The sequence below is a fragment of the Pseudopodoces humilis genome, chromosome 2, assembly GCF_049639895.1.
Source record: "Pseudopodoces humilis isolate 2021_Gansu_Grassland_sample_001 chromosome 2, ASM4963989v1, whole genome shotgun sequence".
Classification (NCBI taxonomy): domain Eukaryota; kingdom Metazoa; phylum Chordata; class Aves; order Passeriformes; family Paridae; genus Pseudopodoces; species Pseudopodoces humilis.
The window spans coordinates 70,511,477-70,583,565 of NC_142201.1; positions in this window are offsets into that span (position 1 = coordinate 70,511,477).

Genomic DNA, 72,089 nt, shown 5'->3' on the forward strand with positions numbered 1-72,089 from the left:
GTTAAGGTGGAGATTTGCACTCTGAAATCCCCCTGAACTAAGTTTTCTGATGCCTGCTACTTACTTTTACTTTTTGTGAAAGAGGGTTTCCACAGTTACAATAAGGGAATTAATTTAAACCATTTAAGAAAATACAAAGGCTTTTGTAATGTAGTTTTTGTAAGGTGGTTTTTACACAGTGGCATCCTTAAAAAACTAGAAGTTAGTCTTGCTGCCACATTTATTGCTGGTTTCCCAGCAATAAGAATTCACGCAGAGCCTCCTTTATCCAGGCATCAATAGTATGATTTGATCTGAAACTCTATATTATGCTTTAGATAATACATATCTGTTTGAATACTTCATTATCTTTCTTTATCATGCTTGTATCCATCCATTGAAAGGTCAGAATCACAACTGATGTATATTGGGATAATGGCACTCAAACAGATGGAGCTATGATGATTGATAGCTACTGAAGATTTAAGCTTGGTGATTATTTTCTCTAACAAAATTTCCTTAGAAGACAAACTTCTCTGAAAGGACACATTCTTATTGACTGTATTTCCCATAGTTTTTAATTAAGCTCTCACCAAACTCAAGGTATGATTTTTTTTCCCCCCCTTTATATACAAGAACGTTTTCCCATAGTTTGGGAAGATTATCCTTGTATTAAATACCTGTGAAATGTCTCTTAGTATTACTGTCCCACTTGTTACAAATGTATGTATTCTGCTCCATTCAAGTGACCTTTGGATGATACCAAGATGTTATAGAGTTTATAAAGTAGAAATCCCTCGGTAGAAACATCCTGAATTGTTTTCCTGTGGGAAAATGGCTTCCCCACCTGCAATATTGATAGGAAGTTTGTTGCCTCAGGAGAATGGCAGAGAAGATCCACAATTTATTTTGGTAGTTTCAGGCAACATTCTGTCCACTGCATTCAAAAGGTTCAAAATCCACAAAAATATAAGAATGAAAATAAATGTTTTCATAAGCAAAGTACCATGGTTAGTCATGATGCTTCCAATTTGCGACATCCCAGAAAGATTAATGATCTTGCTTATGTTTGTTATTTTAGTTTTTCTAAGGGATGTATGATGAATGAGATTTTCCAAATGTATTCATGAATAATAATGTCATTTTAATGATATTGCATATTTGCATAGAGCAGATTATTATAAAGAATGCCAATAGGGACTGATAACCAGGTCCTCTAATTGAAATCATGTCTAGAAGAAATACTACAGCTTGGCTTTGCACATTTCAGGACTACCAAGAAACCAATATCTCTCCTGAAAATGGTAGACTGCCTACAGCTATCATTCCAGCTATTTCTGAGTAATGGTAATAGCTCTGGAATGACATCTGACTTGAAGCAGTCAGGTATTAAAATACCAGACAAGCACAGCTGCCTGTACCTGACTGTACTACAGGAGCAGTGATCCGTGGCAAACTGCCACGATATTATGGCCCTTTAAGATGCAACCTCTCCAAAAGGCAAAAGTTCAAGTAGGTTTGGTATCCAGCTTTAACAGGGAGTCCTATGTTTCAGAAGCAATGGTGAATACTGGCAACTGGAATGGGAGAAAAAGATACCCAAATTCTGTGTTGAGCATCTGTGAGGTATGAATACTCCCAAAAGCTAATGTCAGGTGTTTCTTACATTAGAAATGTAGATTAGGTAGAAAGCCTGATTTTTTGGAAGGTAATGGTAAAAATCCTGCTGATAATTTGTTCAGCCAGTTCTGTCTTTTCTGTCTTGTGTAACTATGAAGATTTTTTTCCTGTTCTTTTTTTTTTTTTTTTTTTAAGAAATAATGGAAATAGCTTAGATGAAATTAAATCTTCATTTTCTTGGGCATAATCCACGAGCCTCAGGAATAGCTGATGAAATATCCTTGCATTTTTAACCAATTGAACTAATCCAGTCAACACTATAATTGCACTCAGAATCCCTTAGGCCTAATTTGAGTGTAAGGAAAAGCTACTGTGCTATTGTTAAACTACTCGGATTTAATTTTTTTACCAGCCAATAATTAAAAAACACAGGAAATGACATGGTGAATGATGGAACTATTTTGAAGTGCAAATTTATGAAGCAGCTGAATCAAATAAAGTGGTAATTTAATTATGCTTATGTCCTAAAGCTGAGGTGTAGTGTAGAACATTTCTGAGATACAAGCTAATTCAAATCTGGAATAGTAATCCCACGTTTAGTAATTTCAGTGCTATAGCTCACTTAATTACAGCATATTAGCAAAATAATGAGATAATTAATCTTCAAATGCAGTTCTTGTCTACATGCATATTACAGAAGAATTTGACCTATCTTTCTTTGTATGTTTTTCCAAGAACGAGTTATGACTAATTTAACCTAGAGAAATCCTTCCCCACTGAAATACCTAGATTCTTTTCTTTTCCAAGCCTATCATGTTTCAGACAACTCGTTCTTTGTTTAAACAGGAAAATACTTTCATAATAAAATCTGTGAGAAAAAATCTCAAAAGGCATTAAATTATTTTTATTTTTCAATTAATTATTGCACCTATTGCTTTTGCTTTTATAAATAAAATACATGGACTATTCTTGAGCCATTTAATCTGTCCTACTCCAGTTTTATTTGAAGGATAGGGGTTTTTATCTGTGTTTTGAAAACACGTGATTTTACAAGAAGATAGCTGTTGGCACACTTCATGCTATGTATTTTATACGTTAAGCATGGTACCAGAAGGCAACACCTCTTCAGAAATATTGTCATGACTTTAGCAGATTTCTCAGTGAAGTATAAATTTTATATTTTATAAATATTAATATAAATACTTATTTTACATTTTGAGCCTTCTGTTTTGCCCACAGAACACTCAGCATCACCTGAAATACAGACACACTTGTAGTTCCTGCTTGTATGTATACTCAGCTACGAAAGGTAGCTGTCGTCTGACAGGTGTGCTTCAATCTTTTCACACCACATCCAAAATGCATTTCTTATCTAATGTGAATCTCCCATTTGCTACACCACTTCAAGTCTGGTTTGGTTTCCTCAAGCTGATTTTATTACTGCCACAGACTATTTTGACTTTTTATCATATATTACTTTTGCTTACTTTTATGATGGGTTATGACTGAACCATCTTTTCACATATTGCCCTTACTTCCAAAGTCTGTTCCACTAGGTCTATAACCTATAAGTCTCTGGAATAGCTGATGAAATATCACCGCATATTTAAGCAATGCTACTAATCCAGTCAACACCATAATTGCACTCAGAACCCCTTAGGCCTAAATTGAATCTAAGGAAATAATGTTTTTTTCATGCTGGGCACATAGTCACAAATATTACATTTAAATGCATTATTTTTAGTGTCACTGAGTATAATGCATTAAGTAGCCTCAGATTTTATCCTCCACGGTAGGTGAGAAAATGTAATGCTGGCAAAACAAAAGAGGAAGGAAAACACCTTCTGGGAAAGAGAAGATTTTGTATCTTTCGTTCCATCTTCTGTATTTGGTTGATTCCTCTTTGAGGAACTGATGAGATCTACCAGTCTTAAAAAAATGGTTGCCCAAAATCAAAAGACTTGAAATTATGCACTTCCTTTCTAATAATAGGCAATGGCATAGGACCATGAGGCTTTAAATCATTTTACGTAAATGAGAACTGCATAGTGTTTGTCTCATGTAATTGTTGGCTTTGTAAAGTCAACTGGAGAGCTGTTACCTGTGGGAAAAGACTAGTCCAAACAACACAGATGTTTATATTCAAATTATACTTCACTGGGAATTTTGGAGGATGATAAAACCCCCTGTATCCCTCTTAAATATTTCTGTCCAAGAACACAGATAGACGTGAATGAATATATACATGCATTTTATGACTAGGGAGGAAAGGGTAAAATAAGAATCTTCTGCTGTTTTTGCACTATGTCAAAGCAGGTCTGAGTGAATCAAACATTCTGTAGCTGCCACCATGTCTGTGGTTCCCTCTTTGCTGAACAAGATACACAGGTTTAGGCTCAGGGCATGACTCAACATATAGAAGTTGTAGCTTTCCAGTGCAATGAAGAGATCAGGAGACTTCATTCCACAGCACCACATGTTGTGTTCTCCTCCAGTGCAGGAAAAAAAGAACCAAAAAGTAAGCCAAGGTCAGCTAGAATTTCAATATATTTGTAGTATTGTTTTTTGTTTTTTGTTTTTTTTTTTTGTTACAGTTTTCTGTTTTGGTCTTTTTTTTTTTTTTTAATTAATATCAAATGTAATTATTTTCCTAAGCTTCATCAAGTGGAGGGAATCATACTCTTTAAGTTTGTATTGGACTGTGACCATGTTTCATGATGGACAGAAGAATGTCTTCTATCTTTTTTCTGACTGCTGATGGCAATTTTTGCTCTGAAGCACTAACCTCAGTAATGAGAAATTTGAACCAAAGTAACAGCCAGAGGTCCAGAGACATAGAAGTAGCCATTACCCTCTTTAGACAGAGAAAGCATGTATAAGCCATCATATCTTGAGAACAACACCCAAAAAAATTACTCCCTCCAGCTTGTTCTCTTAATTCTAATGTGTGTAGTGACAGCTCAAGTGTAAAGAATCAGATCCTTCCACAATCCCCCTTTTCTTCTCTGTGCCAGATGCTGGGGACAGGCAGGACTGCCTCAGCAAGCCTGCTAGCCTTGCAGAAGGCTGAATTAGGGACACCAATTAAGACATGGTTGCCTTCATGTGGTAAGAAACTTTCACCATTAAGCCTTCTAATTGAAGGTAAAAATGGGAAGTGGGAGCAGGAATTTCAACTTCCTGTCATCTTAAAATCTTTTCTCTTTGCCCTCGCCTTGCCTACTCAGAGCTGTACATTTGATGGGGAAAGGCGGCCTTTGGAAGGTTCCTCCCCTTAGTTATAGTTTAGAAGCAGCAGCATGGGTTGAGGGAAGAGCCATCCAAGGTCTCATGCCACTGTGGAGGGCTGAGGCACGGTATGAAGAGATCCAATTTATCACTTGTCTAAAGCTTAGTGGCTGATCTTGGTAAAGTGAAAACAATTACTTTCAATAATGGAATATTTTAGTGCAAAGCCTAAAACTAGTTCTCAGGAAAACTCACTCATTTGTTTACCTTTTATTAAAATGCCATGAGGTTTTACATTATTTTTTTTTTTTCTTTTCCCTCTAAATTCTGTTTCACACAGACATTGTCAACAGATGGCATCAAGGCGGTTTGTCCTATGTCTGTTAGCCCACTGACACAAGGCTGGTTGAGGGATTTGTACCAACCCTTTCTCTTGGCAGCAACTTTCCCCACAGTTTCCCCTGAATGTCCTTTGCCCTCCCACTGAAAGAGTCACCATGTAGTAGAAATATCTAATGTTGTGTTTGCTCCCCAGAGTCATGCTGCTTAGATGGGTAAGTTTTGGTGACTAACCCCATAGTGCTCAGGCAGGTGTCAAACTGTTGCAACTGAATCACAGCCTGTGGTCATCTGCTGTTTCCGGGCAAAAATTACTATATTTGATAGCACCTCAATACTGCTAATACTGGAACTGTGTTTTCATTATAAGCTCACTATTGTGCAAAGAGATTTTAGTAACAGGAAACACTTAATGTCATTTTTCATCAGTGCAGAATATCATCTTATCTTATTAACTTTCCCTTTGAGATATTTAGTGTAATATTTTAAATATTTGTGGAGAGAGCCAGTCCATGACTGCAATGTTCAAACTTTTCATCTGGTTTCCATTTCAAAAATGAGGAAGGTCTCTAATCTGTTTTACACCAGCTGTCCAGGACTCTCACTTTTGGTCACTGAGGCAGCCAACTAGCAACAGTAACAGAGAAAAATGTCTGATTGGAAAAGTGTTTACAAGAACCGTAACGCTGTGTCCCTTAAATACATCCTTCCTCTCCAGAAGGTACTTCTCAAAATGCCATAATAATTTTTTGTTTTGCAAGTCTTTACACTGGGATCATTTTCAGTTCTTCCTTTGCACTGCAGCACACATCCAGCTTTTTGTCCATTTCTCATTTTTTTCTTACTTCATAGAGCTTTCTACCTGAATTTAGACTCTGTCTTCAAGCTGCCAGCCCATGGGCAAAAGCCATGACTTTAAGAATAGAAAAAAGGTGCAATTCTGCATCTAAGCCATACACTTGTTTTTATGGTCACAGCTGAGATTTATTTCAGGCGGACACTTGGAACAGCTTTGCAATTGTTACCATAAAGTGGAAGAGTACCCTTCATGGGTTTCTGTTTACCCACAGATTTCTGTAGAGCACACAGTGTCTACAGAATGACCTTCATCAGAAGAAAAAAAAGATTTTGCACACAAAATCAAGATGTTGGTGTGATGGCAAAGTTGTAGAATGTTTATCTTCCCTTGCTGTCTTTCCTTGGTAAAATGTATAACCAAATGAACTTAATGACTTCTCATAGGTTTTGTGATGAAATACGTTGTGCTTCAAACACTAGACTTGGTTTCAGGATGACTGTTTCTGTCTCCTGCCTTCATCTGCCAGCCAGGGCTCTTAGTCATACTACTTTCAGTTCAACCTTCACTCCTCCACTTTCAATCATTAGGCAGTGATTGGGTTCCCCGTTTAAAAACCAGATAAAGATATCCTATTTTTGTTGTTAGTAGTTGTAGTAAATGCACATTATGGCACATGTTAGGAGATAAAAGGTAGAGAACCCTTCCAGAAACCTCTTCCATAAATCATGCAGGAGCACCAGGAGAAGCACACAACACAAAACAAGACAAGCAATCGGACACAGAGATATACTGTAAGATGAGACTTTGGCTGCCTGGTGCTGTAGCTGGATTTTATCTTCTTTGAAGCAACCTTCATTCAGAAATTAAAACATTTTTGGTCACAATTTGAGTAGGGATTGATTTTCATTCTGTGCATTGATTTTTCAGGGGAGCTGGGAATTGAAATCTGATACCAATGAGATTACAGTGAGCAGTTTTTTCTCTGGGTTGAGGTAACAATTCAGCAAAGTATTTTAGCATGTAGCTGATTTTAAGTATTTAAAATATCCCAAATCAATTTCCTGCAGAACTCTTCCTGAACACAAAGCTGTGGAGGTCAAATGTTATCAAACTGTGCCATCCAGCTCTGTTTCCCCCCACTTTTTTTTTTTTTCTTTTTTTTGCCATTTTTTGTTAACATTCAGCAATAACTTTTTACTTTTATCTGTGGAAAATTAATTTTAAGCTGTCATACTAGCAGACAGGTTCAGCAGGACACCACTGGCAGTCCTAAAATTATTATATTTCATATGGAAATGGGCATTGTTTAACAGAGATAAAAAAATGTTCCTGAAAACTTTCCTCAAGTAGGCCATCACAAACGATGCTGAATTTCGTATTAATAAATAGACTGGTTTATGTAGCAGCACTGTATTACTGCTAGCATACTGACTTCCTATGAGTGTGACCAAGAAAAACCCTGTGCCTATTTTATCCCAGAATATTCTTTGGCAAGACTTGTGTGAAGAAAAAGGCTACTGCACAATTTTTCATATTTTAGCTTTTAGCCAAAAGATTCAAACCCCCAATATGTTCTCCATGTCTCTCTGTTTTTTGCCCCACGCTGTATTGGCTGTTCTTCCCTCCCCCCTGTAATGTAAATACATGACACTTGCTGGAATTGAGGAAGGGTCCATCATGATACATCTTACATTTAGTCCTCATGGCCTGTGTGCCTCAGGGTGGCTTCTCCAGCACAGCCATTACTCTGCTCGTACAAGAGTCTGTATACCAAACTCTATTGCATGATTTAGAGATGGCTTAAGAGAGTTTACACATAAAATAACAAGTACTATAAGCACCAAAAATGCCTGGACAGCAGCTGCCTAGTGGGCCTGAAGCCCTGATCCAGTCAATAACAATAGTATTCTCATTTAAGTTTTGTTTACACCGTTCATGTAGAAGTTTACTCACTTAAACATTGGAGAAGATGCCCTCTTAAGAGGGAATCCAAGTATGAAAAGCTATTATGCATGAGATTGGAGAATGTGGTTTCTATGTTCTTGCCCTTAAATGGTCAAAGATGTCCAATACATGGACTGTTTCTAACCATGCTCCCACATGCACTCGCTATTGCGTGATGTTGGTACCCTGAGCTGCTTCACTAAGACACACTACACATTACTGAGAGAGTCTCACAGAGGACAAAATATCCCACAAGGGCAAAACAATGCAAACACATCTCTTAAAAGGAGGGTCCAGCCCTGGGACAGGTTTTGGAGTGGAGCTTTGAGCTCGGCTCCTCAGCGATGCCACACAAAACTGCAGTGCCTCAGCCACAGACAGATGTCATTACAACAGCAAGCGCAAATGCGGCTCTCCTCTGTCTGCACCAAACCACAGAGAAGACCTGACGCGTGCTAAGGCCGTGGCAAGAGCACATACTGAAAGAGAACATACTGAAGGGCTTTGTTGATTAATATTTAAATGGGATTCTTCACTGCACAAAGGTTTTCTTTGTACTGATATTCAAAGTCTCCAAATATGTGGCGTATTGCAGTCTGGGAGTCAATGGAAAGGTGAACAATAATTTGTCAGGTAAATGAGCACATCGGTGTATAAGGAAAGCTGATTGGATTTGGAAAGGTGCCTTTGGATTTGGTTTTGCTTTCAATGATACAATAAGGTTTGGGCTTGTGCTGAAGTTGGCTGCCTTGCCAAAGGCTATTTTTACAGGGATTTGCTATGGAAAGAAGCCAACTAGACATAAAAGAATATTTAAAAGTGAAAAAAAAATCTTTTCAATGGATATGTAGAAAGGGTTCTCTTGAGAAAACAGAGCACATGCCTAATCATTTGAGCTATATTCTTCCCTCAGGTACCCAAGTGTAAAACCAGATTATTTCCAGTGACTTTGAAGGAATTGCTCTGCTTTTAATGGAGGCAGAATCAGGCCTATTTTGTTCCTTGGATCTATTTAAAAATATTAAGACCGTGAGCTTTATTGTCAAACACGAGTCTGTGCTGGAACACCTTCTATGTTGGCTTCATTTCTGTATGCAGCAAAAACTTCAGTCCCTTTTTTTCTGTCCTCATTTATTTTTTCTTTTTAATTAAAGCATGAAAACTATAGGTATGAAAAATCTGGTTGTGAATATGTGGTGGCCAATATCTACATGGAAGTAAGTGTATTTTCTTCTGTCTTTGTTGTCAATCTACTTCATTTTTTGCTTTATTTGGAGCTGCATTTATTTAATCAAAAGTTTACAGTTGGAAAAGATTTGGGTTTTCAGTGCGCAGTGGGACACATTTGATGTGGATTGCTTGCGTGTTTGTGTGAGTGTGAGTATGTGCACACACACACAACACACATTAACAAGTAATAAAAGATATCTCTCTGGTTCATTTACGCAGTGGAGATCAGATTATGAAAGGTTAAACCATTAAACAAATGCTAATGCACTCTGATGCCTGGACCTTGTCCAATAGTACCTGCAGCAGCTGTCAGCCTAATTAAGCCAGATGTGTGTTAAGTGTAAACGGACCTCCCAGGAGGAACAATAACAGATTTTAGGTCCTTAGGGGGCTCAGGGCACCAATGCATATAGTGTTTCTGAAGGAAACATCACCCCTAGCTTGTGAGTTTTCTCCTCATTAGTACCATCCTGACTGTACTCCTCCGGGACTGGGCTTGGGGGAGGAGAAGTCTCTTTTCATTCCAGCTAAAGCCAGCAAGAATGCTCATTTTCAATTGATTCTGGCAGCCATGACATTTACTCAACACTCTAATCTCTTATTTTTTTAACCTCCACTTTACTCTGCCTGTAATGTGTTTTAAAAGTGACATTTATCCTATGCCAAGTTTGCCAACCATCTAAGTATATGTGGAGACCATAAGCTGATAGAGAGGATCTTAATAAGCTTTTTAATATTAACAATCAAGAGAAATCTATAGAGCATGGAAATATTAGGTAATTATGAGCACACAGTGTGCAATAACGTGTTACAATGAAAAGGAAAATCCTTTTACAGTGTGAAAATATTATGGGAAATTAAAAAAAAAAAAATCCACTTAGCAATATTTAAAACCTGCTGAAACTTGTAGCTGAATTGTTTCTTGTGTGCTATGAACTGCAATTTGTCCAGGAAAAAGAGACTAGAGAAGTAGACCTGCAGACCTTCACACCTGGTCAAGGAAAGACAAGTCTCCAAGAGTTCCCATACATACTGAACTTCACACCTACTTTCTCACTCACTTCACAGCCAAGTTATGGCACCTTTTTCTAAAGAAGCAGAACAAACTGGTAAAGCACCTGCACAGAGCAAAATTGAGTGTGGTTTTGCTGGGATAGGTCATCTGTGATGGACAAGAAGTCCTCCACTGATTTCCTGGGAGGTTTGTCCACCGACACTGTCTTTGGACCTAGCTCTAAGTTCTCCTCAAGCCACCGGTGATGATCTGATAAAGACATATGATGTTATGTCCCCTTAAGAAGCCTTCACCGGAAAATGTGTCATTATGCACTGGCTTTGTTTTTCCAGGCACTCATCATTCCCTATCTATTAGGGCATTAAGCGTAATTAACAATTGTACTAAAATAAATCATCCTATACTGGCTAGGACCCTAAGATTATATTTTAATTCCTTATCCATAACAGATTACTTTTCTAACAAGCTTTCCTGTAAAATCTCCTTCTGTGAGACCAAAACGTGTTACAACTCAGCATTGTGGTGTGCTGCTGGGATATGAATTGTTGGGACACTCTTCCTATTCAGTGCTGCAAAACAAAAAAGAGCATAGCAGATCTTTGAAGAGAGCAGGTTTCTCCAGTTCCATCATTGCTGAATGGTGTTAAATTCACTGTGTATTTGTGTCCTTAATACCACATTTCCTTGGCTTACTGATAATAGGGTGGCTAAATGAGTATGCTATCTTTCCTAATGCTGGAGGGTAATTTTTTATGGTCCATTGAATCTCCATGTTATCCATGTTATTCTCAATATCCTCAGTTCCAGTACAAGGATGCAGGATTTAGGGCCCAAGCTCATTCCATGTGCTGCAGCTGTTGTTGGCTGGGTCCCAGGACTCATGCTCCAGCAAGTGCCAGGTTGCTGGACCAGGATCTCGCTTGCACCTTTTCTGGATCAAGGCTTTTGCTGTCTTTGCAGCACAGGAAGGCTGAGAGGCTCCTGCCAGCAGCTTCCCCTATGGATCACTTCTGGGAAAGGGAAAAGTGTCCCCGTCTCTCATGTGCCCCCCTCCCTCTCAGACCTGAGCTGCGATGATAGGAAAGAAGCTGAGAACACACTTTTGTCAAAAACATTAAATGCACTTCATAAGGTGATTAATCCTTTCTGTGTGCTGCATACATTCTCTGATCTTATGTTGTGCCAAGCCTAGTAGAGGACTTAACACAGTGCATAATACACGATATCAATGTGCTGAGTATTTGTTCTTCATACGCTGCAGAACACATCAATCTCTGAGGTACCACCGGGATGGGCACTAGTACAGACCTGTGTGGTCAAGGACACAAGGTAATCCTACTGAACCAACGTGTCTGTGCTGCACAGCCCCACCCCACTTCAGTGTTCCAGCATCCACTCAGCTTCTGTGGGGATATCTGTGGGATACAATATCCCACTATCCCACATAAAATTGTGGGGAACCCCTATTTGGGGTTTCATCTGAATGTTACAGTGCAGATATCTAAATTGGAAACAGTCTTCCTCCACATCCCGTACCATAACCAGCGTAACTGCAACACCTCCCATCCTGATGCAGACAGCTAAAGCAGATGAGAGAGGCATCCCTCTAGGAGTGCCTGCTGCTCCCCATCAGCAGCACAGGTAGCCTGGTTTAACTGCTCAGCCCTTCTTCTGCACATCAGAGTCAGTGTGAGGTTACAGGAGAGCAGTGCTACTTGCATCTGCTGGAAAGGAATCGTTCTGTAGCTGTGAGCTGGAAGGCAAAGTCACACCTGTCATAAATAGGTCAGCTCCTGTAGTGCCCAGAACAACAGCTCTAAGCAATTAAAGAGCTGCGAGGGAAAATCCTTTGGTGCCTTCAGAGTCTAGTGAATACCAGGATGGGTAATAGAACACAACAGGTTGGATTGCAGATTTGAATCTAGTTTGCCAAATCTCTTTAGGCACTTAAATCCTTTATTTAATGAGGATCCCGGTCCTTTAGAAACTGATGGTGAAATGCCTGATGAAGTTGAACATAATTGCAGTGCACTCGTAACAGGTTGGTCTCTGTGCAGTATATTTCAAGTTTTAATATGTCAAATATTAAAGTGACATGGAAAAATGTTACACAACACAGTGATAAAATGAAGATACGCTCTCTCACTCTGAAATGATAAATTGTAAACTGGGAAAAGGAATGACATTTATTTCAAGCACGTCTAATCCAGAAGAAATAGGCTGGTGCAATACGATTTCCAGTAACATCATTTCTCTCCTGTGAAAAGAAGACTAATATCAGTGGAAATGTGAGTGTATTTGGAAGGCTTTGAAACCAATTAATCACTTACAGTATTTTTCATAAAACCTGATTTCATTTGGGACAAAGTAGGAGCTGAAGTAATTTAGGGATGTCAGATTAAAAAAGTTTTCACAGGTAAACATGCTATTCCATGAGCATCAGAATTAATGACTCCTGCTTTCCACTGGATTTATTTCTTGTGCATATGACGTGGCACACTGATTTAAGCTTTCCCTGCTTTTGGGGCTAAGGCTCCCCACCACAGGGATTTAGGAAGGAATCTGGGCAGGCTGGGTGAGACGTACAGTACATTGCAATATTTTAACTGCTTTGGATGACTGAAGCTGGGGGGTGAACAATGGAAATGGTATCTGCCTTGCAGCTTGAAAGTGCAAGGCAACTCTGCAAGATTATGGCAAGTTTTAATTCTTCACAAATGGGTGGTGTGTTTTATCTGAAATATTTTAATTCACACCAGTGTAAATTTTCCTAGGTCACTACTTCAAAGGGAAAAAAGCTGGAGGGGGTATAAAAATGAGCAAAGGGCCTTCTGCAATCTTCTGGCTTAAGTGGCCTTAGTATCAGGTAGGAAAAAAATTAGTACCCTTGAAGTTGCAGGTTCAGAGCTGGTTTAATCTTTCAACAACAAGAAAGATAAACTGAGATCTGTTCAATTTATTGTCTGGATTTTTTCAGATAAGGCCACAATAACTTACATTCTTTCCATTTTGTAGGGATTTAATTTAGCATATGATGTGTTTTCTAAGACTGAACTCCAGAGACCTACAGGGAACAAAGTAGATGTGTTGTCACTGGACATATTTTCTTCTTCCACTTCTGCCCTGCGTCCTGTGAGAGATCTGTGGGCAGCAGCTCACTGCTCCAAAGCCCATTGCAGTTCTCTCTGCTCCTTCACACAGTGTTTGTAAACAAACAGGGAAGAAAAGCACTACCATGAAGGCAGAAAATACCATTGAATGTCCTGCATCTGTTGTTCTGGAAAAACACAACAGCTCATTTATTTACCTGCTTTCCTCAGTGAGGACTTTAGGATTATATGTAAGAAATACTGCCATTTTAGTGTGAAAATGCTTGGTACACTGAGCTGGTAACAGAAAGAATGAATGAGAATATCTAAAGAATTTCTCTAATTGCTTCACTACAATATTTTCAGATTTTACTTTCCTATATATGAGGAAAATATATTTCAAGCTCTTGATTAAATAGTTCAACCTTTGAACTTTTGGTTAATATTCATCTTCAACGACTGCTTGTTTTCATTCCCTAGCTGATCTTTTTTGTAAGGGCTTTATTTTACAATGATGCACAAACTTGAGGGAGAGGAAAATGGACATAGTAGGCTAAATTGACTCAGAAAGACAATGCCCAGCCTCTTAAAACCTGTCATTTCCCTCTTTGATTAAAATATACAAGGGAAAATAGGAAGACAAAAGAAGCAATTAACAACTTAGTTTGCAACTTCACAGATTTCTTCGATGTGGTAGCAGTCATATAAGGGGATCACATGTGCAGGGAAATATTTTTTTTCTAAGTGTCAGATGCAAGGATTAGATTACAACTACGGACCAGTTGTTGCTTTATGAAATGCAGCTGTTTTCTGTTATTTGATAGCTAAAGCAAATCATGGAATTAAATACCGAAGAATATTTTTCATTACTTTTTGCTTTTAATCTCACACTGGCATTGCTGCTGCACTTATCTGAGACCCTTCCACAAATATATTTTTTCTGTTGGTCATTTGATTGTCTCCTTCTACCACCATCTTCCTACCTCTCTTTTCTCATGCTCTCTCTTCCCTCCACGTTCCATTTCTGTTCCCTCAGTCTCTTTGATCACCTGTGTTTCCTGCCTATCACCTCTTCTATCTCCTCCTTTTCCCTGAGTCACATTTTCTTCTCACCCCGTTTCTGCTTTTCCCTTATTTTTGTTCTAGTAATCAATCACCCACCCCATGCCAAGCTTGCAAACTCATCTTACTTCTCCTTCCCTCTCACGCCTTAGCTTTCCTTTTGGTCATCATGCCAAATTCATGCTGACCCTAGAACTGCTCTTTGTTTTTTTCCACACTCACTCTCTCTCTTCTGCTTCTTCACAGCCAATTTGACATCTTTGGTGCAGGGTCTCCATGTAGGACAATTGAGGGAGGATCAATCCCAGCACCATAAGGGCAGTGGGAGATGAGGATGCTGGGTATATACAGCAGTCCCTGTGGGGATTTCACTAGTGCTCCCAAGCTCACAGAGTCAGCTGTGGGGCAGCCTGGGCTGACCTACAGGAAATGGCTCATGGGAGAAAGCTCTAAGGCTCTTTACAATGTAAGGGCAATATTTTTCCATTTTCCAACGTAAAAATATTTAACATTCCTGTTAGCACTACCTTGATAATGAGTAACTGATACCATTCATTTTTGGCATGACACCATGCTGTTAAACCTGCACATTTTTATATGAATATGCACACATACATCCAGTACAAAATCTTCTGTTAAGATCTTCACCAGCTAAAAATCTTTAGAGCTGCCACTGCTCATGTGAAAGCTTATTACAGTTTCAGTCACCTGTGTTCTGACTGGCATTCCCATTACAAAAGCCTGCTGATCCTATTTGAAAGGACTTTTAAAGATCTGAACACAAAAATAAACACATGGATACCTCAGAAAATGGTAATGGATTCACTTCTGTCCTTGATCACTTGAGTCACATTTCCCACTGAGCTGCCTTCGTGGGACCAAGGGCAGAACTAATCTCAGTGAGTTTATATTAGAATAGTACTTAGATAAATAAACCAAGCTTGGGAGCAGTAGGTAATCAAAACTGAACAGAGCACTACAGGAAAATGGAGACTCAGATGTAGTTTAATGCTGAAGACAGGCATGGCCTGCTCTCCTGGTATGTAATCTAATATCCTCTTCTAAAGCTGGACAATAACGATATGTTTATTTAACCGTTTCACCAGGGCCTCTGCTTCCACATCGGGAGCGATGTCCCGACACTGGCATACTGAAAGAATTTCGAGGAAACGGAGTGATCATCCTTAAAGTCACCATAAAAAATGGTATGCACTTTCATCATTGTTCACATAAGGCACTGAACTTGCATTTGCTCACATACCTCTCAAACTTGCTTTATTCTGAAGACCATCTATCACTTTTAAACAACGCTTTATCAGTATTTGAGACATGATCAGTGTCTCAGCCCCTTCACTTCTACAGAAGCAAATGCATTGGTCCAAAGGAAAGAATTAAAAACCATGAATTTTCTTTTTACCGAGAACAGATAATTAATTTGTGGGGACCATCACACCTGTGAAACTTCCCAGTGTCTCAGGCACTCTGTAATCAATGCACTCTGCAATAAGCACAATTTTCTCTTTGTTTAACTGGATTAAATCTGAAATGTCTACATCTGAGGAGAAAATACGGATGGGATATTTGCTCAGGTTGTGCAGTGGACAAATCTCTTTGTAATTAAGGTGCACACTTGTATTTCCCTCTATAAATAAGGGAATGAAAAAATAATTGCAGTAATTTACCAAATAGGTTTACTAAGCTTTTGGAAATGGATTCTGAGAAAATAAGGCTTGTATTTGAAGATAAATTCTTAGCTTTCACTCTGTCAACATATAATAACAATCTCATATCATATGAAAGAATAAAGAAGGTAAGCAAATCACATCTCACTCCAGAAATTTTTCCTCACAAAATTACATGTTGTTCCTTTATATTGTAAGTCAGAGTTCTGATTTCAAACAGTACTTCTAATACGCTAGTCTGAGACTGTAATCAAGTAGGATTTCTGAGAAGCTTTCTGTAAAAACAAAATTGGTCAGAGTATATTTGAGGGCAAACTCAGAAAACAAAATATTTTTGGTCTAATAGCTGCCTGCAATACATAAGAAAACTATTGGTTTAGTTTTTTCCAGAGCACTGCAGTCACAGCCCAGCCTTGCTCTTTGGTGTCTGTATTGGTCCTGTATTGGGGCTGTCACTGGGAATTCCAGCTCAGTACTTTGTTCAAAGATGGGCCCTGCAGACAGCATCCAGAAGACAATCTGGAACAGGAGTTCATTTTTGGATCATTCCTTTTCTTTCTTTCGAGTTTTCAGTGACTAAAAACTTGGCAGTATTGGTACTGGAAAAGATTCATCATGAATATATTCTTGACATGTTGGGGCTCATATACAGATTACTAACCCTTTGGCCAAGTAAAACTACCGAGCTTGAAAGTAATCCACAAATTTATATTTTGAAAGGATACACAAATTCATCATGGTATATATAATGTTACCCCTGGACATTTTTCCCCCAGCACAAGAAGATGAGGAACTAACCCCCTCCAAACTGTGCTAGACTAAGGGACACACATAGAGACCAGTGCACACCATACCTGCTGGAAATGTCTGACCTGATGCACTGGGTGAGGGCAGGGAGTGAGACAGGTCTCCCAGGTTTCAATCCCCAGGCATCTGGGATGAAACCTGGACATAAGCCATCCAACAGCCACCACTGCAGGGAGGAAGTGGTTCACCACACTGCACAGAAAGCCCACCTGAGCACTGTCTGACAGACCAGGAGTCTGAAGCCTCTGCGTTTTCTGTTTCATAGTTTTGTGTTGGCAAGTCTGTACATCTCCTACCCTCAGTCAACCTAATCAGCAGTACAGGGTTTGTAGTGTACACCAAGGAGAATCTTGTTCTTCTGTCTCATTGTCAAAGAAGCTCTAATTGGAATATGCATGTAATTTTATGAATAAGACACTTCTGAAGACTTCAACCACTGTTTTAAACACCATCCAGGTAGTGGTGGGAAAACTAAACGTCAAAATGCAAAGAACTAGCACCTCTGTTGCACCCATACAGAACTGATGTTGGTGGCTTAATTAGGGAAATGTCATCACTAGTGTCAACTATGACCGCTAATGTTATTTCTTTTGGTTCACCTCTCTGGTTGATCTGGTCTGCCATGGCTTTGGTCTCACTTACCTAACCAGTAAGGTTTTAGTGGGTATCCATTTACTTTATACTGTTTAAGTATAATTTTTCATTTGAGGGATTCCAGACTATGTGTCAGATATGAGATCAAATCTGTAACTCCTCATTGTATGATAAAGCACTTCTTTGCCTCAGTGTGGCCTTGGTCCTGGGAATTGTTTGACATTGAATGCAAAACCTGTCCAGTGACATCAGTAAAGTCTGTATTATTCGTATCCCCTACCCGGTTAAAAGAAAATGAAGCATCACAAGCAAACCTTTCAAGAATATTGGTAATTGCTGCCAGAATTTTGCACAAGGATAAAGAAGGCATTTAGGTTACTTCTGCATCAGCAGACGAGTATTCAGTGAGCTCCTCAGTTTGATAAGAGACAAGTTGTTTACTGACTTCTCAGAATGTAAAATATCCGAAATGCCTCACTGAGCATCAAAGGTACCTGACAGAGAGTGGACCCTGTGGATAACCATGCCGCAGCAGGATCCAGCTCACTGCAGAGCTGCAGAAGGAACCACCGAGTCACTGAAGTTGCCAGAGTAAGTGTCTGGAAAATAAAATTTGAGGAAAACCTTGTTAAATCTCATGCTGATGGAAATGCTGGTTCTTATGTGGATTAAATTTCTGTTCTGTCTCATGTACAATACCAAACATGTATGCCTTTACTGTTACATTTTCTTCCTACTACTTGCCTCCTTCCCTTCTTATGGCATCTCATTTTTTAACTTGGGGACTCAAGAAACCATCAAGAAAGGCACATGATCTGTAAAATAGCAGGGTTGGCAGCCTTGAGTCCAGTTTAACTAAATTATGCCAGAAAACTTCTGTATCTAGAGATGTCCTGTTTGGCAACTCTTTTAAAAAAAATGCTAGAGAGGAGGTGTTCCTGTCCCATCAGTTTTACCCTGCAGCATCCCTTCCCAGTTTCACCTAGGGGTGTGTACTAAAGCCATTGCACAGGGCAGTGGAGGTGGGTCGGCAGACTGCAGAAAGTGGCAGAGAAATCAGACAGGCAATGGAAAGATTTATTATTTCTCAATGTGCACCTGAGACACATCAAATATTAGCACATTTTAGGAACACAGCTGTGAAGCTAATATTCAATCTGGCCCTGAAATATTTTATGTGAACCAAAACCACTGCCTAATGAGCTGAATAGCAGAGATAGGAAAGGGGTGATTGATCTAACTGGAATTAATTATGACACTGTCTTTCCAAATTCTCCACTGAAGTAAAACAGAAGCCTAGTTTCCTTCATTTTACTCATGGTCATGATTAATAACAACAACAATAACAATGTAATTCCTCAAGGTTCCTTCATATCTGGTGAACAATTTACCATATCATAAGTTAAAATGAAATCCGAAAATATTACAAAAATAAATGACAAGTATGCAAAATTGTGAAGGCACCAACAGTTGCTGACAAAAGTAATTTGCAATAGAGAGTTTTCATTGTTTTTTTTAAACAAATCAATAGCATAATCACTAGAAAAGAAGTTTCTGTGTATTTGGCACTGAAAAGGCTAAATACAGAAGTGGAATTTCTGGCATCCACAGCCCACCCTTCTCAGACAGAGAAAAAACAATGCTATGTCATGGAACCTTTAGAAGCAAAAAAGCCCATGGAGTCTGCTATAAATTCAGTCAGCTTGACTGCTTAGGATATTAGGTATATTATATTAGGTCCCAGGGTCCTTCCGTCTTCACAGCTTTTGTGTCAGATATGTGTGACATATCTGATATGCTACACAATAGTAGCTTTACCATCCTTTTTATTGTTATTATTGGTCTACTTCCAGTGCACTGGTAGTAGATAGCCCTGTGTGCCAGTTCTTGCTCAAAAGACAAATAAGCAAAAAGGGCAAACAGAGGGAAGGAGTGTTCTGCTCACTGCTTGCCAGGTGGCAAGGGCAGAGCCAAGCTCCCTCTTCCTCCTCCCAGAGACATGCTCTGAGCTGGGGGTCCTGTAAGAACACCAGTAACAGCAAAGTTGCTTGTGCATTTTCAGTCTAGTTATTTAAAATGACAACTGAAAATCAAGAATGGTTTGTTCCTTTAAAACAAAATCTCCAGAATAAAATATTCCAGCTGTTTCAAGGCTTCAGCTCTACATCTATTAATTTAGAATGCACACAGTGATTTCTGCTCTTGCTTTTGGAGTCATCCTACACCTTTAGCCTCTATATTTTTTTCCATTCCCTGAGAAAACACAAATACCTCCCAGCTTTTGGAACTGAGGAATTCCTCAACTTGTGAAAGTCTGTTCCAGACAAGAGCTCTTGGACTTTATTTCTATGGAATGTAGTCTCAATTCCTCACCACTTGCTCCTCTGCTTTATTTTAAGCATGTGAACAGGCTGGGTACATTAAGGAAAAATAGGCATATTTTTAGCTTTGAACTTACAAATCCTGTTGATTTCAACTGAAACTGAGTAAAACTTTCAGGTTTTGAAGGGCCTGGCTCTTTAAAATCAATGGATAAAATTTAAAAGGAAAAAAAGAAGTTGGTCATTGATGTGAGTATATGTTTGGTTGTGCTGAGACATCACAACCCACATCGGAGGAGTCGAGATGCACCATATTTTGTAAGTGTTGAACAGTGATCGAGCTCCAGGATTAGGCCATGAACTGAGACTTGGGAGATAGAGATACTGCTCCCAGAGATACCACTCAGCTAGCTATATGCCACTGAGAAAGGCAGCTAATCTTTCTGGGTTTCTGTTGCCTTCTTGGCTTTCTCTGGCCCTTCAGAGAGACTGCAAGTCATTCAGGTAGGTCCCACCAGCACATGCCTATTTCAGGCACAAAGCTGTGCTTCACTACCAAAACCAATTATCCAACTGATACGGCTGGTTTTAAAGTATTAAAGACAAATATTTCAGAGCTGAGAAGTGCTAACAGTGGTGTTCTGTACTAAGTGGCCTCTGTGTCTATACGTTTTGACACAGTCTATAATTTAAATAACCCATTTCAGTGTTACCGTGGCGCCACTGGTTTGTACCGTGGAACACAACTTCTCTGCTGCTGTCAGGGAACCTGGTGAGAAGAGTTTTGGTGAGGGGGTGCTCCTCACTCCAGGGTCCTTCCCACACAGCTGAAGCCAAAGTGACAGCATGCCATCGCTACCTGGACTTCAAGGCCAGCAGTGGACCACTTCCTCAATGAAATGGACCCTGACAGAACAGTTTAGTTGGGGACCAGCCTCATTGCCTTCTTGGCTGTGTTACTTCTCATCTTCTTAAATAGGGGAGGAAAACACCCAAAACTCCCAAAACCCCCAAAAATATTTTTCAGCATGGTTTTGTTGGGCTTTTTTCTGATGCCACCTGCTTGAATGCTTTTCCTGTATCCTGATTTCTGCCTCCAGGCCTTTCATCTGCCCCATGGATCTGGGGGAAATCAGAGATGTCTTGGCTCCGTTGCCTTGGCCATGCCCCTTAGAAGGCTTCACCTTTAATTTTAACTGGTACCTATCCTTACCTTGCCCAGTCATTTCTCTAAAAAGAGTGGTGAAGATGCCCTAGAATTGCCTCATCCCAGTTCCCACCTCCCTAGCTTAACCAGATATAGCAGTCCCAGGAAAAGAAACCATATCCAAGTATCCCTGGCTGTGAGAGAAGACTGAGGGCTTTCTGCTTGGGAACTGGGAATAGATTTCCTGGGCAGTCATAGGAATAGCAAGAAATTTAAGTTCACTCAGACCTCTACAGACTGTGCAAAGACTCTTTATTACCAAGACCTGTGTCTGTGCTGGGCAGATGCAAGGTGATTTATGGCCCAGGAAAATGAGGGTGGGTTGCACTACAGACCTACAGCTGACATCACCTTGACAAAAGGTAAGTATTTTCTTCTAAGCACAGGCTTGGAAGAAAATCCCAAATAACCAAATGAAAAAATAAGAAGAAAATACCCCAGGATCACTTTCTGCTGCAAATGTATGTCTTTCTTTAACCTTACTTTCAGAAAAGGCTTGGTAGAATTCAAACACTTTCCCAGTTTTCAGCTTGATGCAGATACCCAGCACAAACAGATATCAATGGCAAAGTTTTGAGCAAATTAAGCTTGTATTGCACAATGACATAGTGGAGTCAGAAAAGCCTGTTGTCTTGCATCTGTTCTTTGGTTCAATGTGTCTAACATCTGGAACATTAAACTGCCATTCTGATTTTTTGTTAAATTTTTGTAAAATTAGATTTCTTGTGTGTTTTTTGTTTAAGATCTCTGAGGGAACATTCACAGTCTTGGCAGCTTGTGCTATCTCAGCTCTAATAATGCCCATATTTTGAGAGACAAAATGTACATTGATCATGCTGTGGATTCCTGTTTCACCAGATGCATTGTTTCAGGCCTTTGTGATTTCATACTGGATTTCATCTCTTCTGAAAAGAAAAGAGAGACATGTAAGAGAGGTTCAGAAACATTTTTCCCATGAATATATTTGTCTAAAATATGATTAAAAGGGCCTGCTAGGGAGAAAATATAGTATTTTTTCCTTTTAAAAATTAACATGTGGTTACAGCTAGGTCAAAATTGATTTTTGCATGCTCAGTTTATTACATATTTCTAAATATTTTATACTTGTGCTTGTTGCAGAAGCAGAGCAAAGGAACTCTGGCTTAATTGCTCTCAGGAAGAGATTGCTTTTTTTTTTTTTTTTTCTCTTCAGACTAAAAGCTGTGGAGATCAAAGATGAATGGAGATGGTGGGGTGAGCAGAAAGCAACTGTAATGTTTCCTTTTTGCATTCAGAAAAGTTAGATATTTTGACTGCTGTTGCAGAAATGAGGGAGAAAAATGATAATGTCTCTCTATTCACCCAGAACCAATGGAAATCTCTCTTGTGACTCTTCTCATATAGAAAATAACCAATCTGTCAGCAAAACCCTGCTTAATGAAATCCTCGTTTTGTGCTCCACATTGGCTTTTATATAAAAGTGTTGACTGACAAGCTTATTTGGTGTTAGTTTAGGGGTTTCTTGGAAGGAAAGAACTTGCCTGAATCACTTCTAAAAATCAACAAAATTTACAAAACACAAACCAACAGCATCCAGCAGCAAGACTGGGTTAGCAGGGCTGCTCTGGATCGCATGGCTTTAGCCATCGAACTCTCAGCACCCGAAGACAGACCAAAGGAAAGACAGAGCAGAAAACTGTAAATACTATGGGTTAAAAAAATGCTCTTTCTCCCCCTTTCTTTCCCTTCTTTTCTTTTCCTCGCATGTACTTTCCTCACACATACTTTGGCATTTATCTACCATGACAAGCCTCATTTCTCCTTTTAAAAGAATGCATAAATGAGCTATGAATATTTGATCCTTTTTTAAACAAATATTTTGGCTTGACAAGTCACAGCAGATAAGACTACCCAAGATGGTAGCCAGCTGCTCAGGGGAGGGAGCATAGGTAGAGCAGGGGCCAGCGTTAGAGGCACCACCTTTCCCAGGCTGCTGCGTGGGGCAGGACATCAGCCCACAGCCACCCTCCCATCCTGCTGCAAGCCTTCAGGTTTTGCACAGGAGGCTCCAAACCCATAGGTGATTCTGCAGATTGGTGCTGGAGAACAACCCTGCCATGCCCGTGCCCCGCTTCAGCAGCCCTGCTGACTTCAGTGGAAATAGTCACGGCTTAGAGTCAAGGCCCTCTGTGTGTCCTTTCAGGACCACGGTTTAGACAGCACATAATTCTCTCTGTTAGGGCTTTTAGGAGGTTTTTCTCTGTGTTACTGGGTAATTTAGATGACTGTAGTCAATCCAGATTATTCAAATTCTGCTTTATAGAGAACCTACCAGTCTCACACCACAGTGAAATTTAACAAATTAAATTAATAAAGGGCTTTCTGGCTACACCTGAATGGGTTTGTTCACATTGTGTTTCAGGCTTCATTTGCAAGGATATTGTAATCTTATAAATAATTCCCAGGTATTCTACTATGCTGATACTTTGAGCCAATGACAAATACACTGATTTTCAAGAAATACCCACTTACATCTGTCTGCACCAAAAGTGTGGCATCTGAATGTTGTATGCGAATGATGGTACATGATTTAGCTAAAATTCTCCTTTTTTCTTTTTTAAAAAAACCCAAAACTATTTTAGGCATATTTTTCATGGCATAATATAGGTGACTTTGGGGTATTTTTTCTTGTCATTGAATTTCAATTTAATATGGTATTTTGGGGAAAAATATCATTGTGTGAAGTAACTAAGAAAATAAAATGCTTGTTTCTCGTTACTTTACTTTTTCTACAGTTTTTGTGATGGACAATCTAAAAAGAGCAGCACCCGTTTCCTTGGTGAGGGAGAAAATACCCCAAAGTTAAAGTAACAGATTAAATTTCATTTTCAAAAGCTTAGGGCAGAATACTTTGCTTTGCTGTAAGTTTCCATCATGGAGGAATAACAATGCAAGATTCAATGGAGTTGGTACAGGGTGCTCTTGACTTCAGAAGACTTTCCCTTTGTCTCAGGAAGAAAATAGTTATTGACTGGGGAAAACTTTTTACTGAGGTACCACTTTCCTGTGTGCCTTTTTTTTTTCTTCTTTTTTTTTGGTAATATATATAATTGTAGCAGCTTTTTGAACATAAGGCAGGGCTGAAAATTACTGATAAGCACAGGAACAGGGAACAATTTAGTCACTGCGTTAAAAATCTTGTCTGGGACATTTTTTTCTTTTCATAGAAGACTCCAGCAAAAGATTCATATCAATCCAGTTTCCAAATACTGAGACCCCCTGCATCAGCTGAAGGGCAGTGTGGGTAGTGCTGTCAAAGGTTCCTTAGTGCCTCAAATTCATCATAACAGTGCTCTGGGAATCTTCCAGAGTGTTTTTACTTTAGATACGGATCCTCAGCCATTAGACCGTGGACAATTCATTCTGAAGGGGCAAAGTCCCCTGAAATATTGCAGAATTCATTTCAGTTCATGTATAGATTAGAGAACATCAGGAGTAGGACTCAAATATTCTCCAGTGCAAAAAAAAAATAATTTGCAGCCCATGAACAGTAAAAATGTCACAGAAATATGCTTTCCCTTGCTGCATTATTTGGGGAACTTTTGTGGAGAGACGGTGGGATTGGTGAGAGAATGTGCTTTTTTGAACATATAGTATACATTCCTTTGTATAAGGCTTCCACAGATGAAAGTGCTCATGGTAATGCATCCCTATGACATTCTGTTTGAAAATATTACTCTTTCTTCAAAGAAGAGAAAGGGAGAAGCTGTAGCTTTAAATTGTATGAGCATGGGAAAATCAGACATGGTAATAAAAGTGGATGTTTGAGTGTGTCAGATAAAATATATTAGATAGGGGTCTCCAGCTCAGTGCATTCCTATGCAAAATTCTTGGTCAGCTGCCAGAAAGTGAATTCTGAGCATTAGCACAGTAGAAAATATTTATATTGGTGTAAGGCTGCTGGCTGTGATATGCTTCTGCTCTTTTAAAATAGCTTGCCACAAATTCAGAGACATCAACAGAGGTCAAACTGTAGGGAACTACATAATTTAATGAATCAATTATCTGCTTCCAGACAATCAGTAATACCATTGTGGAAAAAATGAATTATTAACATGTGAAAATAATTCTGCAGCAACACATACAGTAGCAATCAGGGCTATGTTTCTAAAAACATTCAGTCAATCTAATTGCCTTCCCAGTAAAGTCAGCACAACAGAATCTCTTGTTTTGTGATCTTTAGCATTATCTCCAGGATAAATGACTGTGTGAAGACATTCCTCAACACACCTCAGCTCTGGCTTCACATAGATACTACTGTCAGATCACATTTCATTAAAACTGAGCCCATGAAAAAAAATGTTAAATAATTTCCAAATATATTCCATTGCTTTTAGTTGATGAAGATTCATATTTCATATCAGGAGTAAGTTCTTTTTGCAATGAGTAGGGCTTCCTCAAGATTATTTCCTTTTTGCACCTGAATTTTGGCCCAAATTCTGATAGTACTTTTTCAAGGTTTTTCTAAAATTATCCCATTTGAAGGAGGCATGCTATCCTCTACACACAGCTTTGGCACAAAGATTTGCCTGGAGCAGTATTTCCCTGAGGCAGGTCTCTCTTTCCCATGATTTGCTTGTGCATGTAGCACTCGTGGATACTTCCCTTGAAATTTAAGGGAAAAAAACCCTGCCCTAACTCAACCTCCTTCCCAAAGATGCTTTGCTGTACAGCAGGAAAAACAGAGGATCAATATAAGGTCTTGATTACCCTGACATTTTTAGAGCATAATGGTTTTTAATTTTCAGTTCTGGTTTCCTGAGATGTCTTACTTCTTTTGGTTTATAAAGATGCTCAGCTCAAATCTCCTTTATTTTTCATTAAGCAGGACAGAAAAAAATTTCCAAGCATCAACCCCAGCTTCCACAGAGTATTTGTATCAGTCAGACTAACAGCTCTTTGGTGAATTTAGACTAATCACAATTTCCCATTCATTCAGACACTGGAATTTAAGAAAATATCCAGCTATTTCTCAATTAAAACTAACATATTCACAGAAATTTTGGAAATCCAAAAGCCAAACACAAAGGGCCATGTTCTACATATGGTTCTCAAATTTTAGAAGAAATTAATAAATTTTCACAGGGGCTGAAAGGACTACTCAAAAATAAAACCTGGAGGTATATAAAAATAGAGAAACTGTACTGAATGATAAATCAGCTACTCTCCTTATGCACGTTACTAAGTCAGTATCAATACTTCAAATGAAAAATGAATCTGTAATAGAATTATAGATTAGTTTTGGTTGGAAGGGATCTCCAAAGACCTTGAAAAATAATGTCACTGATGGGAAAGGAGCTCACATCTAACACCATCAGATTTTGCTGGACTATGTCACAAAGATATTTTCTTAATGCATTTTAGCAGTAGCACATCTTAGTTAATCAAATATGCATGATTCCTTAAGCTGATTCAGGAGTCTGTTGGGAACAAACATATATGGAAGCTGCCGTGTGCATTTAGACTGCTGGTGCACAGAATACCTGGCAAACAGAGAGCAAAATGTCTTAAACCTCTGTCAGTGAATTTTAAGCTAACATGTCTTATCTTCTAGTTCTATCAAGAAAATTGTATTCATTTGCATCATTAACACTAATTCTTTCCCCTCTGTAGTAATTCATTAAATGTGTGTCATAACTTAAACACAGCAAGCAAAAAATCAAGAAGAAACCACACTCCTGTCCCAAGAACTGCCATACATGTCTGTCTTCATTTTCCTCTCCTGATTGCAAAGCCACAGGTAGCATGTTATCTCCTCCTTAGAGGAAACATTGTTCTCATTAGACAAGTCACTTTTGAGGTGGAGAACTCAAAATAATGTGTCCAGAATAGTCACAGAACCACACAGTTATTTGGGTAGCTTAGCTGCCTCTCTGTGAAATGGATAAATCCATGAAGTAGTAAAATTCACTCATCTTATAGAGAATTTTTGTCCTCCCAAATTATAAGCAAAAAGTATTGTGTAAATGGTTCTGTAATATTTCATGGTCTCATGAGAATGGATTTTATTTGTAAAGACACAGTGAATATATATGTGAGGAAGGATATTTTAATTTTTACGTGCAATAAACAAGATTTCTTATTTTGCTTCAAAATGTACTTATTTTACATCTGTAGCAAAATTTCTAAATGGGACCAGCAGGTTTGAAAATTTAAAAATTTTGTTTCAGCTTATCAAATTGAGTCTTTGGTGTCTCAATATAATTTTTGCTATGTCTCGTGAGATGCAGTGATGCATGGAAACCTAATAGAAGTTGCAACCAGGCAGGACTTCATATCACAAAAGGAAAAGTTTAGAATTAGAGTAATATCTACTCTACAGCCAGAGGTACATTTCTGCTAGACTGAATTAGAGAACTTACTGGCACATCTCCATAAACATGACTCTGTACTAGGAAATAGTTAATCTTTTATTACATTGGATAGCCTTGTGGGATTGCTTTAGTGATTCATTATAGAAATCAAAGTAAATTCTACAGTATTGTGCAGTTTGGCTCATCCAGTTGGAAAAACCCTAATGATCAAAAAAGCATGTGTTCTTACTCAGATATGTTTTATGACATGACTGTAAAACGTACCTACCACAGTTTTTCATTGTTTCACAGACAATAAGCACAGTCATTTTCAGGTTTCTATTGTTCTGCAGCTAAAGCCATGAATGTCCCCTTGCTCATTGACATGAGTGACAACTACATTCACATCTACCAAAAAGGCATGATTAATTACTCTTTTTCATCAATAAAGTTTATTCTTTAAACCTGTAGAAATTATAGTGTTGCATTTGAGACATGGGTCTGAAGAGTATGTCAGCTTTTCAAATGTAAACAACAATGTCTGAGAATTTATAACTTGGCAGAAAGGCCTTTTTGAACTAAATCTGAACATTTATGCTAATAGTCCAGAAATAATTTATTTTTCTGATATCTGCCAGCCTTACTCAGACAAGGTAGTGCTTCAAATACAAAAGTTTAATTCATTTCAATGGGAATAAACAGGTAGGAAAGGTACTCTGAATTATTTAAAAACTTGATTTCAACAATTTAACTCCTTAAGAGGAGCAGCTGAGGACACTAGGCTTGTTCATCCTGGAGAAGAGAAGACTGAGGGGAGATCTCATTGCAGTCTGCAGCTTCCTTGTGAGGGGAAGAGGAGGGGCAGGCACTGATCTCTGTGGTGACCAGTGACAGGACCTGAGGGAATGGCCTCAGGTTGTTTCAGGAGAGGTTTAGGTTGGGTATTAGGAAAAGGTTCTTCACCCAGAGGGTGGCTGAGCACTGGAACAGGCTCCCCAGGGAAGGACCAAGAATCACAGCACCAGCCTGGCAGAGTTCAGGTAGTGTTTGGACAATGCTCTCTGGCACATGATGTGGCTCTTGGGGTGTCCTTCAGAGAGCCAGGAGTTGAACTTCATGATACTGATGACTCTCTTCCAACCCAGGATATTCTGTGTTTCCATGATTCTATGATTTTCAGGAAATAAACCTGGAATAAAAAAAGGCATGTTTTTATTTTAGCAAACATTTTTAATGAAGACTTACTGAAGAAATAATAGAGGGTGAAATTTCAATATTACTGATATCTGATTCAAATTGAATCTCATCTATTCAGATCTGGATTTAAATGTATGTAGTTACCTTTTTTTAGGCACTTTGCATTAATGAGCTGTATTTTTGTATGAATTTATTATAATCACATTTGAACAGTGCCCTAGTAATAACGAAAAAGGTTCATTCCTATTATGCCTGAGAGAGTAGAGGTTTTATAGAACCGAATGGAATTGCAGGCATGTTGCTTCTGACAGGAATGACTGGAGGAAAGGAGAGAATCTAAGGGTTGGATAGCTTGCCTTAAATTCCCAGGTCTTTTGAGTAATTCTTTGCCAGTAATTCAATTACAAAAATCTTGAATTTTCATATCCAATGGCAACCATGTGGTCAACGGAGCTGTCCATCTCCTATTATAGTAGAAAAATCCAGACCTCTCTGGACACCATCTGCTTCTTGGCTTTTTTGGAATTTCCTTATATTCCTCCTATCTGCGGACATTTCCAAACCATATTTTCCCAGTCAATCCCCAGACTAAGCACTAAACTCATGTTAAATTTTGAGCTGCCATTTGGCATACTAATTGAACAGCAAGGCTTAACATATGCTTTGAGTGTTGCTACAGCCCCTCAGCTGTCAAATAACTGCCACGATGTTCCAGTCTCTTTAGAGGAGATTATTCACTGTATTAAATGTTTCAATGAGAACAGTTCAAAAACACACCCACTGCAGATATAACACTAAGTGATAAATAACTGAGAAGATTTGAATCTCTGGTTTCTGAGTGCCATTAATGCTCCATTGCTAGTGTGCCTGATTGAAGAGGGGTTATAAATCAGAGATTACAGAAAACAGAAATGTGGCTTATCGGCAGGTATTTTTCCGTTTACAAGCATAGAAGTTTGTACAGAACTAAAAGTGAACCTGAGTATAAAATGCTAAGGAGAGATTTAAAAAAAGAGAAGTTTTTGTAATCTGTTGAGAACAAAGGTCAGCTAAAACTTTACTCATCCAGTGAAACTTGAGCTGTAAGAAACTCAGATCATACACAAGCTGTCATATCACCCCACAGCAGGGACCAGATCATGGCCCTCTGAGCCATTTGTGTGGATCTGCTCACATATGTGCAGGACCAGTGTCCCCAGGAGCAGCCACCTCAGATAGATATGTGCCTTGCACCTGTGATTGCTTTGTTTCTGCATGTGTTCCTATTCTCCAATTTCCCCCCATCATTTGTTGTCCAACCAATGGGCATTTTTTAGGATTTCTTCCTATTGTAATGTCACAGAGATTTGCCATATTAAGAACAATTCTGTGACACCATGAGAAAAATTATACTGTCTAATAGTCTTGGTTAGAACTGAAGTGCCCAATTCTTTTCTTTCATTTCTTTCTTCCCAGTGGCCTGGGATGTAACTGGGTCATCTGAGAGCTTTTTTAAAAAATTGGGGCTTGTTTGTACCCTTGTCTTAGTTTCTACAATTCAAACCTCACTCCTCTCATTAACAGCTGTTACCATGAAAGGTAACAGCTACAGTGAAGCCAGAATAATTATCTTTCCCAGTTCAGGAGCTGATCCTGTAGTGTGATTGATATGAGTGGTAAAACTCGCTTCTGCTGAGCAATTTGCAGAAAGGGAAACTTAGAAGCATGACATGTCTTTGGTTAACAGCCCACTGTAAAATTAGTGTCCTGTGTTGTGATTTGTTTTAGTTTTCTGGATTTTAAGTAGGTGATGAAGAGTTAGTAAATGCACAAATTAAAGTATACATGTCTGATTGTGTGGCTTTCCATGCTGGGAGACTGCAAAATCTAGGGATTTCCATGATGGAAACAATGCAGGAGTCTGCAGTGCCCATGTCTCTCATGCTTAATAATGAATTAATTCCAGAACCCCAACGTGGTTTGGAACACATTTTCTTTTCCACTATAATGTTTCATGAAGTGTGATTTGTTGCAATCTTTTTTTTTTTTTTTCTGCAGATGTTGCTGGCAGTGCTACACCACATCTTATTGATATTTTAGAGGTGATGGAAAGGGAACCTGGAACTAAGGTGGGTCACTCTTGTTCCTTGTCACAAAAAGTTTACAAGAGAAACATTGTGGTTCCACTTGGAACAGTTACAGATCCAGTAGCTGAAAATACCTCTTGGGAACTCTGCTCCAAAAATTCTTTTAAAGCCCATGTCTCTGAAAAGGCACACATATAACAAGTCATCACATGTAGTGTAAGTGAAATGGAGTAACACACTAGAGTTTTTTGTCATATCTTAACTACATATATATGGCATAGTGTGCTTCCTGTCATTTGGTAGGGGCGACAGCTCAGTCACCTCGCTTGCTCTGTTGCACACCAGATGAGGAGCAACAAGCATCACCACCTTCTCCCTTACACTGTGCTTGTGGTTATGGCTCCAGCTGTGGCAAGAAAAGGAGAAAAACAAGGCAAGAGAAAAAAATTATTGCTAGAAGCTAAACCTGAATTCTAAGAAGTCAGCTTATCTCACCTGAATTTAGAAATAGGATTCAGCTGTAGTTGAAAACACAATTTGGTGTCTACAAATGAGCTATAAATGCCCAAGCTCCCATGACAGGCAGTGGACATCTAGTGGCAGCAGCCTGGAGACCCATAGCATTTATCAGCAGGAGTAATTTGCCTTATTATCAACATCTATTGCCATTCCAGGTGCCCTCAGGAGACTTGCCTGGCCTCCACCTGCTAATTTGGAGGGGATCAGTGTCGCACTGCTGCTGGCTGTACACAAACCAGCTGTGAGGAGCCCTAAGCAGGTCTTCACCCCTTCTATTGAAAATGGCCTCAGGAGCTCAGGGTAAAGTGAACACTGTTGGACATTCATGTGCATGAGCCCCATTTGTGACTCCTGTGATGGAAAAAGAGAAGAAATCAGCATTTATAGGGGATAATACCCTCAAGTTATTCTAGGATCTATCCTGAAATTATGCCATAAAGGAATCTGAAAAGATTTAAGTACCTAGTTCCACATTAAATGCCCTGAAGTATCCAGGCCACCTGTATGGGACTGGTAGGTATGACACTGGGCCTACAGGAGTTGTGGAGTCTTTCCCCAGCTGCCAGAGGCCAGGCAGGATACCCTTGTTACCTCTAGATGCCTCTGTTTCTCCTCTGATCAGCCTCATGCAGCTCCTCTTCTGAACAAACAGCTACAGATGGGTGGGATGAATCCTGCCCCAATGGCTGTTTCCAGCACCCAGAGACAGGAGCTGAAAGTAGCAAATGAATCGCACCTTTCCTATTCTGGCACTTCATTTGATCATGGAGACCCAAGGCCATTTGGCTGGCATGGCATGCAGGCATCATGGAAGCGAGCACTCAGTTTCCCTAAGAGCCATCTCACCTGAGGTGCAAGTCTGCCTCCCTTCACAGCACTCCTTCCAGTCTGCGCTGCTGTTCAAGCAGCAATCTTCCAGAGAGCACAGCTGGCAGCATCTGCTGGCCTTCTCAAAAGCCAGGCAAAAAGCAGGAGAAAATGAGAGTAGAAACCCAGACCTACTCCAACAGTTTCACTGTAGCAAATTATATTGCAAAGAGCCTAGTTAGACATTAAAGGAATGACTAAAAAGTAGGCTTAAAGAGGTATATAATTTTATGCTTAGCTACAATACAGTTGACCTCAAGAAAAATGGTAAAGAAATTAATTTAGATCATTACATCTATGTAATATATAGTTATCTATACTATACAATTTATATATACATACTATATGTGTATTTTATACATTCATAAAAATAATATTTTCCATAAATAATATTATCCATAAAGACTTCATATTTTAGAGTAAATAATTTATTAATGTGATCTATTACATAAACTATATTTATATAGTCTGTACATTACATCTATATGGAAATCTTTAGGAAACTAGTTGTAGCAGAATTAAAAATGAAGGAAAAAATGAAATAAATTAATGGGAATGAGACTGCAAGTCTAGTGCTAATAGAAAAGCATAGGATGTTTATTTAAAAGAAGAATGGAAATGCAATAATTCAAGGTGAAGGAACAGAAAATCTGGAGAGTGAAAATACATGGGGAAAACTAATAGAAAAATACATATGAGTTTTAGGGGCACTGGCTAACTATGCTAATACAAAAAAAAAAAATGGTATTAAGTGTCAGTCCCACTGATAATAAATTTAAAAAGTAAGTTTTAAAAGTGCTGCTGTCTTAAATATCCTTGTTCACTAGCTTTATGCTAATAAGTGTAATTTTTTTAAAAAAAGGCAAAAAAAGCCCCAACAATTCCATCAGCCTAAAATAACATAAGTTTCCTGAAACAGGAGAGAGCCTTCCAGTACATTTGAAAACCCACAGAAGTTTCAGACAGACAGACTTCAGGATTTCTCTTCATGACAATTCATGAGAAATTCAGGCCCATTCAGGAGGTGAGCAGTCCATGAAGTCATGTTGGACATAATGGGAATGGGATTTGCTGGAGCAAATCCGGTGAAGGACCACAAAGTTGATACAGGGACTGGGAGCATATTCCATAGCCAAAGAGGATGAGAGAACTAGAACTTTCCAGCCTAGAGAAGAGACACTTAGGTGGATTTTATCAATGTATATAAGTACCTGAAAGGAGGGAATGAAGATGAGGGAGTCAGGCCCTTGTCAGTGGAACACAGTGACAAGATAAGGGGCTATGGGCACAAACTCAAACATGGGAGATTCTGTCTCAACATCAGGAGACAATTTTCCTGCAAGGGTGATCAGGCAATGGGGTAGGTTGCCCAAAGAGATTGTGGGGTCTCTGTTCCAGGAGATATTCCAAATCCATCTGGACATGGTCCTGGCAGCTGGCTGTAGCTGACCCTGCTTGAGCAGGGTGGGTTGGACTAGCTGACCTTCCAAGCTCCCTTCCAGCCTTTCTCGTTCTGTAATTCTGTGATCTCCTACATCTCACTGATCTCACTTGGCTGCATCAGATATGGAACATATGGATCATAAACACAGCACCAACTGCTGATATGATAGCCTTGTAACTAAGCCTGGACTCACCTCCCCAACATCTCTGAGCAGACCCTCCTAACATGTCTTCACCATGTTGTGTTTTGAATCCGGATGAGTTTGCAAGCAAGAGGAATCCTCAGGTTATTCAGATACATAAGGCAGAACCCAGCTTTTCCCTCTATTCTCTCCTTTTTAAAAACTCTCTGTTTTTATCCTAATGGCACATACGCATTCAAGACAGCAGTTCCTGGCACACCTTGGTGTGTCATAGAATCACCATTTGGGTTGGAAGCGTCCTTAAAATTCAGCCACTTCCAACATCTCTGTTTCTTGTTTGGGTGGCCATGTATTGGCTCACAGCAAGATCAGGAGCAAGCACCTTCCTCATTTATGAGGTCCGTGGTCTGGTTGGGTTTGGGCCTCGGGCAGAAGTTCAAGTCCCAGAACCCCTGGGAAAAGCAAGTCCTGATGTCCCACACCACCCAAATGGGGAAGACAGAGGTCAGTCTTGCCAGAACAAGGCACAGCTTCTGGGTAAGGAACTCCTTTCCAGCTAGAAAGCTGCATGTTCCCTGGGGCAAAGACAACAGCTTTATTCTGTGCTCAAACCATCCTGTCCTGCCCGGCCCAGGGCAAACACGCATGGCTGTCAGAACAAATGTGAATAGCAAGCCGTGCCCAGAAACCATCCTGTGACGGGAAAGCAAAGAGAAGGAAGGAGGCCAAACAACCCTTTACAACTCTCAATTTGCTACTGGTTTTTTAAGCTAGAAACTGACAATGGTGTCAATCAGCAATGAGAAAGGTACAAGTACTGCAGGAAAGATGACATAGACACATTTTTGATGATTGAAAGGCTCTGACTCAATGGGGAAGCAAGTTTTTTGACATTATAGATCACTGTAAATCAAGGTAAGTTTTGGGGACATCCCATAAACAAGCCAGTTCTTTTCTGACTCAATCTTTCCTAAAGTTTTCTAAAAGTTCCAGATTGAGCCAGACAGTCTAAATCCTATTAAAGTCAGTGAATTCATGTAAAAAGGAATGTTCCTTGGACTACAATAAGGTTTCCTACCAATTTTCCTTTGATTATATTACAGATGACAGTTTATAATAGAACTGCAGACTCTAGTAACACGGAAAAAAACCATAAAATTTAACATTTATATTTTTCCAACTCCTTGTCAGACATCAGAGGGATTTAAAAAATTTAGCAAGGAATTTACAGCTTGACACCATCGCATGTGCAGTAAAAATAATATAAATATCAAAAGTAATCTCCTTCATTCCATTCTTCCCCCACCCTTGAAAAGAAACAAATTGGAGCAGTATTAAAAAATAACTTGGACTCCCAAGGTGAAGCTGATAATAAATACAAAAAGTCACAGGGAAGCAATTTTTTCTCACTGTATTAGAAGGCTTAGCCAGTATATTGTCTATATGTCAACAGAATACCTTTCTGAAAAATCTGTGCATAATGTGTCTACCACCTTCTTTTTTTTTCCTATAGGTAATTCTATACATGGGCCGAGGAGCTTTCAGAAGAATTTGGGTTCCTTCAAAGAGCAGCAAAACATTTAAACCTCATATTTCAGCTGAGAGTTTCTCTATGAATAGCTCATTAAAAACTGCAGGCGTAATCACTCAAGTATTTCTGTGTGGGAGCAACTTTAGGCAGGTGTGTTGTACAAGGAACTTCTCAAAGAACATTCACATGAGTTAAATTATTCTTTTGAAAATTCGTGGACTGGGCTAGTAACTGAATCACCATATTTTCCATGGCATTCTCACTGGCACAGGGGGGAACACTGCATGGAGAATATTAATACTTCTTGGGTGTTGCTTCCTTTACAGTAGTGCTTTACACATTCAACACACAGCCCCTTTGTACTTTCGCTTTTTGGTAAAGGGTGCAGCACTGTTTTACTACATATATTTATTTTCTTATGTTAAAAACTCAAGCAACGGCATTCAAAATTGTCTCTAAGATTGTTTCGTAGAAAGTTATGAATTTATATTAAGAGTAATTATACCTATACCCATATTATACAGCTGAGGGAAAAAAAAAAAACCCGGCTTGCCTCATGTTTCAATAATAGACACTTAGAGTAAAAGACAGACAGTAAAAGAACACAAAAATAGTATGTGAGCAATAGTTAAAATCATGAGCAAATTCTCAAGATTAGGGCTACAATCTATTGGTAAGCATTAAGCTTAGGTAAATATAGAATTAAAATATCTTATCAGATTCCCTGTAAAATTCATTTTTGGAGCAAATAGAATTAACATGAAAATACAATATGACCATGGTAAAAAAAGGCCTTTTCCTATGATGAACCCCTTCTGATGTTCTCCCTGCAATGCAAAGGGAATGAGACTGCAAAACTTTTACTTTATAGAGACACATTTTTCCTACCCAATTCTCTACCTAATTTTGAACATTAGGTCAAATATTTAAATATTGGGCTAGGAAATATTTTCCCCATCCAAGACTACTCTCTCCATTAAAGTCTTGTAGAAACTTTCTGCCCCTGGAGAATTTTTAGGCATAAGTATGAGGCAGGGAAATAAAAAATAAAGTAAGAAAAGAAATCTGTTCTCAGCCAACCCGCAACCCAGACAATGAGGAGCCTGATGATGTAGTGAATGCTGCAGAAAAGGAACTCACTTTGAAATCTGATTATTTCATGCAAAAAATCTCCACAGGTATGTGGGCAGCTTATACTCCAAGATACGAGACATCTAAAACCAGGTGAAAATATTAAGCAATGGGGTTACGTGATTTCAGCTGATGTCCTCCCTCCTATCTGGGAAGAATATTTCTGTTTCTTGTACCCAGAGAGGATAGCTGACCTATCCCAAATTCCTCAGAAGTAAAAACAAATCAAGAAAACTCAGGGGCAAAATTGAATTCTCTACAAGACCCTTGGGTATGAAACACCACAGGGGCTGAGACAAAGGAGGGAGCACGGAAAAACATAAGTGACTTTAGAAGTGGCTTTAAAAGATTAGGGGGCAAATGTCTGTGTAAGAATGGGTGTCATGAGAGGAAATGGAAGAGATGCAGAGACAGCAGAATGAGAGCCTGAGTCCTTAAGGCATTTTCCCAAGACTTGGCAGGATGATGGTTCCTACATTCACAAATGTAATAAAGCCAAATGCAACAAGTAGATTAAATTGTTTGTCAGTGGTGCCAGGATGCTGTGCCTTTCAGTGTCACAGTGCTCAACACCTGCAAAACTTGGCTGGTGTCACCTTAATGGGGTAAAAAAAAGGCCCCTCTGTCCTGCGGGACCGTGGGAATGCCAGAGCTCTTGTGGCACAGCCTGAGGTCAGGACCCCATAAGGCTCCTTTTTCCTTGGGGTTGGATGAGGACACCAAAGGAAATATGTAATGTTGGAAAGACCCTTCAAGATGTGTGAACAGAATCTTCTTAGCATGATGCCACTGCTGGGCCTGTGGACCAGGCAGAGGCTCAAGAGGAACAGAAGACAGAGGGCCCATGTTCTCCCCAGTCAAAGCAGGGCAAGGATAGGAGGGTTCAGGCATGGCTGGTTATCTTGTCTGTGACGCTGAAGGCAAAGAGAACACCATGAAGAGATGGTATTCAGACTATTTCTTGGTCAGAAGAGCTCTCTTTCTGTTTACTGCCAATGCAAATGTTGTCAGAACAGTCAGCTCAGTCTTAAAAGGACTGCATAACTCAAGTGAGAAAAGGTCCTGTTTCTCTAACCACCCTGAGGTTTTTTGTCAAAGGGCAGTGAGACAAAGAACAGGAAAAATGGTAATGAGAATCAAGCACCTAATTAGCCACACCATCTCATTCTGCTCTCAAGAGCAGGTGTGAGGCTGAAAAAGGCATCCAGGTATCCAATTACAAATCTGTGTAACAAAGTTTAGTAAAAGCTTACCTGAACCATCTTCAGAAAAACTTATATTGTGTTTGAACATTTATCTTTATTGATGGTTGGTCTGGAATATTTTGATGATTTTTCTTGCTTAGTTTTATGAGGAATAATATTGCTGTTTGCAAACACACAGATATAACAAATCCAACCATCTAGATTATTTAAAACTAAACACAGAAAAAAACCAACTTGCTATTTCCTTAAGCTGGCAAATAAATGTCTGCCAGAATCAGAAATTAATTCAGGTTTTGACACTGAAGCTCTGAAGTCTTGCATAATTATTCCTCTCTTGATTTGTTTCCAGACAGACTGCCAGATCTCCATACTGTGCAATTACTATTTCCAATTATTTGTAGAAACCAACATTTTTGTGACTATTTAGAAATATTATCATAGAAAAACAAGCACAATGCTGCTGAGAATGTCTCGATAACACCTTTTTCTTACTCAATTTTAAATTATTTTGAACATTTAAATTTATTGGTGTAGCTAATCTAATATTTTATCATGGTCAATGAACTACATTACACAGTAGAATCCCACTAGCTGCATATCACCCCCATGTCTAAAAAGTATTACCAAGATCATAATCCTTTAATTCTCTAATCATTTTTTAATTACAATTACAATACTCATAAAACCAGAAACCTCGCTAGTATTTGTATTAAATGTGTCAATAATACATTAATCAATAAATGGTGGACAGGGATTCACGAGCAATAAATGCTTGATTGACTTTACTACTCACTATAATTTATGCACCGTGAGTTTGTCTAATGGCATTGTTATAATAGCATTAGGACATTGCTATTGTGTTTTATTAACTTGACTTTTCTGTAAAAAAAATTTGCGAATTACACTGTGCTGACTTCATATTGAGTCATACATCTCATAGTTACTATATTTCTTTTTCTTAGGACATGCCATTTTAATCCATAAAAAGTTAATCTAATATTGAAATAAAGTTATCAAAGTAATCAGTCTTTGTACTTTTTTCAAACTTTCAAACATTTTCAGATTTCATTTTCTAAGTAAGAATCTGCTGCAAGATAAGGAACCAGAGGAACCACAAGTAAATGTCAAAATGATCCACAAGGATTGTGAACCAGTCCCCTGCTCAATTATTCTGCCATTATGAACTGAGTGTGAACTGATGGTAATTGAAGCGAGAAAGGCACTAAAACATTTTCCAAAGCACCATCTGCAATGAATCAGAGGGATGAAGATAAAATGACAAGGACATTTAATGACAGGATTGTGCCCCTGCCCGCCTTTCTGCTTAAAAAGGTCTGGCCAGATTCCAGTTAGAAATGATCCCAGCACAATGAGTATACCATTTCTCTGTCATGTGTAACTGGGCTTCACAGAGATATTTGAAGAATGCAGTTAAGCATCTCTTTGAAATATGGACTCTTCCCAACCTTTCCAGTGCTTGTGATACTCTGAGCTGATCTCTTTTCCTCACGTTTTTTTCTACCCTCAAAAAAGAAAAAAATCTGTATATTTTGGGAGGCAGCATCACTGGTAATGAATGCACGTGGGTATTATGCCTCATGAGGAAATCCAGTGTATGCAGGATCATCCCAGGCATTCATCCTCTTCCTCACAGCCCTCCCCACTCTGTCCTCACCTAGTCATATCCTCTCGTAGCACAGCACAGACCCTCACCTGCATTCTTATAACTTGGGAGCAATGCATCCTGACAAAGAGGACTTCAGGCAAAAACTCCAGGAGATCTGCAAAGATGAAAAAGGAGCAAGATCCTGGACAAGCATAAAGAGAAAGAAAATCTACAGCCGGTGGAAATAAGGATAGGTAGCCTGGGAGGAATTCAGAGAAATTGTCTGAGCATTCAAGGGTCAGTTAGGAAGCTAGTGCCCTGATAGAATTCAGTCTGGCCAGGAACATCAAGGGCAACAAGAAAAACTTCTATAGGTGTGCTGTTGATAAAAGGAAGAAAAGGAAAAATAAAGGGTCCCTCCAAAAGGGAGACCTGACTATCTGGGATACAAAGAAGGCTGAGGTACTCAACAACTTTTTTCTGCCTTGGTCTTCACTGACAGGTGCTCCAGCCACATCACCCAAGTCTCAGAAGGCAAATGCAGATATTGGGAGAATGAAGAACCACCTGCTGTGGGAAAAGGTCATGTTCAAGGACATCTAAGGAATTCTGAAGGTGACCAAGTCCATGGGGCCTGATGAGGTGCATCTATGAATCCTGAGACAGCTGGCAGAAGAAGCGGCTAAGCCACTCCCTATTCATCACATCCAAGCAGTCGTGACAGTCCAGCAAAGTTCTCACCAACTGGAAAAGGGGAAATATAAGCCCCATTTTTTAAGATGAAAAAGAGGATGATCCAGGGAACTACAGGCCACTCAGTCTCACCTGAATGTCCAGAAAGATCATGGAGCAAATCTACCTGGAAACTATGTTAATGCACAGGAAAATTAAGGAGGTGACTGGTGACAGCCAACGTGGCAAAGTGTGCCTGACAAATCTGGTGGTCTCTTGCAGCAGGGTGATAGACTTGGTGGATAAGGGAAGAGCAGCTTGTGTCATACACCTGGACCTGTGCAAGTCATTTGACTCTGTTGTGGTTGTTGTTGTTGCTATGTTCCATATAACATCCTTGTCTCTAGACAGGTGCATTGACCACTCAGTGGATGGAGAACTGACCATATGGTGTACTCAAAGAGCTGTGGCTCAATGTCCAAGCAGAGGAGTGGTGTTTCTCAGGGGTCAGTACTGGAACCAGGGGCATTCAACCTCTTTGTCAGTGCCATGGACAGTGGGATTGAGTGCACCCTCAGCAAGGGTGCTGACACCAAGCTGTGTGGTGCTGTCAACATGCTGGAGGGGAGGGATGCCTTCCAGAGGACAGGTTTGAGAGGTGGCTCCCTGTGAATCTCATGGTGTCCAACAAGGCCAAGTTCAAGGACCTGCACCTGGGCTGGAATAATCCATAGCACAAATACAGACTGAGAGGTGAATGGATTGAGTGGAGCACTGAGGAGAAAGCCTTGGGGCTGTTGGTTGATGAGAAGCTCAATGCGACCTGTCAGTGTGTAATTGCAGCCAAGAAAGCCAAAGGTTTGGCTGCATCCAAAGCTGCATCCAAAACACTGTGGGCAGCAGAACAAAGGAGGGAATTCTGCTCCTCTGCTCTGCTGAGATGTCACCTGGAGTGCTGCATCCAGCTCTGGGGCTCACAACAAAAGAAAAAGATGGACCTTTTAAAGCTAATCCAAAGGAGGGTTACTATGAAGGCAGAGTGAAAGAGCTGGGGTTGCTCAACCTTGACAAAGAGAAGACTCCAGGGAGACCTTAGAGCAGCTTTCCAATACCTGAAGGAGAGGGAGACTCCTCCCTTTCCAATACCACAAGAGAGTGGGAGAGGGGCTTTTCATGTAGGCACAGGACAAGGGGAATGGCTTCAAACTGGAAGATTTGGACTAGATGTTAGGAAGAAATTCTTCCCTGTGAGGGTGGTGAATCACTACTATTGGTTTCCCAGAGAAGCTGTGGATGCCCCATCCCTGGAAGTGTTCAAGGCCAGGTTGGCTGGGGATTTAAACAACTTGATCAAGTGGAAGGTGTCTTTGCCCATGGCAGTGGAGTCAAAAAGAAATAATCGCTAAGGAACCCTCTGACCCAAACCATTCTAGGATTCTGTGGAATAAATACTTCCAAAAGACCAAATCCCTTTTGAAAGTAAGTTCTTCTAATGTTCAGTTATTTTAACTGCTAAAAATACACTCTTTGTTTATAATCCTTTGATTTATTTTCTTCTGCAAAGTTTCTTTTTCATGAAATTTCAGGTCATGATCCATTCATCTCTCAATGAACCAATTCTCACATAAATACTTAAATAAATTTTCCATGTTTTCCAGACTTTGGGGCTTTCTTGTACCTTCCTGCTGATGCAGGCAAAGAACTGAACAAGATATCATACATTGCTAGAATGATAAAATACTGTGAAAAGCCAAACTGATAGCTAGGAGCAATGGTATAATGTTGCTAAAACTGTGAAGCAAAAAAAAATCCCAAAAAACCCAAACAGTTGAAAAAGTCTTTTTATCTTGAATAGATTTTGGATTATAGTTAACAGGAACCTCACATATAAATAATAAAAACAATAATTCCATGAAATAGAATTTCATATGCATCATATTGATTCCACACTGTCTGTTATCTGATTACTTAAGATTGGAAAGCATTTATAATCCTTTGCTGACAGGGAATAATAAAACAAAATTATTTCAAATCATGGGACGATGCAGTCTAGCTGGTGAGACCAGACTACACAAGATCATAGAGTCATAGAATATTCCAAGTTGGAAGGCATCTGTTAAAGAGATGAAGTGTTTGATCTTCAGTTACCACATTGCATGGACGTTCCTGCATAAAAAGGTTTTGGCTTCCTATCAAAGCTGAAAATATTTATGGGTTTGCAACTCAGTTTTTCCAACAACAGTCTAAGATCCTTCTGTCCCCATAGGTATATTTTATGAGAAATTTGTTTTGTTTGATCTACCTTCCCCCCTCCCTGATTGTCTGTTCACAACACAACATAAATTTTTTATCTTCTGTTTTCTTAGTTCTGAATTAACACATATGAATGTTACTGTATGAAATGGAGGACATGGAATTAAATTTTTACAGCAGTACACATTTTCACTGTTAATTGAAAGATGCAAATTATGTCTCTCTTAACCTTTCTTGATTTTTTTTTTCTTTTTGAGTAGGAAAGGGCTCAAAAATCAAGACAATTCACTTGTGTTAGAAATACTTCCATTAAACATACTGAAAATATGTGGTACATACAAGACACATAATCTGTATTGTATTGGAATCAATTTAACCCTTTCATTTGAAAGACTCACAACAAAAAGAAGGAAATATGCAAGACTTTAGTTCAGAGCCCTCTGAAGACACTGGGACATTTACCAGGCTAAAGTGAGAAGAGATTAGATTTTTAAACTATTCCATTTCTACCAGTACTTTAGGAAAGTGAAGTGTATTTCCATTTTTAGAAGCCACCTGTCATGCCATGCATAATCAGTGCTAAGGGTGAGATTAGCATGGGTTTTTTCCACAGTAAATACAGCAAATACTGGCTGTTGGAGAAGACCAAAAGTATTTCTAATTTTGAGCAAACTCAACAACCAGTTCTGGATGAAAAGGAAAAAGTTTTGAATTGCTTTAAAATATTTTATTTCAGTATCTTTAAATCATCTGAGGACTTTTTCAAAACAGTGAAATTCTTTTTTTTTTTTTTTTTCTCAAGTTACAGAAAAAGAAGACTTGCTAGAGGAGCAGAGGAATGTAATGAAGGTAAATAGGAATGCATCATGCAGCTGCAAATGACAAGACAGAATAAAAAATGTTTGAACGAGCAAGAAAGCACCCTCCAGTTCAGTAAAAGGGCGCTGAGTCTTAGCCTGAGTAGGTGAGCAGAGCCTGGGAAGCCTCCTGCCCACCTCTCCCCATTGCCCTGGCCATGGCATTTGGCAGGACCTCTTTCCAGGTGATGTATGGAAATATCAGGGGTAAGGAATGGTGATGCAGAACAGACAGGCACATATTTGGCTCTGCTCCATGCCACTAACAGCAGATCTTTGAGACATTGCAGCTCCCCAGCAATCCTTGCTATAGGACATGCACAAACAGTCCCTGCTATAGGATGTGCAAAAAGCCACAAGCAAATAGAGAGTAAAGTAGCAATTATTTTAAATACAGGCTGCCTTAGTGGTCTCATGAACTCCTCTAAGGGGAAAAACCTTAAAATTACAGCAGTCAAAGTCACGTATTAAATAAGCACAATTTTCCATATTCACATTTTGTACTTCTGCACCTGTATTGATATTCTGTATTGAAAAACGAATTTATATATAGTTAATTTCACAAAGACAGTGTGTAGATCACTACCATCTGTGCACCAAAACTTTTAAAAAATACAGTATCAGAAAAAAGTTGGCATTAAAAAAGTTCTAAAAATGTGACTGAGTATTCCAGGCTTTTACAATTTTTTATCATATTAGGTTTTCATTAGAATTCATTGTAGGGTAAGTAGGATGAATTTCCAAACCTTAAAAGATCAGGAAAAAAAAATTATATCAAGTAAATCCTTATAAAAGCAATATCACATCCAGAAGAAACATGTCACTTTGGGTCTTCCAAATACTTTGAAAAGAATAAAATGTGGTTTGGAAAGAAGTGTGGTATGCTTTGAAATTCCAGCTGAAAAACCAAGGAAGACCTATTTGTTTTCTTCTGTCTTTTCATACAGCCTTTCTGGATTTTTTTTTTTTAATTTTTTTTTAAATTTTTATTATTTATCTGTAAAGCATTTTCAGACCATTTTGTATGACAGGTTGAATATACATCATTATTTTCGTTGCTAGGACAAATGAGATAATCGTAAATGTTTTGTCTGCAATAAGGAAAGTGCTATCAATTTATGGGATATGCAATAAAGCCATGGGCAAGCACGTGGTGTTGTGGGGTGGGAATTAGCTGCTTTCGGTGCCGACTGACATAAGAAACAAGACTGAGGTTTTAATGAAGGAAAGCAGTTCTTCACAGACTTCACTTTGTGTCAGTGGCAGACTTGTTGCAACAGATATCTGAGCATGACATGCAGGTGGTAAATCACTAAGTCACACTTAGCTGTCAATGGGTTTGTGCTTTTAAGTCACCAATGGCTCTGAAATTTCAGAGATAATACTTACTTAGGGATGATCTGCAGCACTAGAAGTGAGGGGGGAGACACCCTCATCCCCCTGACATCTGGACCATGATAAGACTGAAAGAATCCCTGAGGTCAAACTTGGCCCAAAGAATCTCTTCAAACACCTGCATCTTGAAAGGAATTTTCCATCCTTTCAGCTCCCACTTTTCTGCCAAGTAAGTACAATAAATGTAGGAACATAATTCAATGCAATCTTTTCTTAAAGCTATGCATATCTTTCTTTCTCTCTAGTCTTTCCCAGAGTTCAAAAAATGAGAGTAAAAGACACACAGAAAGTACATGGTGATCCTTCTGGATGTTGATGGTTGAGGGCCTTTCTACATTAAGGTTGCATTTAGGGGGTTACAGTTAATAGCTATCAAGAAATTTATTTCTGAATAATTTAAAGAATTCCTTTTGAATCCATGTGCATGTTTTTCCTTGACACCATTTGACAGCAAAAAATTCTATGTTGTATTCTGAGCTGCGTAAAAATACATTTTTTAATTTAAAACTTACCTTCAGGTGTTGGAGTCACTGTCCCTGGAGGTGTCTAAGGAAAGACTGGCTGTGGCACTCAGTGCCATGGTCTTGACATGCTGGTGTTCAGTCATATGTTGAACTTGATGATCTCAGAGGTGCTTTCCAACCTAATTAATTCAGTGATTCTTTGATTCAATTTTTACAGAGTGCCTCTAAAGCTCTTGTGAAAAAAGGTGAGTATTTTCATTTTTTCCATGTCCTCCGTATTAGTTATGATTTTATATTTCTCTCTTGCAGCCCTCTTCTTCTTTCCTTTTTCAAGTAGAGAAGCATTTTCTCTACTTTTTTTTTTTTCCCCAGCAGTTCTTCATTGCCTGGAAGCAACTTCATTTACATTAGCATGCTTGTGACATTTTCCTTTATCTTTTTCAGTTGTCCTATACCCTTTTGTGCAGTGATCAGAGTGAAGAGTACATCGGAGATCAGCATGATGGCATAAGATTTTTTTCTATTTATCAGTTCCTTTCTTAGTAATTTCTAACACTCTGATGTACATTTCTAACACCCTAACAATACCCCTTCCCCCATCACTGATCAGTGAGCAACTGGGTTCTTTTGGGAAACAGCCACAGGGACTTGAAAAATTTCTCCTTGGTAGACGTAATTTATACCCTATCACTGCATATTTATAATTAAATATGTTCTGGCCTATGAGCCTCAGTTTGCATTCACTGACCTTTAGCTCCATTTTCCATTTTATTGTTAAATCTATTAAGATTATGTCATTCTGATGGACCTTTGAAATGAACTTTAGATTTGACTGTATCAAATAATTTTTTCAGAAGACTTTGCTTCCTCATTATTCACGCACTTTTCTACTTTCATTATGAATATGCTGAAGATATTTTATGGCTCTGTAACCCTTTCACAGAGAAAATAACTTTTTTATCTCTACACATAATTTCCTACATTTTAGAAAACTATTGCTCAAAAAGGATGTTTTTGTCATCTCACAAATTACCTCATACCCATCTCCAACCTGAGAGACTCAGATGCCCAACTTAGGACCATCTCCTTTGCAAATGCAGAAGCAAAATAAAAGCACATCAGCAACAAGAAATGAAGATACAAGTTCTAAATCTGCCTAGGATTTTTATTTTTTTTTTTTAAAGATGGTAGACCCATCCATCCATTAGGTTTCAACTGGTAGCTGTCTCATGAGATTGTAGACCAAACTGGGCAAAGAAATTGCTTTTTCTAGAGCTTTAGAAGTTATGTTAAAAGGGACAAAGTATGTGACATGCTACCTATACATATTATACTTCTTGTTGAATTAAAGCTAGGCATTTAGGCATTTATCAAAACTAGGTTCTCATCTGCTTGAAAGAACACTTTAAATAGACCAGGTAAGCAGTGTGTGGAAATGGATGTGGAAAATGAAGACTAAATGATTCATCACAAACCTCTTGCTCTTCAAGAGACAAAAAAATCTGCATGGCACAGTTTCTTGTTATTGTGGTGCCTGGTTATATTTCCCCATTTGTCACTTATTTACTTTTGAAATTAACTCCTTGTTAATTGGATTGGTTGGATTGGGTAAAGCCTGTGCTCTGGTAAAAGGAAGTGAGGATCTGGATGACAGTAAACCATCTGTGTTATTCTGTGTATGCACTGTCTTAAATTGTCAGGTATTGGCTAATCTGGTTAACAGTGACTGTACCTGCAACACAGTGGTGGTATCAATGATAGAATTTATAATGCAGTAACTGACTCAAAAAAATTAACCTCAGGGAAAGTCTGTATCCATTTTGCTTCATTTGTCTAAATGGTAGTGTTTAGTAAAGGCAGTGAAAAGGGGTGTAAAATATGTTTTGCCCTACATTTGTGAATAGTTTTTAGTTCTCATCTTATATGAATGACAACTGTAATTAGATGAGGGACAGTAAGGTATTTTCTGCTCAAAATTACACAAAATGTGCACCTGCCACAGGAAAAAAAAATGCTCAGCATGTGGTTGCACTAAAACAGAACCAAAGTACTTTATTTCTTTATAAACTATGCATAATTAACTGGCAATGACTGAACTACTTCAGGAACTATATCAGTGATACAGCAGACAAATTGCAATACTAAACACAAAATATCAGCAAACACCTGCACATTCCTAATCATCCTTGTACAGCTAAGGCAGGACAGTTTTGGTTGCCCAAGCACACACTTTTAAGTGCACACCTACCCACTGTTTGGATTGCAGGTGCACTCCACAGAACATGACAAAGCACACACCAGTGAGGATGGTCCCTGGGCACATCTCCCAGGTGTGGGTACCCTTGGCATCATCCTGTGCTGTCCCTCTGCACAGTTTTCAGGACTAGGGGCTGTGTGGGAATCCCTACATAAACCTTTATTTTCTTGCTGTAGCCTTTCCCTGAGTCATACCTTGCCACTGAGATGCAGACATATGCCACTGACATGCAGAAATATGGTTATATATATGTGTGTGTGTGTGTATATATATAGATATATATATATGAAAAGAAGATAAGCATTTCAACAATGATACTTCTGTTTAAACCGGTCTATTCCTCATAGGAGCTTCAAAACAGAATTCTTTGCTAGAGAATTCCTATCAGAAACCTTGGAAAACTTGTAAAAATTCCTTATGTTGCAGCTGTCTGGTTTAGTCATTGTCATAGTCTTTCACTACTAACAGTCCCATTAAATACTAAAGAGAGCAGAAAGATGGTTTTGTGGCCTTGGAAAACAATTTATTCTGTTTTCTTTATATTTGATTTATATAAAAAGTGGAAATAATACATTTTAAAAATTAAGTAAAAATAAAGCCTTTGAAAGTAAGGGTGCACATGATGTGATTTGGAGCTAACTGTGACACTCCCTGTGAACCAAGGCTTCACCAAAATAGACTGGAGAGCACGGTCTGACGTGTTTGCACAGTACATGGCCAGTCCAATGCTTTCTGCTTTCAACAGAAGCCAGGAGAGTTAGGCAGAGCTTTTGAAATGCCTTAAGGCATGGAAATATGAAACAGTCATGGTAAACTGTAAAATGATTGACTTCTGTGGCTTAGTGGTAGCTGGAATTATGAGCACACAGAATATCCTTCACTGCTGGTGATGCAGGTGACGTGGCAAATCCTGACCAACACCCTGCTCTGAAGGCAACTGCCTCACTACCTCTGCCCCACAGAGTTGCTTGAGTTTGGGTGTGTTTTGGGGGTTTCTTAGACTATTTTTAAGTTATTTGGGGAGGGTGGATTTCTCAAAGGCGCATGCTCAGAAGTGTTCATACTGCTTGCTAGAGCACCTGACAACAGGGCTGACACGAGGAGGCTACAGGACAGAGGTTACAGAGCTTTTCCAGCGGCAAAAGCTTCCACTTACCCACTGGAGGGGCCTGATGTAAAACCATGGACATAGCTAGGGGGTTGCCAGGGAGAGAGATTTGCCGGTGGCCAAAGGGCCCTGTAACAATCTAGGTTAGGCAAGAAGCCGTGGAGAGGATTATCCCAATCTCTTAATTCATCATTTATGTTTAAAAGGGTTGAACAACTGCTGTCGTTGTTAAACAGTTGAAGAAAAGGGTTCAGTTTTGATGGCAATTGTGGCAGTATAAATCAATGTGAAACAGTGGAGCTACCCCATCGTGTCAGGGCAAGTAAGGCTGGGCTCAGGCAAAGGAAAGAGGGGAAGACTCAGATTCCCTCTGTATCCTTATTTCAACTGTGCTTCATTTTAGCAACTGCGCTTTCTTCCTCCATATCATAAATATTTTATATTCTTTCAGCCGCTGAGTTCATCATTTAAACAGGAAGGCATTTAGCAGCGCTCTCCTCATTCAGCTTAAAGACGTACTTCAAGCACGAGATTAAATCCTCAACTGATGCAAAATAGCGCAGCCCCACTGGGTCTGGGGGAGCCGCTTCCCCCGGTGCCAGCGGCGTTTCTGCTTCCATTACTTCCAGAAGAAGGCCCAGGTCCTCCTGGGAGCTCCCCTTGCCACGCTGCCTCCTCCCAGGCGAGCTCGGGGCTGCGCGGGGTCGTCACGCAATGGGCTTGTGCTGATCTCAGCCCAAAGCTGCGCTGCTGCAGCCCCGGGCAGTCCTGGCTACTGATATTGCCATATGCAGGCACCAAGCTGAGCTGCAGACGAGGCTGAAAATGGGCACCAGGAAGGCAGTCATTACAGCAGATTCCTTCTGAGACTGAAAGCATCTCACGCTGCAGCTCACACACTCGGCATCTCCACCACAGGCAACGGGAACAACACTGGAGTCAGACTTCTCCACAGCATCCCTGGCAAGCTGGCAAGTGAGCCCAGGCTGTAGATCAGCAGGAGCTTCACCTTGTGACTGCTACAGCAATGTACAGCAGCAGTCACAAGTCCACAGCACCTGAGACCCAAACAAACCTAAAATGCCTTCAGCTCTAGTTGGTCCAGTGTTTTCTCCACGAAAACTTGTGCAACCACACATGTTTCAGCTAGACTGCACTGGCTCATGTAAACTATTTAACTAAAGTTACCCTTTAGCATTACTTGAATGGGTGACCCACCACATCCAAAACAAAATAGGGAACTGTATGTGACATTCACCTTGAATTAAGAAAACGTTTATCATAAGAAGAGAAATCGTGCTCTTCAGGGATGCATATCATTTCCTTTTGCTCTCGTTTTCTCTGCCCAGCAAAGATAGGAAAACAGGGCTGTTAAATCGTATCCACATGATAATTCCAGATATTCAAGCACTTTAAAAGCGTAAAATTGGATATGAATGGCAAAATATATGCTAAGGCATACTCTACCTCTATATTAAGATACTTTGTCTTCCAAATATTTTGATCCATCTCAAGCACTCTTGCAATGTCTAGTCATAACCACGATAATTTTTAAGCAGTCATCTCTAGCCAAGCAGCAGCATAGCCCAGCAAGGTGAGAGAGAGAATTCCCTAACTCTTCATTTAGTCTGTGGGGAGCTCCAAGGGCTTGGGCTTAGTCTGAACCTCTCTGGAAGGATGGGTTCTAAGCAGTGTCTGGAAAGCAGACCTTGTCTCAGGGCTGTCAGCCACACTGACCAGCCAGCAGCCCTGCAACTCAATCCAGCCCTTTTCGGATTGAGGCAGAAAAAAGAAATATCCCTGACCACATTCCTGCAAAGACAACCTGGCTCTCTCAAGCCTGTAGGAAGCTGGATGAACACCATAACCATACAACATCCCTTTCTCTCTAGTACGTCCATATTTCATGTCCAGCAAAACATTTGCTAGAAAGCCAGGGAAATGGCAAACATAGACTACATTTTGCTATACTATCAAATAATTCACAGTGAACTGGAAGCCATTTGGGGAAGATGAAAATCAGACCAGAAAGATAAATCACTTACAATCATGTAAGCATGTCACAGACAATCTTAGGTGAGAGAGGAAGGGAGAAGAACTATTTTCAGAATTGGATGAAAAAAAAAAAGGCAATAAATGAAGAAGAATTATTAGGGTTTGTTCAATGGAAATACAAAAAAAGGAAAAAGAATACTTTTAACTTATTACATCTGAAAAATGGAAACTGGCCATAGACTATGAAAGGCTTGAAAAATCTCCCTTAACAACTGACAACAGGCCTTTTGAATTTTGGAGATTTTTTTTTCCCCACTGTATTTTACTTTCCATTTCCTTTTTGTTTCTACTTTGTGTATTGATCTCAGCCTCACAAACTCAAGGCATTTAAAGGATATTGAGTTCAAAGGAGCATTCACATGAATATGTGTGGGACAAGAGCTCAAAGAAAGGGGGAAGAAGGCAGAATAGGTTGCAAGCCTCTGAAGTCAGAAATTTATCTTCTCATGTATCTGTATAGACTACCTTAGTATGAGAGACTGCAAAAGTAATTGTGGATAGTTTGAAGGAAAGATTTCAAATGTAAAAATGTGTCATTTGCTTCAGAGCGAGGCTTACACTCAGGGGAACTGGGTAGCAGTCTGTAAATGTGCAAAGTGAATAGACCCCAAGGACTGAATACAATTACTTAGGAGATAATGAGATGAGATTAAGAAGGGAATATTTGGACAGAATGCCAGGAAAAGCTTGAGCTACTTGGAAGTGTTGAATAGTCTTGTAAGGGAAATGTGAAAGCACAATTACTTGAGACATTTAAAACTGTGAGTAAAATCACATTTGCTGCAGGGAGCACATCTCCCTTTGCAGGGAGGCAGATTGAACAATGCAACTAGGTTTCTACCTTTACCTTTTTTGGTTTTTTTGTTTTGTTTTGTTTTCAGTGAGCCAGAGCTCAGTGTAGTTCAAATGTCCAGACACTGTAGTAACCATTAAGACTAAGGACACTGCAGTGGTGAGCAGCATGCATGAGGCAGAGGTGTGTAGGTCACAACAAACATTAGAAATTTTTGCCTAGTGTATCACCCAGCTGCAGAGGCTGTTGAGCTGTCTTAGCCCAGACTGTTGTGTGCACACACATCACCTTCTGGAGCATTTACAGTTATCACCAGCGGCATCAACTGGCACTGGGAGGTGACACCTCTATGCTTGACAACAGCAGCGACATATTGTCCCAGGAAGAAAAAAAGAAGAAAAAAAGAAGAAAATAAAAAAGAAGAAAAAAAAAAGAAAAAAAAAAAAAAAGAAGAAAAAACAAAGAAGACAAAAAGAAGAAAATGTTGGGGCACCCAGTCTCTAAGACTGGGGCATCTCTTTTTATCCCAGATACAGTTCCTATGAGCATGCAGTAGTGCAATAGAGGGCAGAGTGAGCTGTGTATTTAGAATCTTTCCCAGTCTGAGAATTAGATCCCAATCCAATCTTCCATCAAACCTTTTCAGTCTGCCAGTCTCAGCAGCCATCAGACTTTCTGCTGGTCTGCCATGTAGCCAAAGGAATCTTAGAAGGTGAATCTGTGGTGTGCCTTGCTAATGGAGGTTGCAGATGACAAAAGTTAACAAGGAATCAGGCAGAGACTGGACAAGTATCAGAATCAGATTTTGTTGAGGATTGATAAATATAAAAACTACAACAAGCTCAGGATATTCCTGGATATTCCTGGATATTCCTGTTCTGAAGATAGGCAGAGACTGGAGAGCACTTTGGGATGTACCATGTAGATTTGCTATGTCCTTACTCTTCCCTGGGTAGGTATTGATGGCCTTTGCTGGAGACTAGGTTAAAAAGATCCTCATTCTGAAACAGACCATCTGTTAATATACTTTCATGTCCTTAACTTTTACATGTATGAAACTGCCTGACTGTGGTCCCCTTTAGCTTGTCATTTTTGTGACATCTTGGTCAGGGAATTAGAATAAATAGGGGGGGTTCTGCTAAATTATTCCCCTAATTTTATTCCCCTAATTTTATGACATTTTTTATTAAATCTCTATTTAAATTATTCCCCTAAATTATTCTTATTTTTTTTATCCCAAAGTTACTGAGAATTTTGTTGAAAAAAATGTGGGGGTTTGCCTCTCTTCTGTTTTTCTTCTTTTGTTGTTTTAAAAACAGATGGCCAGACATATTTAATTAGCATCATCCTATGGGCTGAGGAATGATGCATGCTTAATATTACTAAGGAGAATATTCCTCCACCTTGACTTCCAGGGAGAGGGAGAAAATCCTCTGTATAGTGAAAAAAGAGGGAAAGACACCTAAAAAGGGCCATTGAGAATAGGAGTAGGATTGACTAGGTCTTTATTTAGCATTTTTCATTTGCTTGATATAGAATTGTTTGAAAGAGATTGAAATAAAAAATAGAAATGAAAAATGGCAGTTTTTTAATATCTTTTGTGAAACTAATGACTAAGATGTAATCTGATGTAGGTTATTAATAGGTAATATTTTTTTTATTATGTCATCAGCATCAGCATCTAACATTTTAACTGGTTACATGGAATTTGGATAACCCAGCAAAATTTACTTCTCTTAACCTTAAAAAGATGTTGGTGTGTCCAGCTTTGAGAGAAGAGTGAGTTCTTCTGTCTTAATAAAAAAAAAAAAAAATTGATTGAAATCATCACTAATGTAGAACACTCAATAACCTGCAGTCTGTACCTGTGTCATTTTTTGCAAGGGAAATTCACCAAGACTTAAAAATGTTCTGAATGTAAAAACAAACAAACAAAAAAGCAAAAAACAACAAAAAACAGAAAGGTGAATCTGTTGAAAAATTTTAAAACAGGTCACAGCAAGAGATTTCTGAATGAAGGTGGACACTTCTCAGAAAATTTAGCATTTCTAGACCCTTTTTTATTCTGGGTTTAAAGAAAATGAAAGGAGGTAATTTACCAGAATGGCCATTTCTTGAAAATGTTCTTGAAACCATGAGAGAAGTTGTTTTTTTTTTTTCCCTAAATAATCCCAGGCAGGATATTAAATATGTACAAGTGGGAGGAGCCACAAACCTGGGGAGCTGGGGACCTTTCTGAGCGACACAGTGATTGCATGGCCAGCGTGATGAGTCTGCCAAACCAGCAAGTGAGCCCTTCCTATTTTCAGCAAGTTCTGCTACTGAAGAGGGTTCAGGTGAAGAAGAACCTGTGTTATGATGGACCAAAACCTGTGAAGGAATCAAAAAAGAGTAAGATGAGTAGCGAATTTTCAAACCTTAAACAGAAGGTAACTCAAAAGTCTGTCATCATATATATTTATGAATCAGGAAAATAGATGAGATTGTGTTAATTATGTTGATTGAGACTGGGGAGAGCTTTGATAAAAACTAATAGGTAAAAATCTAATGAGCTAAAAAATGGACAATGTGGAAGAGAGAGAAAATATAATTTTACTCACACTTGACAGGGCTCTTGCCTAATAGTGTTCATTTGGAGAAGGCAACACGGCATAAAGGAAAACAAGCAATCATAAGAATCAGATTATTTTTTCTGAGGTAACTTTTCACAAAATTTAATTTGATCTGTGATTGCTCCCACAACAGGGTGCCATGCTTCACTCCAAAGAGAAGATACAGATGGAGACAGAAAAGAAAGATTTTGTTCTGTCTGATGTCAGAGTCATTTTCTGTGTCCTCTGAACAGGTTTCAGATGTATCTTGAGAAGATGCAGCTGCAATTTCTTGACCTTGGATGCTCTCTCCTAGTGAAAATCAGAACAGTAAGGTTCCTGTTCCAGCTTTTGTTGAAGGAACAAACCCTTTAAGACCTTGGCTAGCAGAGAAAAATGTAGAGACCATTGTGCTTCTACATATTTTTGGAACACACTCATCTGATTCCCTGCTTTGGCTATCATCTCTGGGTATTAGCAGTAGGAGAACAGTCCTAAGCAGCTGTAGGAAGGGATAGATGTATTATGCAGCACAAGCCATCACCCTAACCACCACTTATCCTGAACTGTTCTTTTAAAGTGCACCTCCATTAGCATGACAATGCAACTAAAGAGCCTGCCTCTGGACTGAATCTCCCCATTGTCCCATTTAAGGCACCTAGGAGCCAAAGGAATGGGGAGCACACAAAACGAATTCCTGTCAGAGTAGAGTAAACTGAATGATGTACTCCAGGAGGGCACCTGATGCAGACCCACGTGCTAGCGGGTATTCCGTCAATGAGATTTTCATACTAGAGCTAGTATGAAATACCTCCAAGAAAACAGGGAGTGTAAATACTGGGTCTTCAGCCCATCTGGTTTTCTCTACAGTTTCCTTCCTGCTGAACCAAACTGTTTGCTAAAAGTAAAAAGTGCTAGAGTACACTGGCTCTGCCTTCCTGCCTCTCCAACATTTCCAAAAAAAAAAAAATCTTATACAGATAGATGGAGCCAACAAGGCTAGCATGGTCCCAGAATACAATCAAAGCTCAGCCACTTGGCCTAGTGTAGATATGGCCACAGGAGTCACTCAAGTGAAAATTGCTTTACAAATAAAGGGCTACTCAGTGTAGTAACAAAGAAATGGAATTTGACCATCAGTGGTTTTTCTTACCTATAAAGCAATAGTGCTTCCAAATTTGCTAATACTTTTATATAGTTTTGTGCACACTATTCATTGTCTCCTTAGCCCAAATGTCAGAAAAAGACTAGAGTAAATTTCAGATCATGGTCTTGTAGCCTGTAGAATCAGTTCACTCCAAGGCAGGCACACACATACAGCACACACCTGTTAGGGCTTTCCAGGTTTTTCTCAGTACCATCTGAAACAATATCAAGCTCTCAGAGAAATGGGAGAATGACTTTGAAAAACAAAACAGTTTGACTGTAACAGTACCAAGCTTATCACATGGCTCATTGAGTAACTTGGCCCTACCGGGAAACACTGATTTTTCTCCTCCTCTCCCCACGCTCCTTAATCCACAACATGCAATTGCAGGACAGTTCAGCTGGAGCAGTTCAGCTGATTCAGTGCGCTACAGCAACTGTTTCATTTCATACATTTTAATACTCTAGGTTAAGGAAAGCTGTTTCAAAGTAGTATTTAATCTAGAAGCTTTGTAAAAAGGATGGGATTTCAGTGAATCAGTAGGTATATGTTGTGTCTGGGGCAGAGGCTGATACCAAGCTAGGCCATTCTTTTCAGCTGCCACTACTAGATTCTTCTAACATGGACTTGACCCTGCAAGATCTTTTTAAGCTGAATTACACAGGTTCCATTCAGGGAGCTTCCACTGAGGTCCCTATGGCACTCACTGAGACAGAATATTTCTCATGAAGAGCAGAAATTTCAAAACATTGTCATTAACAACTTAGATTTGTTTTGATATTTGTCAGATAAGAAAAGATTGCGACTGCAGAGCACTTGAGAAGTACAGAACAATTCCGTATCACAGGTATAACACCAAGCTCTCTTTGAACAGCCAAAGGCTCATTACCCTGCTGGAAAGAGATACTGATGCTGTTGTACTTATTCTGCTGTTTTCTGAACATGTTCCACTATCCTCTCACCTACAGCCTCGCCTTGCACTGCAGATAGTCCCAGGGATATCCCCCCAAGCTCTTTTCACATCCCCTTCAAGACAGAGGCAGTTTGCACAGAGACAGGCTTAGAGATATAAATTTGGATTCCCCAACCAAAATTACGTGGGTGTGTAGCTGGTGGCTGTGAGGATGTTCACGGCTCTGCATGTCAGAAACTGCCTAATACCACCCTTCTTTCCCACACAGACACCACTAATCTGAGTCTCTCTTCTCAAACCAGATGACAATTTTAATGAAATTCGTAGAAATCTAGCACATCAGACACTTCTCTGTGTGTCCAAGAGGAACAGAAATAGGTTTATCATTTCAAACAGGCCTGTATAGGCAGGGTCTCAGGTGAGCAACAGACAGACAAATGACAAAACTCCCTGCTACACCTAGTTTCCTTTTGAAAACAAGCTGAAAATACCTTTTTTTTTTTTTTTTTTTTTTTTTTGAGAGGGGACTGGCATGTTTCATTTTGGTTTAAATAAATTTATAAATTTGGTTTAGAAGAAAGATATGAAACAGCTTCTAGACACAAACAATTGAGAAGAATATGGCTTTCCAACCAGAAAAACAGATGACTTTAAGAGAGATGTGATAAAGACCTATCCATTCATTGTTACCCTGTTATTGTTGGTTGAACCTATCTTCACTCATAATGCAATGACTTCTAACTTACTGCTCAAGCAATTAAAAATCCCCAAGGAATGCTTGAAGGTGCTGATGAGCCAAACACTTTTAGTCCATGGAAAATTAAAAACAAAAACAAAAGGAGAAAACAGGGAACACTCCCAGCCATAAACCTAACCACTTAGCAGATATCTAAATAACCCCTCCCTGTTCTTCTTCTGCCATCTTAGTGCTGCCAAATATCACACTTCAGTTTTTCCAGACCAGTGCCCTGCCAAAGAAAGAGTAAAAGACTGAGGGAGAATAAGGGAAACTGTAGAATATCTAAGCTACACAAAATATAGATTAAATTAACTCAATTGCACAGGAGAAAGAGGCAGAAATGTTCCTGGTCTCTTAAGGAAGGTCAATGCTATGAGGGGTTGAGGAAAACGGGGGAATGGGGAGAACAGTATAGAAAAAGCTATGCAAAACCTGAAATGGAACAAAGGAGAAGAAGGAAAAACAGAGAAAAAAAATGGCTCAGGTGTGTAGGATGAGAATAAGTCTTTCAATAAATTCCTAAATACCTCAGGACTCTACAGAAGCAAAACAGGAAAAATTAACCTGGAAGAAGCCCATGACATATGTGGAGCCTAAAAAATCCACAGAGTGTTTATTTACCACAAAATGTATTCAACTTGTAAAAACTAGACCAAACAAACTACCTGCACACTCTCTGCCTGCCATCTGCACATCACTTCTAGCACTGACAGCCCTATCAGAATGTCAGATTGGCCTCAGAAGAAATTGGTCCTTCCTGGAAACTCCTCCTGGAGCTCCAGATGAGAGTGATTTGTGATTCTCTGGGCAGGAATCTATTGGTCTTTCCCCTCTGATTGCTGAGAACTCCTATAATTTAAAAGTGATTTTTTTTAGGAGCGATTTCACCTCTCCAAGGAAGCAGACATCACAATCCCCTTAACATGGGAGTGACCTGTGCGGTAGTGGAGCAAGCAAGGCTCCATACATTTTTCATGCAGGCATGTTCACGATGACCCTGTCTACCTCTGGCCATGCCTGCATTGGTTAGCCAGGGCACAATCTGGATTAGGTTCACAGCCTGTTTCTGCTTCTGACACACAAGTGCTGCTACAGACAGTCGTGGAGCAATTTTTACCCACTTTGCAACTACAACAGCCCAGGAAAATTTTAAGAAGCTTAATGAATTCCCAGCATGATCTACTCTATATTTCAGTGAGACCTTCAGACATATCACCTCTGACTGGGAGCTGCTGAGATGTTTTTGACATAAGTCAAGACAAATCCAGTAAATGATTACACATGAGACCTCCTAGGGATGCTGAGATATGACTGGAAGTGGCACTGGTAACTCAAACAGAAAATGTTTTTTCCCAGTGAGAGAGTGATCATGCACAAAATGACACAGCACAGTGCTGTCCTTTTGGAGGCAGAAATCAGTACCCTTACACTTCACCACTGTAAGTGTGGGGAAGGTGTTAGCTCTGGTACTCCAGTCCTCTTTGTGTCTCTGTCCTTCTGTGGCTGTTTATGACTGGCAGGAAATGCAGCAGCCTTGGGGCTGCTCTCCACTGGCTCTCTGGAGAGGGCTGAGCAGTGGCTGCATTGGGATGCTCTGGCTTAGCTCCTGCAGTCTGCCCCATTCACAGGCCACACAGTCAACCTCAATAAAACTGACTGATAAAACTGCCTGCTAAAATTCACTTTTCAGGTCCTCTGGAAGCTTGAAGGACTAACAAAACTTACCTAAAGCTTTAATCACTTGAGCTCAGTCAACTAAAACAGAGATATCACCCAGTAGTACAGCCATCTTTGGTTTGTGATCTGCAGACTTCACAGCTCCATAAGGCATCAGTGAAAGGCAACCAAGGAAAAGCATTTTTTGATTTTCAAGCTTGCCTATATCCACTGGAAATTCTTGGACTGCGAGTATAAAAAATTTTGAAATACAACTCAAACCTAAGCTTTCCTGACTGTACAACAAAACAGAAATTGAATCTCCGTGATTCAGTGCTGAGCTGTTTTAATACCAGTGAAGGTACTTGTAATTTTTCAAGTATTTGTCACCACAATGTAAGATTTATCTACAAGGCCTTTAATTTCTCTAAGAAATACAAGGCAGCAAACTTAAGCTTATTTTGTATCATGACAAATCCTTTTATTTTAAGTTTAAACTTAAATTTAAAACAGAACTGTAAGTTTTTGGAGGGAGGATGGGGGGTGGGTTGATAATGGATAATGGGGTGGGTTGATAATGTCCAAATTGAGGCTAGAAAAGACCACATCAGGAGCTATTAAAATTAAACTATTTTATTGGCTGCCCTATGCAGATCTCACTCTCCTCTGTGCCCAGAGTGTTTGCGTGTGTGTGCATGCATGAACATGTGGAGAACAGCTAGCACAGACCAACTCTAGCTCTGAGGATTTTAGTCTTCAGCCTCTTGGGGCTGCAGCAGTAGAAGTGATAAGTCAAAAATCAGACATTACACCAAAGGTAAGAGAAACACAGAACCATTATTTTTTTTTATTCTCCTTCATAGACTTGAAATAAGTCTGAGTGCCTGAGCCACTCAGCACTTAACCATGTTAGTTACCTGATGTTTTTCAGGTACCTCGGTTGAATCTGGGTTTGAAATACTGGAGTAAAGGCTGGGCAGTGGTAAGGGACATCAGTTTTCAGGAGCCTGCTCCTCAACCAGGGAATACCATGGGCATGAAGTGGGGACAACATATGCTTACTATTATACACAATACTTCAATTTCTTCAGGCTGCAGCAGTGTTGAAAACAAACCTGATATTTTCCATATGCAGACAAAAACACAGTCTCTTTTCTTGAAAAAGGAGAAGATTTACAGGCAAGTCCTGACTGATTGAAGTGGAAACTAGAGTGAGCACCCCTCCACGACTGACCTTCACTTTCCTCCTGGAGCAAAGCTGCCATTGCAGCCCCCCACTTACCCCTGCTCCCACACCCTGTGTGCCAAAGCTTGGCTTTGCCAGCCATCTGGGGCTGAAACATGGCCTTCAAATGCCACATGGCAGCTGTTGTGTGTGCCTCTGGGGAGGACATGGCACCTCCTGTTTGCCTTTGTGGTGCTGTGTGCCTGCTCTGCTTCTGCATGAGCTGGTACTTTAGGTGTGCCTGATGCTGGGACCGATGGCTGCTCTCGTGTCCGGGCAGAGGAATTTTCCAAGGTGTGTCAACTGGAGCTTTACCATGCATTTTTCTTAAATGAGGAAGCTCTGACTGAACCAAATAATAATTGTGAAATAAATAATTCATGGTATTTTTTTCCCCTCTAAACTCAGTTGTTGAAATATTTTTTCACAATCTGTTTTATTCATGTGACCAATTTGAATTAAGAAAACCTTTTGCTAGTTTTTCAGCTGCTCAGCTCCCAGCCTCTTACAGGCTTTCCCTTTGGAAGCCGATTCCTTCCCCCCATAGTCTAGCAATTCCTTACTGTTATTTAGCATGTGTCAATTAGACCTGATGTTGTGATGAAAAGAACAGAAGAAACAGATACATTTATTTAAATGTTTCAGAACCAGAGACATAGGAGAGGCAGCTCATTTTTTTTCAATATCAGGACACCAAGTCTCACAATCTGACTCAGAAACCCGTTGAGCAGAGGAAGAGGCTCTGCACCCGTTTGCAGAGCCTTTAGGATAGGAGCCCTCCCACACTGCATGCACAGATAAATATCTGATCTTATCTTTCATCTCAAAAGATCTCCAAGGCAAAAGGAAACAGAAATATGGTTTCATAGCTAAAGCAGTAACACATCTCATGCTGAAATGCAGTCTCATCCCACTAGAGGGTGGTCTGGTCCCCCTCATGCTACAGCTGAGGTGCGCAGGCAAAGCTTTTTCAGAAAGCCTGAGCCCACTTTATTTAAGACTCAGCAACATCAAAGTATTCCTGGTCTGAGTTTTTCCAAGTGCTTCATGTCCCAACAACAACATTGAAACTACCCTGTCATTGAAACAAACAAACACATTTGCCTCTCACTGAAGAGCTGACATTCTACAAATATCAGCATGCTCTGAAGTCTTCTACCAATGCTACAACTGTGTGTATATGAAAGAGCAAAGCAAGGCTTGCTGCTAGTGTTAAAGTTCTTGGCTTGATACCACTTTGAAGCCTTCAAAATCTGTTTATGTGGTTTATACTTCCTTCGCATCATTTTCAGAGAAGGCTGTGCTATCACAAGGAAAACAAGACAAGTTCTTTCTTATAACTTAGCCTGTGCTTTGACTGTATTTCACAGTGAACCAGAGAAAGGGCTTTACCTCAAGAGATGAACTGAAGGCCCTTCCATCAGGTTTGGGAGAGCTGGCAGCTAGTCTCACAACCATCTCTCACATCAGCTGCATGAGATTCATCAAAAACACCTTCCACTGCCAAGCCCTTCCCCTCCCTTGTGAGCCATGCCACTTCTGCTACCCTTCCCAGGATATCCTGCTTGTCCCTTTCTCCTCCTTCATAAGTGCTCAAATGCACAAATCCACACCTCCAAGCTTTGTAGCACAACCTTCAAAAATCCTTGTCTTGTTCCTCCTTCTGAGATATGCTATCACTAGGAAAAGGTCATTTCAGTATTCTTTCTGGTTCTTGTCACTTCTGATGATCAAAAATCATTTGGAAATTTTGCAAGGAAAGTCAAGGTACAGCTTTACATCATGGAACTGACGCTACATCAGGCATCAACCAAACACCACAGAGCATTTAGTCAGAATTCCAAAGATATTTCAGAGAATTTCATCCAACATCTTGGTTCCTACCCCAATGTCTACTTGCACGGGAATCCTCCCTTTTATGACAGTGGGAGTAAAGACACAGCACATGGCATAAACTCTGTTCATACACCTATACAAACCTTTCTCTGTTAAGAGTTTTTGTCCCAGAATGAGTTAGGCTTTAGATCTCTTTTCTTCTGATTAGGTTTTTCCTTATTGATTCATTTTCCTGTGTCTTGTTTTCTGGTAGTGGGTAAATGAAACACTTTATCTCAAAAAACATGTAGTGGAAAGTATTTTCAGCCACAAAACCTGGCCATATCTAAGGATGTTTCAATTTGGATGCAGGCTCACTGGAAAAATGTGGAGACTGTAAGTAAGCCAGAGCACAATTCACCACTACATTAATAATATATATACTCATATTTTGAGTGATATGGGAACAAATGTAAGTTAATTAAGGCAAAAACATGCTTAATTTGCATGAGTTTGCTTTCTCATCCATTTTATGAGGCATAATTTGCCTATCTGGCTTTGTCTGTTTTACATAGTTGAGACAGCAAAAATGTTGAAAGATTAAAGAATTCATTATTTATCTCGTGACATTTGAATAATATCAACAGATATGACACAGCTGTCAATGATAATCAAGACTACCTTCAGCTGTGAGTTTGGATGCAAACCACAACAAAACAGGATGAACTGTTCTGATGCAATATAATGAATTATTACATCATTCATCTGGTCTATATAAACAAACATGGCAAATAAAGTCTTTCCATAAATTCTTTACACTTCAGTGTCTTAAAAGTTATATAGGTTGTGGCATATTTGGCTCTTCCACTGGGGAAGGAAGTGATATGGATGGGAAGTGTGGCACACAGGTCTCACAAAAAGATTCAGGCTGTTTGCCTCTGTGTGCTCCTTTTTGGTGACAGCAAAGTTTTGATGGGTGGTTTTGTCTCTAATAAGTGAGGAAGTGTTCTATACTTAACTGTTAGGATACATGAGTAGAGCTGTCCTCCAGATTGGTTCCAACATCTGGATACCACTGTTAATAGGTTTGGGCAGAACATTTGGTCCTCATTTAAAACACTGCAAACACTATCATGATGTGGACTGTGAAATTTTAAGTAATACTGCTGGTGGTTTAATTATACTCTGAGATAAAAAAAATAAAAGCAAACAGCTCTCTAGATAATGTAAAAATGCAAGAACACCAGCACCCTTTAACAGGCATCTCTGCAGCAGGTAAAACAGTAAGTTTTCTTTTATAACAGAACTTACCCAAGCATGAAACTGATGTCTTTGTTCTTTGCTCCCCATGAGGGAAGGGAAGGGAAGGGAAGGGAAGGGAAGGGAAGGGAAGGGAAGGGAAGGGAAGGGAAGGGAAGGGAAGGGAAGGGAAGGGAAGGGAAGGGAAGGGAAGGGAAGGGAAGGGAAGGGAAGGGAAGGGAAGGGAAGGGAAGGGAAGGGAAGGGAAGGGAAGGGAAGGGAAGGGAAGGGAAGGGAAGGGAAGGGAAGGAAGGGAAGGGAAGGGAAGGGAAGGGAAGGGAAGGGAAGGGAAGGGAAGGGAAGGGAAGGGAAGGGAAGGGAAGGGAAGGGAAGGGAAGGGAAGGGAAGGGAAGGGAAGGGAAGGGAAGGGAAGGGAAGGGAAGGGAAGGGAAGGGAAGGGAAGGGAAGGGATCACAAACAAATTCCAAATGTAGCTAAAATTAGCAAGGCTGTCCTTTAAATGCTGTGTTCCAGAATCCAGAGCTCTGCATTGCCATTCTTCTCTATCTCAAATTAATTAGGTATTGACTTGTTTTTTCATTCAGTTAAAGTATAATTAAATGGCAGTGGTCTGCCTCCGAAAAGCAGATGAAAAGGTTCTGGTAAGAATCTCTAGGTTAATCCAGCTGCTTAAAATGTGTGTTGTATTTGACCATTTGCCAAGATACTCAGTGAATACATGAGCCAGCTGGCACGGGGAGGGCTGGTGGGAACCTGTCAGCTGTTTAGGACAATGGCTGCAGCTTTTTTAACCAAATCAGGTTTCTAAAATACCTAAAAATGATACACCCTAGCTTGGCAGCTCAGGAATTATAGCAGAAATTAAATCCTAAGAACACTTTTTCTCTTAAATAGGAGTTTTGACTCATGTTCTGTGAACCTCTGAACCAAGTAATTTATTTGGATTACTGTTAAATATCTGGCAAAAAGACACAATGCATCAAAGCCTTATTTTTGCAATGATGGAGCCCAAGTTTGCTATTCTGACAAATAAAAATATTCAGGAGGAAAAAGCTGCGTTAATATGCTGAATGAAGTTGCATCACCAGCTGCTCTTTGAACCAGGCAGGACTCCAGCCTTGGTCCCGCTTTCAGGGCATCCCCCCTGGCTCCCCAGGGCCTCGGAAGGATGCGCGGGTGCTCATTCAGCCAAAGTGTGAGCCACAAGCACACCCTGGTGAGCAGCAGCTCCCACACATCCTGCTGCTGGCTCCGGCTTCGCTCGGCAATAATTGCTGATCAGCCAAAGTCAGAGCTTCCTGAGCAAACCTTCAATGCACTGTTTCCCACTAAGCATTTTACACAGAGAAATTAGCCAACGACCCTGGCATTTAAAAAAACCCCTCTTGTACTCCCAGTGTTTTCACCGTAGAGTGAAATGAAGTGATTACAGACAGGAATGATTTCTGGAGCACAGAGGCAATGGCCAAGAGCCTAACAGCTCTCTAAAAGCTGGGCTTGGGGGCGTGTGTGTGGAGGCTGGGGTGTCTGCACACCAGGTGTCAATATGAAACTTGCCATGCTAACAAGAGGCTTGCAACACGCTGTTACTTTGATTTTTTCCACCTGGTGCTTGGTGCAGCAATATGTCTGCCTTACCATGTGAGTTATCTGAGAAGCTGTCAAAAGGCAGGGAAGATATGGGAAGTTTTTAAAAACCTGGCCGAGCCTGCCTTCTCAACAGTAACACTTTATGACACTTTTATTTTCATCCCAAACTTCAGATGCTTTATTCTCCAGCCCCCAGAGATGCTCCAGCTGTGTGCTCTGTGAAGCATCCTGGTGCTCTTTCCAGGGGTTCTCCTCAGATTCCAGGCTCCTGCACACAAGTACAGAATGACCTTTCTGATCAAGCAGGAAAAGGAAAAATGTAAAATGTAAATATCTCCATAAGCATTTGGAAAATGATGGAAAGCATGTCTCTGTAATACACTTAAGAAAGCTTCATGTGCATATCTGAATCTCTTCATACCCACTACTTCTGCTGAGATACTGCCTTTGGTGCTCCCAGTAAACAGGAAAACATGAACTGCAAATACTAAGTAGGGAATTAGCATGAAGAGGATAAACTGAAATCAAAAAGGAAATGAAGGAAAGCTGGCAAGAGCCAGAAATTGTGTTTCAGCACCTTTAGCACTTGAAGAAGAACTCATATATCTGCAATCCTGACTGCTCATCCAAACTTGACCAGCAAGTGTGCGTAGGAAAAGGTTTTCCCCAGCTGTACCAGCCTCACTTTCTTTATTACCATTGAGCTGCAGACCTGTACAGCATTGCTATTGTGTGTGTCAGAGACTTTTCCTGAGGATGTAGGAGAGTTGCTCTTCTTTTCTTAATGGACAGAATTGCTTGGGTTTTTTTATATCAGTGCATTATTCCACTTCTTTATTCAGGACAGAGACTGGAATATAATCTGGGATGGAGGAAGCAGTTTAATATTCCTTTTTCTCCCCGTTATCCAAATCCACAGCATTTGCTATATGCTGTATTCTGATTGTAGAGATACTTGCTGGTTTCCATGATCCTTAGCAAAAGTAATTTGGCAGTCCCAGAAATGTTGGTGACATTTAGCTGCTCCCTAGGAGCACTGTCAGCTCTCAGTAGGAGCACTTCTTACAGACTGAATTCCAAGCAGCCAGATTTGACCAGGGTTGTGTGGGCACCTGGTGGCCTCTGGTTACCACAGCTCAGTTCAGCTCACCTGATAGCCTCATATCTCTCTCCTCCTGCATCCAGGAGCACAATCCTATACAGCTCCTGGCCATTCTCACCATCCCACACCACTCAGGGTGCAAGACATATGGACATGATGGGAAAAAGAGGGTACCTCTCTTCATTTGGCAATTATCTTCAGGCTGCTAAGTGATAACACAATGACAGGGTCAGGGGTCCCACACCTAGATCCATCCATGGAGATCTGGCAACCCAGAAATTCAGGATTCTCTTGTGCAGTTGAAAATCTGCATCTGGGTCTCCAGACCTCATCTCCTGCCTCTTCAGAAGGAACCAGAGATCCAGGGGGACCCCAAGGCTTTCACTGGATCCAGAGAACTCTGGCTCAGGAAAGCAGCGAGAGCACAGAACAGAGGCAGAGAAGGAGAGAAGTTACAGTTTCAACCAAATCTTTTTTATATTTTCAAGAAAATTTCCGGGAGTCAGAAACCTGCTTTTTTGCAGGACAACTTTCTGCACATGAGTTGAACTTTAGTTCAACTGATGCGATGATACAAACAGCTTAAAATATATTAATACTGTGGGAAACATAATGCTGTCAGTTAAAGATATTGCTCAAATTAGTACTTATTTTCAATGATTTATCATTCATGAAAGACACAAAGTCAATTACATTCCACTTACATTTTTTAAAAAATATATTTTGTTAGAGTAATGTCAAGCCCAAACAAAAAGCAAAGGAAAAAACAGGGAGCAAAAATCCCCCCTGCTCCAATAAGTGGAAAAAATAACGTACAACAGGGGATAGAGGAGTAGCTCAAATATCTGATGAAAGAGTTGGAGGATGTAAAAAAGGTTAATGGCAAAAATACTATGGGGTAGTTTAGATAAGGTGGGAGAAAAGCCATAAGAGATTTATTTCTGCTCTGTCTCTGTGTTTGTTATAGTGTCCCAGGGAGATCAACCCCTTTTCTCTGTGCCTTGTGCTCCTGGGGGCTGGGACTTGGCTTCTGAGCTCAATATCAAGGTGATTTGGGGGCTGGTTTAAGGGCACGGCTCTTTCTGCGACCTCCTTCCCAAGACCAGCCATTCACCTCAGACTGACCACCACCATGAAAGTTATTTACAGTGTGGTTGCAGGAGAACATTCCTTCTAGCTCCAAGTCTCAGAAGCTGAGTGAAACCCACAAAACTTGAATAGTCAGGGGCTGACCTTACAGGGAGCCGACAGAGGAAAACACTCCGAGTCGCTGCAGTAATGAATGGACAGCCATTAATTTAAAACAAACCACATTGTTTCTTTTACTCAGCATAGGTAATGAAAAAATGAAAGGAACCCACAAGCTTTCAAAACAGCAGCATTAGATGGATTTCCACTGTCACAAGATCAAAGCAAGAGGCTTTGTTAGTTCTAGTCACAGTATCACACAAGGAAACCCTTCACCAGCCTAGCAGAATTGGGTCAGTCTCTCAGCCCACCCCTGCCTCCTCCAGCTCATTCAGGCAAAAACACCCTCACACACAGGGACCGTATTTACATCCTCTTCCTCTCTTGATCCATCCTCTTATCCCTCAGGCAGAGTAAACTGCAACATCCCTTTTGTTTTTTCCAGAAATCAGCACTTTTCCTTTCTCACTTGATCAATGTAGAAAGAAGCAGCAGTGAAGTTTCTGGTAATCTCTGCACCCCACACTTCATGATTCATTTAGGCACCATCTGAAATCTGTGTTCTTGGAAGCACCTACAGCTTGCACTCTTTCTATCTTCAGCTTAGATTTATGTCTGATGGTCAATATTCTTCCATAGTAGGCCATGAAAAAAATTATTTGGAAAAATTCAGAGCCTGTTTTCTCACAGACAAGGTCCTTTGGAAATTCAAGTCTGAAACACACATAAAATAAGTGATACACAATTAATGAATTATTCTCAATTTTGACAGTTGGGCTTTGCCACACCAATTTCCCATGTATAAGTCACCCTAAGATGTAGATCTTAGTGTTCCACACTTTAAGGTTTCAAGCAGAAAACAAAAGTGTTTTTGGTTGTTTGGGACTGTTATGGAAACAGATGATTTACATTGAAATTGGGTCTGTCCAAGGCTCCTCTTAGTTTAAGTGTAATATAGCCACTTTGGTTTCTTTCTTCTCATCTTCCACATTCATCTCTTCAGATTATCTTCCTTTCTGATGTTTTCTGCTCTTGTATCTCTGAAGTCTCATCCTATTTATTTTCACATATTCCGTAAAACATCCTATGGCATATGGCTTTGTGTGTTGAGGTAGAGGAGACACACAGAGTGTGACTCAGAAACTTTGTAGGTCACAATGTCCCCATAATGCAGTCACAGGATGGTAAGATTCAGTCACTACCTCATAATCAGCATTTGAAATAATAAATTAAACCTGAGGGACATAACCTTCACAAGGCCACAAGAGACAATCCTTTACTTCTCTGGAACGTGAAGCAGAGTATTGGGAAACAGGACGGGAAAACTTGTCAGCAACTATTATGAGCATTGCATGTTGTTCTCAAAAGAGTAGAAAAAATACAAAAACACAAATTTCAAGTAGATTTTAAGCCAAGAAGATTAATGCATGCTTTTATCATCATTTTAGTGAACAATTCATTGTGAAGCCCTTAGATTCCATCCACCTTAATTTGTCCCACCGTAGTCCAGCACAAACTGCAAATGCTGAGTCAGTGAGAGTCTGAGTACTGCTGGGCCCACTGGCCAGAGCCCAGCAGGTAAAACAAAATAACACCTTGTCAAGCACTCAGCAGGAATCCTTCCAGGATATCACCTGCTTAGTGCAGTAAAAACTAAAACAGGCAGCCAGAAAAGATGCACATTTGCAGCCAAATCTCACTGCTGTGGTGGAACTTACAAAGGCAAGAGGAAATTAAAGATGCATAATCTATTTCACACAGGTAGAGAGGACAATCTGAAAAGCACTAGTTTTCAGACTCTAAAGAGCAAGCAAGTATTTACCTGGAAAGTAAGATACAAAGAGAGGACAGGGAAGTGCAGGTGTCCAGAAACTGTCCTTACTACTGCAATCTTTAGCTGATCATGAACATTTGGTATGAAACACTGACATGACAAAGTAAAAGGTACTGAGATTACTGCTATACCACAAAACATTGCCAACTTAAGCAAAGAGAAACTATAAGTAGTATTTTTTTGTTGAAAATAGATGTTAGTCTGCTCAGTGTTTTAGTTTCCTGAAAAATTAAATTGGAGATTTATTTATTTATTTATTTATTTATTTATTTATTTCCAACTAGCTAATAAACCACTGCTTTTGAACCCAGAAAATGAAGAGTACTGAGTAGGAAGCATAGCCAGTGGAAGGCAGGCGTGGCATTGCCTGTTGCAGTGAGGTGGAGGTTGCTGGTTTGTATCTTTGGTTATTTTGCAGTCATGTTCCTTTTCTTTAACAGGCATCTCTATGAAAATGAATTACATGCTCACAGGCATTGTCTGGGAAGGTGCTGCCAATTCCCAGAATGAATTTACAGTTACTGTAGAAAATGTAACATCTGCCACACGTGGATCCATTAAGCCAGTCCCTTCAAAACCAGTGCTGCCAGATGAATGCATTTTACGATTATAAAGCGGAAGAGCAAGCTATTTTACGTGGCCACTAATTGTCAGTGGTCTCCTTATGTTTCCCAGACATTCTCAAAGATAGTGGGAAATGGTTTCTTCACACATGGATGCCTAAGTTTTTCATTCACAGTTCCTTTCACTGTGGGAAGAACAATCATGATCTTGAAAAACTTAATGAACTGCAACTTTTCAAAGACTACTCAAAGAAACTTTATAAACCATTTATCTTTTTTTTTCAGTAATTTAAAAATATTTCAAAATGTTGTAGACCATCGTCATGGGGTGACTTTACCTTTAAGGTGGTTTTGGGAGTGAAGGAAGTTGAAACTGCTGGTGGCTGATGGGAGTTTTTTCTCCTGACTAATTATCAGTCATTTCTAAAATTGACAGCAGTTTCGACCATTAAAAAGTGAATTCAACCTGTGAACACCCCCTTAAGAAGTACAGTCAGAGCTCTCTTGTCCTCTTTTGTTTCCGGCTTTTGAGAAGGTAACAAGGCTCTGTCGTATCCTCCCCTTCCCCCCCTCTCGGCCGGATAAGGCCGCAGAGGACGAAAGTGGGGGGGGGGGGGGGGAGGAAAAGAAAGCAGAGCTGCTCAGTTACTGCTGCTGCTGGACTGAAACCTGACACCATGAACTCTTGCAGCTTTTCTAAAGCTTTTAATTCTTTTACTACTTGGATAAAACGTACAGATTACTCCTTTTCCCAGAAAAACAGAGAAAGAGAGACAATCAACATGAAGAAGACATCATAGAACCACCAAAAACAGTGAGGAAAAGAGTTAAGTTTTAAATAAGAAAGAGAGAATAAGGAGATGCTTTACAGCTGAAATATCTTTCTGTTAAAGCTATGGAGATAGACAACAGTAGTTTAAAAAGACTCCTTTAATTCATGACAGAGTATTGGGAGGAATAGAGTGTTCAAAGTGTGGACTTTTGAGCAAAAGAGAGAGCACTTGTGATACAGTGGGTTGCTGGAACTAAGTAGAGTGAAGATTTTGAAGCCTTGGGTGCAAAGAGAAAACTGTTTTCCAGGAAGGCTCACAGAGACAGATGAAGAAGACTTTTGCCTTTGAATGACTTATTCTTAAAATGCCGTCCCTAGACTCATGGCCCATACACACCTCAGAGTGAGGTGAAATGGGAGGAGAAGAACTGATGACAGATTTCCGGGCAGCTGACATCAGGGCAATAGAAAACTATAACAGCAATAGTTTTCTTGTGAGAAACTCCATAAGTTAGCAGAAAGAGACTTCTGTTTCTCTACAAAGACTGATGAAAAGACTCTAGCAAGAATTGAGACTGTTTTTAACCACGAAGTTCTAAAGTTTGTTTGTCTCTATGTTGTCATGTGTACAAAGAAATAGTCAAGTAGTGAGAGATAAAAGGGTTTTCTGGAAGTTTATTCTAGTGTTCTTGTTCTTGTAGTTTGTTAATAAACTGTCTTTATTCCTTTTAAGTTTTAAGCCTGTTTTGCTCTTGTTCTAATCCATATCTCACAACAAGAAATAAGTAATTTTTTTAGTTATTGGTTTAAAACCACGACACTTCATTGGTGGAGAATGCGGGCAAACAAAATTAGCAAATCTAGACTACTACATTAATAGTGTTACTGTGAGATAAAAGATTAATTAAGAGCAAAGCATGATTGTCTTAAGTTTATATAGCTGTATGCATAGCTATCACTAAAACTTACATTTTGAAACAAAATGTTTTTCCAAAGATGAGAATGGATATTTTTTCATTTAAAATGTCAAAATTTAACATTTAGATACTTAAAAAAATAGAAAGCATTTTCTCTACTATTGAATACCACAGACATTTCCCATGCATTGAAATGTATTGATGAATTGCTTTTTTCAGATAAAGAATGCTTAGCTTCAGAATTCCCAGTCATCTTTAAACTAAATTTATCATATCATTGTACCACTGCCAGGAGAATAGTTCAAGGTGCACAGCTGTCAGCATCATTCTGTCCCAAGGTGCTATATAAGGACAATTCATTTTCTCTTATTCTCCACCTTGCAAGTCTCTTCGTAATCACATTGACATCTCTGCAACAGAGGAGAGAGATCTCTTGGGACTTCCAAGAACCATGCAGATGGCCTTAAGTTAAAGGCAGAAAAAGTAAACAGCAAGCACAGCATCAGGTTTTCTTGTATCTTGCAAGCAGCTTCTTTTAAAGGAAGTTATGCCATGGCATCACAGATAGAGGGAATGTGGAAAGGTATAAAGGGGTCAGACAAGGTCATTGATATGATCTTCTGCTATGCCTCCAACACCCCTATGAAGTGAGTGAGCTGCTCTACAGTTACATCACCAGAGAAACATCCAAACCCTACCCCATGAAATCTGTGCCAAAATACTAGACCTGCAAAATACCCTTTCCAGTTGCCAGGGGTCTCATGATCTCTTCTCCTCCTTCTCTCTGCCTTTCTCCTAAAACCTCGGCATCCTCAGCATCTGAGTAAGAGGTGCTGCACAGCTGTTGCAGTGGGGTAAGCCACAGCCATGAGCTGGGAAGCCAGGAAAGCTTGACGGGCTGAAGTTTGAATATTGAACCAAAGTCTCTCACTGATCTCCCTGCCCTGCTTTGGCCATGTGCTTGAGTGTGCTGCTGTAGCACAGGCTGCTCTGTCACTCTGGCTGCTGCAGTTCATCCTCTGCAGGTTCTGTCAAGCGTGACTGAGGCCACAGTGTTCACTGACAAGAAAGGCATGAGACTCTGGTGAGCTTTGATTTGAAGTTCTGTGAGAAGCAGGAGGGCTGATCTGACATGCTGGTGCGAGACTGGATTGCCCAGAGGAGGTGTGCCTGAACTTGCCTAAACATCAGTATCTTCCTGACTGTTGCTGCAGCCCATCAAAGAAGGTTTGAATGTCTGAAGTCTCAGCATTCAGCAAGTTGGGATGAGGTCTTCTCACAAAGCAGTGATTTAAACAGTATAAGTGCTGCATTGAACTAGCTTACCACTTGAGAGGAAACCCAAATTGTTCCAGTGTTACGGACAGGAAAGGAAATACGTTTTCACCAAGCTTGCTCTATGTTTTTCTTTCCCCTCAAACTTCATTTCAGTGTCGTTTCAGTCTCAGGCAATTGTAGCAGATTTGTCACCAACCAATTTCCCCTTTACTTGCTGGCAAGGTCTGCATCATCTTGGTGATGATGAGAGAAGAGTGGAGCCAGTGGAGCTTCAGCTCATTGCTGCCGTCAGCACTGTCTGCCCAGCTCATCTCATGACCTCCTGCAGATGTTGAGCAGGTTATGAGGGTAGAAGTGATGTGTTCCCTGTCCCTATACGCTGTATGTGCTCAACTTTTACACACCAAGAGAATTGAAGACCAGAAACAGCAGTACTTCGTGCTAAGCCTCCTCACCTTCCTCCCTGCCTATGCCTGACAGCTTTCCTGCCCTCTTCCTTCACTGCTTCCCAGCTCATCCTCCCTCCCACAGCTTTATTGACTTCCTGGGTCAGTAGCCTTTCTTCTACCTGCAGAACCATGCCCTTCTGCCTCTTAGTCAGCTAAGTCATTGCTGCACCAAAGCCTGAAGTCAGCAAAACTAACTTTTTTTCTCTTCTTTCTTTTTTCCTTTCTTATTTTTTCTTTTTT